Source organism: Dipteris shenzhenensis, chromosome 27, assembly GCF_047967505.1.
Source record: "Dipteris shenzhenensis isolate YYH24624 ecotype China chromosome 27, Dip_SZ_1.0, whole genome shotgun sequence".
Lineage (NCBI taxonomy): Eukaryota > Viridiplantae > Streptophyta > Polypodiopsida > Gleicheniales > Dipteridaceae > Dipteris > Dipteris shenzhenensis.
In genome coordinates this window covers 15,910,683-15,982,771 of record NC_141622.1, presented here as the reverse complement: position 1 = coordinate 15,982,771, position 72,089 = coordinate 15,910,683, and the positions used below count along the sequence as shown (strand labels likewise).

The window sequence follows — 72,089 nt, the reverse complement described above, 5'->3', positions numbered from 1 at the left end:
AGGGTGCTGACGGTGCAGAGTTTGTAGGGAGGCAAGAGAGCTGAGATGGGAGGGCCGACATAGGAGAGATTAAAGAGGAGGGAAAAGAGTAGTGCAAAATACAAACAAGGCAGCTGCTAAATCCCACACGTGTGGAATGGAGTCGTTTTTTCACACATGTGGGTGGGACCCAGATCTCTTGGAATTTGAAACTTGGCACATGTGAAAGGGATACTTTTTGCCTTGGAACTTGTGCCACTCATGATTTCATAATCAATTCCACAACCACTCTTCCCTCCCGTGCCTCCCAATCTTTCATCCCTGCCAGCACCCTCCCATCGTCCTTTTCCTTCCCTCTCTGATCCCTTCCTACCCAGCACACTCCATCCAGACTGCAACCTGCCTGAAGACTACTACCACTACCAGATCTCTAGGTTACCAAGGCTGCAGCTCAAGTTTGGGAAAGAGCAGGAGATTCACCAGTGCAACTCCAACAGCATGGAAAAGGAAAAGAAAGGTCAGAATTCTAGATTCTTTTCAATGTTTTTTGACATATATTTCTTCCATCCATAGAATTCTTGATGTCCAAATATCTTCACTCAGCTCCACCCTTCTTGTTACATATTCAATTTATACTATCCAAGAATCTGTTAGATCACCCTAGAATTTGATTGGAGATGGATATGAATAGAACCTAGAAGTTTGCAACAAAATGCCAAGAGAGTGCTTTATCCATCTCTAGATAGCCTATATTGCATTTTGCTACAAATTCCTGTTGTCGACACATTCCTCATGAAAAGCTTCACTCAGCTCCAGCCTTTCTCTTGCATATCAACTCATACTATCCAGGAATCTGTGAGATGATCCTAGCATTTGATTTGACATGGATATCAACAAAACTGGAAAATTTGCAACAAAATGCGAGGAGAGTGCTTGACATTTTCCAAATGGTCCTACATCACGTTTTCCTGCAAATTCCTATGTCTCTTTTGGTTCTCACTTCTTCCTCATTATTTTGCTATCTTTGGCCCTATGGAATTCTTCCTTGATGATGAGAAATGTTTTTGCTTTGGAACAGTTGACTCTCAGGCCCCTCCTTTCAAGAGGAAGCTGGACTTTTCTACTGCTATAATTAGACCACAGTAATCACCAGGTGAGTCATGAGAGCTCATGAAGGGAATTATTTGGTGATATCCTATGCATTCCCTGATTGCATATGTCAGTATATAGAATTCAATGTATATAAATTTTGGAACAGGAAAAAGGAAGAGACTGGAGCATAATGCTGAGTCTTCCATCTCAAAACAAAAGGAACCAGAAGAGGACAAATCTCTAGATTTGCTCCTATTTGAGTTTCTTCACAAATGCAAGTCTCAGAGAAACTTCCACATATACCACAGTATTTTTAACATGGAGTTCACTATGAGCTCTGTACTGGAGCATCACAAAGATTTTCTTTCAGACCATTGGGATACCTTCAAACAACTGACAAAGGCAGGAAGAATTGTGAAAGGTGAAAAGGTTTTTGTGCATATAAATCATATTGTCTCCATTGACAGGCTGAGGTACCATGTGAATAGAAGATTTGACAGCCTGCCTGATCAATATAAATTCAACTGTAACTTGCATACCAGAAAGTGTAGAGTGCTTGAGGAAATCATGGCATTCCTTATGTACATTGTCTTTAGTCAGGACTCTCTGGATGAACAAGGGCAAGAGGCTGAAGAAGAAGACACATCTGAAGCAGAGGAAAAAGAGGATGTTCCTTTGGTAACAGAAATGGCAGAGCAAGAAGAAGATATCAACCTCTAGGATGAGGGGCTGCAAGTGGCTGCTCTTGACCTTGTTCAACTGAGGACAAAAACTCTTAAGGCAGCACAGCCAGTTGAAGATTTTGATGTTCAAAGCAGCAACTATGCAGTGCCCATGCTTCCAGGTGTCTTGATTGGTGGAAAAGATTATGTTTTCCTCCATGATATAGAGTGTGTGTTCAATTTGAGGGAGGACTATGCCATTTCCCTTATTGCCCAGGCTTCAAGGCTTGACAAGGAGGTTGGCATAGAGGATGACCATTCACTACTGGCTTTGGAAACAAATTTTGATCCTGCAAAGGCCCTTACTATTTGTTTCAAAGAGGCTGAAAAGTTCCAAGAGCCAGGTGAAGTTGCCCTCCAGCTCACACAGGAAGCTATGAATCTCTCAGCACTATACATGGAAAAGCTTAAAGAAGAGGCTGGACTGGAGGGGAGAGGAATAAATCTTTGGAAAGATGAACTGCTTGTTGCTGATGAAAATGAGAAGGTACGATCTTGTTACTTCAAATCAAATACTTTGTCTTCTGCTTAAATGTTTTGTATGTTGTGTATTGTCTCACTCCAATCTTTTGATGTGTGGCAGCTACAAATTGAGGATGACACATTCCTCCAGAGAACAAGTGGAAGCAGGCCGGCTGGGTTTGGCAAACTGTCAAGCCTAGCTCATTATATTCATGATCTAGGCAGTGCTAAGATCTTGATTTACCATAGGCAGTTGAGCAACAATGGAGAAGCCATTGTTTACTTCTTAAAATGTTTGTCCAGGGTTTTAGGTGGATATGATCTTTCATGGCAAAAGGAAAAGATCATTTTGATAGAGAGGTTGTCTGCCATAGATATTTTTGGGGATTATGTGAATAAGCAGGCCTCTAAGGCCTCTTACTTTTTGTCTTACACTTCTTATGCATTAGCATGTGGTGTTAAGGAGCCCAAATGTCTGGAGGGCTATGGAAAACACAAGCTCATAAGGTTTCGAGAGCCACCCATGATTGCATCAGTCGACACAATCCAAGAAGAAGAACACGTGGAGACAGCTGAAGAAAAGGATACCCCTCCCAGACAAGCAACAGAGGCAAGCATTGATAAACAGACAGTCGACATCAAGCCAATAAGGAAGAAAAAGAGTCCAATCAAGATCAAAAAGAGAGTTCCGATCGACAGGCCCTGGGAGAAATAGGATTTAGTCATCAAATATAGCACAAACATTATATTGAAGTTGAACTGATTTGTACAGTGTCTTTGATGTCTAGTATGATCTTGTATAAATGAATAATAAGTTGAAGATGAACTGATTTGTACAAAGTCCTTGGGATAGATAGAGTGGTGTCATCAAATATTAAGCAAACAATATATTGAAATTGTGAACAAATTGTATTATGTTTAGATCACATGTTTCACAAAAGAAATACTATTGATGGAGTCTCAAATCATATAGGCATAACACCAAGAGTCACTTGTTCCACAAAAAAAAATTCTATTGATTGAGTTTGAAAACATGTGGACATAACACCAATAAGTTACAAACTGCTATTCATGTTTACTTGTCCATTTATGGTTTCTAAATATCTTCGATTCCCTCCATTGTCTATGTCTCTCTGCTGCCATTGAATTTTCTAGAGTTTGTCTTCGTCTTTGCTTTTGGGCTAGAAGAAAAGCAAGCTTGACTTTGGAGCTAGCAACTTTTCTTTTAGCATGCAGCCTCTGTAGTATGCCTCGGTAAAACCATTGGAAGACTTCCTTCAGACTATTTGCCTTTTGACTCCCTCCATAGTGTTGTGTGTGTCTGAAAAATGCATTACGTGCCATGTAGTGAGACTTCTCCATGCCTTGGGTAGACCAAATTGCTGGGCATCCATACTTTTTGACAAAATAGGGAAGGTGGTTGTGGATGATATGCTGTAAGACATAAGAATGCATAGTAAGTAATTAAAAAAAAGAGGATCACACTTAAGTAAAAGAAGAAGATAGAACCTTACCATGTAGTGAGTTATATTGCAGGCTGTCCATGCGTCTTTCATTGACTTCCCAAAATGTTTAATTGCCTCTTCAAAGTTCTTGTAATCACTCTTTGTCCATGTTACTTTGTCACAGAACATGAAGAGTTGATTAAGAGACCTCCACACCTCTGCCTTCATATTCCGTGCTTCCCCGTCTGCCTCATGATCTTTCACGGCATTATGGACTTGCTTCCACAATCCATAATTAATCTTTGAAACTGTTCTACCTTGCCTTACTTGCTTACTGTGTTTGGGTCGAGACAAGAATCTTCTTGCCTTAACACCACCAATAGAGGGCTTGATTGGTACCTCCTTGCCATTGGTAGACTTTTTAAAATCCTTTGTGATTTGAACATCTCCTCCATGCAGACCTATATCGGATAACACTTTTTCCAATGCTTGAAGAGCATCCTTTCTATTTTTTTCGGGACGGAGTTTCCAAGCAAATCCAATATACAAAAATACCAATTTCTCAATAATTCAACATAGATCGTGCAATGTGCAGATGTGAACATTACATAGTAGGTGCTCTCTTCCACCATTTGGAATCCATTACTTGAGCTGATTCTTTGCAGTAAAGACAAGGAGACTTTGAGTTGCGTCCTTTACTAACGTTATACATGCACTTAAGTGTTTTAAGATCCCCCGCCATGTGCCACTCTACTTGAAAATCACCTTTTCCTGCAACATGGAGATTCTCACCTTGCACTTGTCTTTTGATTATTCTTGGTATTTCCATGTGGTGAAACACCCAATCTAGTGTTTCATGGTCTTCTATCTTCACCTGCTAGATTATAGAAAACAAAAGTCTTACTATAACAGATTTGAAAACAATGACCAAAATCAAGTACGAAACAAAAAATGATCATACTTGGAACGAGCCTAACCACCATATGTGTTTCTCCAACTGCACACTAAAATACTTCGAACTCGCTTCAGTCAATGATTTATCAAGTGCTCCATTCATCAATGTAATAGTAACCCTTTCCATTTTCTTTTCCTTTACAACCTCACACTCATCCAGCTTGATAACAAATTTCAAAATGCCTTTGCACTCCTCAAATGTTATTCCATAAAACTCGACCATTCTTCTTTGAAGTTGTTGTAGATCTACAAATATAATGTTCCAAGGGTCATACACAGTGGTTCCTTTACCATCATAAAATATTTCTTCAATATGGATATATTGCCCAATAAACTCATCTATACTTTCATTCAAATGACTTCTTATCCTCCACACGGTTGATGGATTTGGCAGTAAAACTCGTTTAATCCTTTAATCTTTCAAAGTTGAGGATATCGCATGGAAAATCGAGCTACATCCCTTCCTGCTAACTCCACTAACATCAAGAGCCTCTTGGATTGTAGTGCCATCAACTTGATTATTAGATACAAAGTCCTCTACAACATTGCGTTTAACTGTTTTGTATTTTTTTTCCTCAATCAAACCTTTTGCTACACCACAAGAAAGCAATCCTTTCATTTGTTTAACAGGAAGAAGGTTCGGATCCATATTTTCTTTTACAGGCTCCAATAATTTCCTATAGTAACAACACAATATGCCTATATCATTCAACACCTCCATTCTTGTTTTGCGGTAATGGATGAAATAGATATAGTCATTTGAGAGCCTTTTTGAGTATACAAAATGATAAATTTCAATCTAACCTTGCTTCCTGAATTCTTCGCTTGCATCCACCAGTCCCAGCCTTCAAATTTGCAATGTTTTTTATCTTCCTACTATGTAGTCTATCTCCAAGCACAGTTCTCTTCTTTCTTGCTCTTGTCAACTCTTTTTTACTCTTTGAATGCTCCTCAATTTCATTTTGCAACTGCTGCTCCAATTTTGCACGAATGGCTATCTCTTGCATCCTGGCCCCCTTTTCTTATAGGTACATCATTTTATACGTTTCTGCAAATGCAGACTGCGCTAAAATATAACCAAGAAGTCCATTTTGTCCATCGCTAGCAAACCTCAGTAATGTGGTGGGATTGACAAATGGAGGTGTAGAGTTTTTTACTTGACATTTTGGATATATGCTTCCATCGCACCATAAGTCAATATGTTAAAGCCCTTCTCTTCTCATATTTTCTCGCTATTGAGCATTCAGCACCGTATCCTTTCGTCTTTTTTGTGCTGGAGCATATTGTTTTTCTAAGTTGATTTGAAGATGGTGTAATCGCTTCTTCTGAGATAGTGACTCACTAGTATCGGCCATTTTTAATGCTTTTGAGGTTGCGAAGTTTGCTTGTCAATCTCATAGTCGTTTTGTAACATGAATCGTGGAAGTGTGGCGGTATCCATGTAAATATTTTGAAAACGTGCAATCACCAAGTTTAGTGATGGATTCTTTATGAAAGGCTTGCACACGTCGGCAAAAGAGATGCGGAATCTTCGGGAAACAAAAAAAAAACTAAGGAGATATTTAATGCAAAATCGTGTTAGTTAGACAAAAGATTATCTTATTCCTTTCTGAACTAACAGTTCTGTAGTCCTTACTGACAGTTCTAAGCCACATTTCCATATTTTACTATTTTTGAGGTCTTTTCGAAGAGAAATAAATCAAAAAATAGTGAATTTCTTATAAGGCCCCAAAATGAGCTCCCTTTTTCCCTAATGTCATAACTATGTACACATACTCTATACATCAACATTCTCCCCCTCAAGTGTAGCATGAGCTTGTACATCATGTAGGCCTAGAGCCTCTCCAAAGAAACAAAACTTATCTTTACCCAATGACTTGGTAAAGATATCTGCAACCTGCGCATCTGTCTTGACATACCTCATGTCAATCTCTCCACTTATCACCTTCTGTCTAATGTAGTGATAGTGGACCTCTATGTGTTTAGTCCTTGCATGGTTTAGACCTCATGTCCATCTCTCTACTTATCACCTTCTTTCTAATGTATTGATAGTGGACCTCTATGTGTTTAGTCCTTGCATGTTAAATGGGATTAATGACCAGCATTATAGTGCTTATGTTGTCACAGTATATCACAATTGGACCATCAATGCCTACACATAACTCATCAAGAAGTAATCTCAGCCAAGTTTCTTAACATTTTGCTATGGTAGCCCCTCTATACTCAGCTTCAGTGTTGGACAATGCAACTGTGGGTTGCTTTTTGCTCCTCCAACTAATCACATGAGAGAAAGTATATCCACTAGTAGATCTTCTATCATCCAGATTGCCAACCCAATCTGCATCTATATACCCATGCAAGCATATTCCTCGTTCCTTGGCATATAACAAGCCAAAATTGATCGTGGCTTTCATATATCTAATTATCCTCCTCACTACATCAAGGGACTCTTGTAGGGCTTTTGCATGGACTCGCCACACCGAATGCATAGCTCAAGTCTAGCCTAGTGATGATGCAAAAATTGGCTTGTATGCATAAAGCTTCCCATAGGACATCATCCCATGTATGGCATCCGTAGGAGCTCTATTCATTATGTGCACCACTATGTGCACTACTTCAATAGTTAATGCTTACTAACTAGAGTTGGATTCATGTGCACTTCTAACCCCAATTGGTAATTGTATAAGCCACATGATTTAGTTAAGGATTATTAACTAAGGTTGGATTCACATGTAATTCTAACTCTAGTTTGTAGTATCATGTATGCCTGCTTCTTTCAGTTTCCTTATCTTGCTTGAAGCCCCATGCCTCTCTTTTTGTTTTTCTACTCATTTCTTTGATTGATTAATTGGACCAAAGAACCAAAGGGAAACATGAGTTTGGGGTGGAGATTTTTTGCTTTTTTATAAAGTCTCCTACCCTATGTGGCAAGACAAGACTCTAAAAATGAATGCTTTCTAATGTATTTGGTTGTGAGATTGCTTGCAATTTTATGTGGTTTGCCTATCTCTTATTTTATTATTAATCTACTTGTTTGCTTATCAATCTACTAGTTTTCTTATCAATTTATGTGGTTCAAAGCTCTCTTGGCAATGATTTATTCTTGTAAATCTCATATTGCTCCGAATTGGATTAAGATAAGATTGCCAATGAGGTTCTTGAGTATTCATTATCTCTTTTAAATAGGTCCCCCCAACATGAAAAATTTCATTAAATCTATTGATTAGTTAAAATTGAGGAGGGGAATGGTGGTAAAGGAAGGGTAGGTCAAAACAAGTAGAAAAAGATCAATAATAAATTAGAATGTAAGGTAAGCTTTCATAGTTTATCTTTTCATTTCATTGGCGCTTTAAAGAATATTCACTCCTCCATCTTTTGTGCAAATTTGAATATAGTCCTCGGGGGGGTCCACCTCAAAAAATGTTACTATACCACAAGCACTCAAAAAAAGGTTCTTTAAATTCAACTTTGGGAAAAAATTCATTGGTTCATAAGTAAAGAAAGAGGGGTGGTTTGGTGGAAAATTTTTAGCTGAAGGGTTTTTTAAATACCCCTTGAAAAGACATGATACATAGGGCTTCTCAGTCGTGCAACTGAAAGAGTCACAATCCACTAAGGACAACCTCTTCTAATCTCCATTCTAGTCTTTAACTTCTCTCTAGATCTTTGTCTCCTAGATTGTCCTAGACTTCTATTTGTTTTTGGGTAGGCAACTATTTTTTTCAATTATTGAGGAGTGAAGTGCAAAGTTAACTGCCTCCTTTAATCTTCTTTATAGTCTTAAATTGCCATGTAGATCTTTATCTCCTAAACTACCCCAGTACCATGCATATCCTCTTTGCTTTTGAGTAGATAATTGGGTTTTTTCAACAATAGAGCTTGGCAATGTTGAACATAGAGCAATTGTATTGAATGTCTTGCTCCGTGATTTCTGAGGCAACGGTCTTCCTTTCTTGATAAGCCACAAAATCCTTACAACATTTGCATGGGACTTCTTTTGTGATGATGGCATGTGTGAAGAGCCTTTATAGATTGGGCATATGATAGTTTTATGAGTTATAAAATTATCATCTAGCTCTCCTCAAACTGTCAATAGTATGCATCAAGCTTGTAGAGATACAAAACATTACCTCAATCAAGAAAACATGGAAAGAGATCAAATAGGGTAGGAGTCACATGCATATAGAATCTTGACATTGGCATATCCTTTGTGCATTGACATGCTATGAGTTGGTTTCTAACAAGCTAACAATTTTTTTCATTGGACTAAATTTTCATCTACCTCTGTAGCAATCATTTATCAAGTGTCTAAACGGTTCATAATATCTCAAGAGCTGATTCATGGTGGCCCACATAAACAATAGATTTGTGCATTTTGAACTACCAAGATTCATAAGGACTTGCAAAGGTAGACATCCGAAAGGTTTGCAACATGATACTAATCTACCCCTTTGTGTATTAATGAGTTTCATGTTGGAGTGACCTATTAACATTGTAAATAATTTTGTAGGTCCCTATCCATTCTAACTCAACTCAAAATTTTTCATTTCTAAATCTGATTTTTTTCATGTTATAATTCTAGTTTATATGGCATCTTTGAAAAAGCAAGTAATACTATTCCAAACTAATGAAAATAATACTCACCTGAAGAGAGGCTGGATGGCCAAAAAAAGAAAAATGGCCTTTTGAAGTTATGGTTTCTAATGTTAAAGTACAAGAGATTCGTTTCACCATTAGAATAAGATGATTTGATATTGATTTAAGCATCCCACCTAAGGTGGGTAAGTTCTTGCAAAAAGAATGCATTTTAGGAACATGTTTAGTTGAGTAAGGGGGTACACGATTCCACATGCATTTGCAAATCGTATGTCGTATTCTCAATAAAAAAACTATACAAAATGTTACTCAATGGTACCTAGGCCACAATAAAGAGTTGCCTGTTGAAGGGTTAATCATGTGTAAAAGACTTAAATAGAAAAAGACGCATGCATGTCATGGTATGATTGGATATTGCATGAAGGTTAAAGATAAAGAACATGTTCTAATGACTCCAAATAATGTCATAGCTAAGGAAATGGAAGCCGGTATGGCAATCTACTTGCAATATGGTGTAGATGAAATGAAGAACAAAGTATGCTTGCTACACCATACATACATGTTTTGGAGATTCCAAATGAAGCATCCATCAGGTGCTACTTATGCAGAGTACCTTTAAAAAGTGCTTCAAACAAGAAACTATTATTCAAGTACATCATGGGTCGCACCATATCAAGGTAGAAGTATGAAAGTTGAGAGGATTGAAGCTTTGTGGCATTCCATATGCAGCTTGACGGTTGTGACTTCAAATGATGTCAGGAGGTCTTCTTAGAATACGATGTTCCACACATATCAAAGCCTCACATTGATAGATGTTTAAAGAGGAAACCCAAGTTAATGTTGATAATTCAATTGATAGGAGGTGTATCTTTGAAGGTGTAATGTTGGACATATAGATATTTAGTTTGGCATTGGCAAATAAAGTGTCACAATAGAAAAAACACCTAGCAGAGATGCAATAATTGAAATCTATAATAGTGATGAAACTAATGATGCTATTTTTAGACATCTAGGCAAATATATACCATTATGTACTCGTAGAAAATACAAAGGTATACATATGACTTAATACAATAGAAAATACATATATTCCATTATGTACTTGTAGAAAATATAAAGGTATACATATTAATTAATACAATGATTTTGAAAACATGTTTCATTTTGCCATGTCTTTATGTATGCCAAACAATGCTTTCCATTGCACATGAAATTATTATCTATGGTGACAAACCATGAAATTGCTCTCTATGGTGACAAACCATGAAATTGCTCTCTATGGTGACAAACCATGCTTGATTCTGAGTTATACATGTTGAGCTAGTTTTTTTACTCTAAATAGATTAGTGAAATAACAAGGATCTTTTGCTATATTTGGCGAAGGAGGCCTAAAGGAAACCACCATGGCTCCTACCGAGGAGGAAAGCAAAAAAAATTTCTCTAACTAGGAAGCATAATAGGTATCAGCTGAAACAATGAGCACCATCATAATTAATACGCTTTTAAACGTTCCTTTGTTGTTGGGACAAGTTGTAGACACCCCTAATTGATCCCCATCTTCTCTCTACAAAAGGAATATGTGAATGCATCACAATCTCCAACTTTTGAGCTTAACAAATGTGATGCTTCTAGAAGCTAGGTAGGCACCTCAAATGACTAGTTCTTAAAAAAGGCCCCTTAATTCTGCTATATTTGGATGTACTTACAACTAAATACCAATATACCATAGCATAATATTTATAGGTATTAGGAGGACCTACCCACGATTCGCCTTATGGTTCGAAGAGAGCCAAGTTGGATGCATTTAAAGGGAGTTTCTCTCTTTTGCATGCTACATCCTAAATGCTAAGATAGCAAGCTAAGTTGAAGGCCAACCAAATTTTTGGTAGGCAAGCATTGTGTTTCCTTGAGACCTCTCTTAGGTTACAATTCTATGGCAAAAAACTTCTAACCTTAGCATCCTTGCCATATGTTTTGAAGTACATGTAGTGATGTAAGGATTAAGGACCGAGGAAGGCGCATTAATACACTAGCTTAATGCCTAGCTAAAATGAGCAATGATAGAGTCACTTTGAGGGTTGCCTAAAAATAATCCTCTGCAAATTAACTTACATGAGCCAAAGCATGGGACCCAAAACTCAACCACCCTAATGAGAGTGCATTCCCATGATAACACTATTCAATCACCCCAATAAGAGTACATTCCCATGATAACACTATTCTAAAATTTTAGATTAACAATAAATTGAACTTTTTAGCCTTTGTGGATTCTAGGAGCTCCCATTAACATAAAAAAAATGAAGAGAATAAGCATGGAAATGGGTTGCCCTCTAGTTTTAGGGCTATTGCAAGCAATTAAAACATTCGGTCTCATCTCAAATGTAGCCATGATTGTCAAAGATTTTCTAGAGTATAAATTTTGTTTTGTTATCATGCAGTGTCTGATTATGCGAGGTGAAAAATTAGGGACTTCAATTTGGGCATCATGGGAATGCACTCTGAGGATAAAAATAGGACAAAGAGGAGGAATTTCTATTCATAAAAGAGTCAGAAAGAGGCAATAATGAGAAAGGGAATATCAAGAACTGCAAAGAGGGAATAATGAGAAAGACTTGGCTTTTGTGCAAGTAACTTCAATTTAGAGAAAACCTTTAACAATGAACTGGCAAGTACATGGGGTATACCAAGAAGCCACCATGCAACGAAATTAGATGCGGATTGGCATGCTATGAGTTGGTTTTTAAAAAGCTAATAGTTTTTTCCATTGGACTAAATGTAGCATCTATCATTTATCTTTGCACAAATTATTTACCAAGTGTTTGGATGATTTAGAGTGTCTCAAAGGCTGATTCATGGCAAACCACATAAACCGTAGATTTCCATATTACCATCTGCCAAGATTCATAAGGACTTATAAAGATAGATATCCCAACAGTTTGCAACATGATATTGATCTACCATTTTGTGTAGTTATGAACTCTTTTTCATGTTAGGGGATCTATTATAGAATGACCTATTAACATTGCAACATAATTTTCTAGGTCCCTGCCCATTCTCACATAGGTTTATATTCTATCGTTTCTAAATCCATTTTTCAATTGATATTATAATTAGACTAGGCTAATATGGCATTTTTCAATTGATATTATAACTCTAGGCTAATATGGCATCTTTGAAGAAGCAATCAAGACTATCCTAAGCTAATGACAATGATACTCAAACCCAAGAGAGGTCGTGGATGGCCAAAAAAAGAAAAAGGCATGGTTTCTAACAGAGTATAAGAGTTTCATGTCACCATTGGAATAGGCTACTTTGATATTGATTTAAGCATCCTACATAAGGTGGGTGAGTTCTTGCGAAAAGAATGCATTGCAAGAGTATCTTCGGTTGAGCGAGGAGGTACACTATTCCACTTGCATTTGCAAATAGTATGTCATATTCCACACATATTAAAGCCTCACATTGATAGATATTTCAAGAGAAAACCCAAGTTAATGGGTAACAAAAGTGTCACAATACAAAAAACACCTAGCAAAGAGGCAATAATTGAAATCCATAATGGTGACAAAACTAATGACCATATTCCTAGAAACCTAGATGAATATATTCCATTGTGTATTGGCAAAAGTACAAAGATATTAATTAATATAATGATTTGAAATATTTCATTCGTTATGTCTTCATATAATGTCAAACAATTGTTTCCATTGTACATGAATTTTCTTTGGAATTTTATCTCTCTATTGTGACAAACCATGCTTGATTCCGAGTAATACATGTTGAGTTACCTTTTTGTACTCTAAATAGATTAGTGAAATAACAAGGGGTTGCTATTATGTTTGGTGGAGGACACTTAAAGGGAACCATTGTTTCTCTTACTAAGGAGGAAAGTAAACATTTTCTCTAACCAGGAAGCATAATACGTATACCCAATCGATTCCCAACTTCTCTCTATGAAAGGACTATGCCTTCAATATGCAATATATGGAAATAGTGTTTGCAAAATACCAAGTTACTATAGCATAGTATTCATAGTTATTAAGAGGACCTCCCCATGTTCCCCTTCTGGTTTGAAGTGATGCTAGGATATCGGGCTAGGTTGCAACCTCAACATCCTTGACATTGGTTTTGAAGTACATGTAGTATTGTAAAAATTAGGGTACCATGAAGGCATATTAATACACTAGCCTTATGCCTAGCTAAAATGAGCAATGATATAGTTGAATCTTTGAGGGCTTCCACTTAACTTACACGAGGCTCCCCAAAGATGGGTCCCATGCATGGGACCTAAAATTTGACTACCCTAGTTAGAGCGCATTCCCGCAATACGGGATCCTCTATTCTGAAATTTAAGATTAACTATAAATTGAACTTTCTAGCCTTTGTGCCATTGTTCAAGGAGCTCTCGTTAACAATGTAGAAATGAAGAGAATAAGTGTGGAAATCGATTGTCCTCTAGTTTCGGGCCATCGTAGCCAACAAAAACATTATGGTGTCATCTCTAACGTAGCTGCCATTCTCAAAATCTTTTAGACCCAAAAATTTATATTGTTCTCATGTACCGTCCAATCATGTAGGGATGAAAAACTTGGGATGTCGAGCAGGGCATCACGAGAATGCACTTTGAGGACAAAGATGGGACAAAGAAGAGGAATTTCCATGCATTGAATGGCAGAGGTGCATGGATGTCATGTGGGAGGAATCTTAAGGGGGCCTTATATTTATAACTTAGTGCTAATTGTTCCCTATATATAAGCTTTAGACCCTCTACAAGGCCCTTTCTTTTAGCAAAACTTGGTCTTTTAAAGGGTAAAGCTTCCATGGCTACCTTTTGTTGCCCTCCCTCTTCATCGTCTGCCCAATCTTCCCATATCCATTGCCCTTCCCAAAGCTCTCCATCACAGAGATTGGGTAGAGGGGAGGAATGTCCATGCTTTGAATGGAAGAGGTGCATGGTTGTCATGTGGGAGGAATCTAAAGGGGGCACACAAGACAAGGAGTAACTAGAGTTGGTCCCTTACATTTATGAGCTTAGTACCACTTTGGTCACTATATAAAAGCTTTAGAGCCTCTACAAGGCCATAGGGCCCTTGCTTTTAGCAAATCTTGGTGTTTTTGAACCATTAAGCTTCTATAGTTGCCTTCCCTCTTCATTGTTTGCTCCAGGTTCCCATTCCCATGGCCCTGCCCAAGCTCTCCATCCCCTGAATGTGCTCCAAGGACAAAGATGGGAGACGGAGGAGGAATTTCCATGCATTGAATGGAAGAGGTGTCATGTGGGAGGAATCTTGACGGGGCACACAAGACCGAGTGCCACTTTAGTCGTTATATATTTAAATGCTTTAGAGCCTCTACAAAGCCAGAGGGCTCTTTCCTTGAGCAAAACTTGGTCTTTTTGAACGGGTAAGCCTCTATGGATGCCTTCTGCTGCCTTCCCGCAGCATTGTTTGATGAATCTTCCCATTCCCATTGCCGTGCCCAAGCTTTGCATTGCCGGAATGTGCTTCGAGGATGGAGATGGGACTCGAATGGGAGAGGTGCATGGATGTCATGTGGGAGAGGAATGTAAAGGGGGCAGACAAGACAAGGAGAGGGTAGTTTATAAAGTGCCAAAAAACTTAGTGTTGTTGAAAGGGCAAAGCTTCTATGGCTGCCTTGTGGTGTTCTCCCTCTTCTTCTTCTTCTTCTTCTTCTTCAACAACTGCTCAATCGACGAATTCCCAAGCTCTCCATCTCTCCTTTCCCCCCCTCACCTCCCATCTCTCCTCCCCATCTCCTCCTCCTTCCTTTCCCTCCCTCTCCCTTTCCATCCCTCCCTCCTCCCTCACCCTCGCCCCCTCTCGTCGACAATCGCACTTCTTCTTTGTATCTATCCCATCCTTTTCAAATTTGCCAACCATTACCGCCAGATTTCAACACGTTGCGTTTACTCTTTCCCCCTGTTTAAGATCGCTCTCCATGCAGGTTGTAGCCGAGACTAGCCAAATTCGGGAGCCCTTGAAAGTAATGATATCCGGCGCACCGGCTTCTGGAAAAGGAACGCAGTGCGAGCTTATCGTACAGAAGGTGCCGCACGGCAGTTTTGTGTCCATCCGAAGTTCTGTGGTTATTTTAAGAGATTAAGTGGAGCTGAATTCTTTTGCAGCACGACCTTGTTCATATTTCGGCAGGGGACCTGCTAAGAGCTGAGATAGCGGCTGGGACTGAAAATGGGAGAAGAGCCAAAGAGTACATGACCAGGGGCGAGCTCGTTCCCAATGAGATCATTGTGAACGTAAGACTATTTTAAATGCAAGGATGTCTGCCCTTTAGTGTGAAATGTCCGACTGTTCATGATCCGCGGCACGGGTTTTGCAGATGGTCAAAGAAAGACTAAGTCAACCTGACGCTGGAGAGAAGGGGTGGTTATTAGACGGGTATCCGAGAAGTCTTTCCCAAGCTGAGGCTATAGAAGCTCTCGGCATCAGACCGGATGTCTTCATTGTACTGGATGTAAGTGTCACCACAATACCAAGTAGTTGTAGATCGGTTCATCTTGAAAAGCACAAAAATTGGCTGTTTCTAGCTGTGCGAGGGGTTTCAGCATGTGTAGCTTTGCTGACCGATGATGGAATAGTTTTTCGACGTCTGCAATTAAGCGTTAAACTCCACTTGAGTGCAACGCTATGGCATTTGCGACTGGTACCTCGTGTTTAATCTTTACTACCTTTGTGCCTGCAGCTTTTATATCTCTCTATGCTCCTCGTTTGATTGCTTACCGAAGTAATGGCTACGAAGCGTCCAACTCAAATTGTCAAGGTTTTGTGTTGAAAATTTCAAGAGCTTGACGATGTGATAGCACAGACTTCCACAGTGCAGCATTGGTGCCATGAACGAGAAACCTACCTCAAGATGGCATCTCACAGTGGTATACAATCTTGTAGGCCAACATTGGTAGACCAGATCGCAATATCATCCTAGGGAGATTGAGTCTCTGCCACAACTCTCTGTATTTTAGAGGCTTAGAAGAATGAACTCATATCAAACAGCCCTCTCTGCCCATTGAAGTGGAGCAATAAAATTTTATTTTTGCACACTCAAACTCTCAAAGCTGAGCAAGGAAACTTCCTTCCAGATGGAGTTTATGGTTTTCAATCTTATGAGTGACTATCGTGAGATTGAAACTGCACTATGTTGTGTTTTTAGTAGAGGATGAGTTTGGGAATGTTCCTGGATTCATCTAGGTATATGTGTATTCTAGAGCCTGGGAGTGCTCTCCAAATCTGAATTGCTCAAGCCAACATGGACACCTTAGGGGAGAAGCAGCTATTCACAGGCACTTTATCAAGTGGGACAGGTCAATTTGACAATTTTGAACCCCTCAAGGGCCTTAAGGAAGCTAACATGGGGACTTCCACGTGGAAGATAAGCCAGGAAGCCTAATCCTGCCATGAAACAGTACTTTAAAGCCAGTCTTTGGACTTTGAATCTCAAGGGCAATACATGTGGGGCGGCAGTCTAGTCCACCCCTCTTTATTGCACTTCCTTCCCCCATCCTCACTCTTTGCTTATTCCCTCCCTTGCCACCAGCTCCCTAGCTCCCATGCAACAGCGCTCCCTGCCACGCATCCTCTTCCCCCACCTACAATGTCTATTCCCTACTTGTGCGTGGGGGCTCCAACACCCAAAGGTTGCCTTTAGGGTGAAAGAGCTTGGAGCACTCATAAGCTAGTGCAGGTTGGTAGAATCGACTCTAGGGAGCTGACTCAGAGGCCTAAAAGAGCAGGTTGACGGGTGGGGAAACACACGGACTTTTGACTTGTGGGTTCAGTTGGACAATACATGTAAGCAGGGACTAGCTACTCTGACATCCCCACTAATGTCATCAGTGCCCAACAGTTGGTGTAGACCATAGTATAAAAATATGCTCTCACACATACAAATCCACACACCCACACATACTTGAGCATCCATTTATACATAGTCTAGAATACACATAGCTTTAGTGGTTTGCTTTGTAATAGTAGGGTGTTGTTTAAGCATCTTGTGCTGACCGGTTTGAAATATATTTCAACAGTCCTGTTAATAATGATTCAGCATTGCAATCTTCTGATTGCTCAACTATGTACTGATTGCTCTTGATGCTATGTAATCAGATTAAATGTGAATTAATGTCTCATGTTGTTGACAGGTACCAGATGAGGTGCTTATCGATAGGGTTGTAGGGAGGAGGCTTGATCCTGTAACAGGGAAAATTTATCATCTAAAATACTCACCTCCAGAGAGTGAAGAGATTGCAGGAAGGTTGACACAACGTTTTGATGACACAGAATATCAGGTTCTTGATTTTCTTTCTATATTCTTTTTTATTTTCATGGAAGTTTGTTCACTTATAAGCTTTGTCTGCTATGCTAGCTTATATGCCAATAACAACTTGGTACTGATATTTTTGCTTTCATGCTGCAACCTCAAATTTTTGAAGTCTACCTCGATATGATGCCGAATTTTAGACGTTCTCACACTTTGTTTGGCTTGCTATTGATGTCATATGGTTGGCACTTGGCCAAGAGAGACCAGCAATGTCTGTGGAAAAATCTGTATTTGGCCGTGGCCATCTATGAAGCCATTTGCAATAGCTATCAGCACAAAATCTTGTGGGCAACCCTTGTTTATGTCGCCTTTGCAAGCTTGTAGCCAAGAAGGCTAGGAGAGAGAGAGAGAGAGAGAGAGAGAGAGAGAGAGAGAGAGAGGACTATCTCCTTTTTGTCTCTCTAGGCCTAAACATCCCCTAGCCAAATTAGCCCTAACCCTCACTAGCTTGTTCCCAATCTTGGCCTTCACACCATCTCAATGGGAAAAGCATGTTGCCCCTTTGGCAACTAGGCTAGCATGCCGCAAGTGAGGTCCCATCAGGTAAATTACATCATGGCCACAATCCTGAGAGAGCACTACCAAATCCGTTGAGCCACTAGACAGCTCCACAGTTAGTGAGCTATGGTCAGAAGGTTCTAGCAGTGAGAGACACAGTCCACCCCAGCCATGGTGCTGTGAGGAGGCATGTGTCATGTGCTGCTCAAGCTGGTACTGCTTTTGTGAAGGGGTCCATGCCAGCATGTCTAGCTGAAGTTATCTACCAATGCGAGCGGTATAGGAGAAGAAGGGAAATTTTGCCACGTGATGGGAGTGCACTACCTTGGATGGCCAAAATCACTTGCCTAGATCCCACTGCACCTCGAACAACGGTCTGCCTTCCCATTACGAGAGGTTCTAGCTAGAATAATTGTGCCCCTATCAAAACAGGGTGGGGTGGATGGTCCAGGTCCGCCCCAGTTGGCCAACTCTCTGATCCTCTGCCAGTCCACTCAGTCTAAGGTCTGTCGCCTCTTGGGTTTGTATCCTTATGGGAGTGCACTACCCTGGACGTCCAAAACCACTAGCCTAGATCCCACTGCAACTCGAACAAGGGTCTGCCTTCCCATTACCAGAGGCTCTAGCTTGAGTAATCGTGCTTATATCAAAATGGTGTGGGGTGGGTGGTTCAAAATTGCTTGCCCCAGTCGGCCAATTCTCAGATCCTCTGCCACTTAACTGAGTCTTAAGACCTCGTCACCTCTTGGGTCTCGATCCTTGTGCTCAATTTAATCGGAGTAACCTGCTTGAACTGATGCTAAAGGAAATCGTGTAGGGCTTGTCATGGTCCTATTGCATTGAAGACTTTGAGAGGAACTCCTGTCCTAGATAATTTTTCAAACCAATGCAGAGGGTCTGTGGCATTTGGGGACCTACCATGCCCCTCCTGCCATACTTTCGGGATGTCCTTCTAAATCTCTTGAATCGCCTTTGCTCTTGACTCCTCTCAGGTGGATTAGCCTTTAACCTGTCCTCGGATCTCCCTGACCACTATTCCGCTGTGCCCACCTGATGTGTGCGTAGCAAGAGCTTCCAAGCTCATATCTTGTGTAGAAAGGGGTAGGGGACAGATTATAGAAAGGGGGATTGAGGAGAGGAAGGGAGAGAGAGGAAGGGAGAGAAGGAAAGAGAAGGGGTAGGGGTGGGGTGGGGGAGAGAGAGAGAGAGAGAGAGAGAGAGAGAGGGGTGGGTGGGAGAGAGAGGTGGGAGAGAGGTGGAGGGGGGGCCACCCATGGGTAAGTCCAACCACTATAGCTTCAATCAGCTTGTTGTCCTACTACTGCAGGAGGAGAAAAGTTGTCAAAACAGGGCTTTGCTTCTATTAATGCAGATCAGGCCTTTGCCACTGATTATCGGGACAAAGGCACAAAGGGGGGAGAATATTACAGGAAGCCCAACCTTCATCTGTTACCTCATCATCTTCTTCTCTTGCTTATGGGAAGAAGAAGCAGCGTTGTAATTATTGCAGGAAGCCCGGCCATGACATCTCTGAAAGCTGCAACTGCATTGCTTCGGAGAAGAAAAATCAGCAACAAGGTCTTGCATTGCAAATGCTCCTGCTGCCCATGATCATCCTCATGAGGCAGCAAACTTGGCTCAAGAAGAGTGGGCATTTGTTGTGACCTTCCACTACAATCCGGAGATGCATGCTTCAGCTTTATCTATTTCAGATTCAAAGTCAGCCTGGTATTTTGACAGCGGTGCTTCTAAGCACATTACCTCCTGCAAATCTTCATTTCAGTCCTTGAGTGATGCTCCTCATGGGGGCATTGTCACCTGTGCAAACAATGCAGCTTATCCTGTGAAAGGGATTGGTAAGGTGCTGGTCACATCAGTGTCAGGTGATACAGTGGCACTTGTGGAAGTTATGTATGTTACAGGTTTCAAGAAGAATCTGTTTTCTATTTCAGCCATCTCCACAAATGGCTTCAGAGTTCTTTTTGACTATCATCGTTGTGCCTTGTATGATAACCGATATGATAATTGGCATTGGGCTGTATCGCCTTGATACCTTTGAAAAACAGGCTGTTATAAGCTAATGCCATTGCTGAATCTGTAATTTCTGATGCTCACTTATGGCATGAGAGATTATGGGAAAAATGCATTGGTTCCCATTTCCAAATAACGGGATGCTTTGGTGCATCCAAGAAGTTGCATCTCGTACATAGTGATGTATGTGAGCCAATGCGAACAACATCATGTGGAGGATACTACTACTTTGTTACTTTTGGGGATGACTTCACCAAGTTCACTTGGATTTATCCCATGAAATTGAAATTAGATGTTTTCTCTAGCTTCAAGAATTTTCTTGCCTTAGCAAAATGCGTGGGGAAACACTATCATTTTCTTGCCTTAGCAGAGGATGGGAGTGGGGAAACACTCTTGACCCTCCACACTGACAGGAGGGTACTTATCTTTGGAATTTTTTGATGTTTAGCAGCCTGGGGTCTCATACATTAGTGCACAACACCATACACTCTGCAACAAAATGGACTTGTAGAGCGGAAAAATCTAACAAAAATGGAAATGGGCTGGTGGATGCGTAAGGGGAAGTCTTTGCCCAATAAATTCTGGTTAGACGCTGTCATGTGTGCCAACTATGTAATCAATTGAGCACCCACTCAAGCATTGAAGACACACATGCGAGTGTTTGGATCTATTGCATATGCACATGTACTCTCTCAACTGAGGCATAAGCTTGATGATAAGGCCATCAAATGCATTTTCATTGGCTACAACTCACATAGTAAAGGATACTGGTTGTTTCAGCCTAGCACAGGCAAGGTGATTGTTAGTAGAGACATGGTTTTTGCTGAGCATGCCCCTTTACCTTGGCTGGATTGTTAAAAAAGGCCATCAGTTGAAGCCTCTGATGTATTTGATGCCATACTGCACGTCACAGCTTCAGATGACACTTTGCGGGGTCTGGCTCCAAATGGTTCTAGCAGTTCACAGCCTCCTCCTATTGCCCATGTTCAGCCTGATTTGCTGCCACATGATGATCATGCTATTTGACAGGCAGCTTCAGATGAACGTGGTGTCATTAGACAACAAAAACAAGTTCCAAGGTGGCTCTTGGATACTCTACAGGACAGCAAGCAAGCTGAGCCCTTGGCTGCCCGCACTAGAGGTGGATGCCAATTTGCTTCATGTTGCTTTGACTGCTAGAGCCTACAACGAGGAACCTTTATGTTATAATGATGCATTTGATTGCAAAGAATGGATGGATGCCATGAAAGCTGAACTAGATTCCATTCATTCGAATGGCACATGGGCGTTGTGTGACTTGTTAGCAAGTTAGTCAAATGGCACATGGGAGTTGTGTGACTTGCCAGCAGGCAACCGCGCCATGAGCACTTAGTGGATTTACAAATTAAAGCAGAAAGCTGATGGTAGTGTTGACCGCTACAAAGCCCGGCTTGTTGCGAATAGCTATGCCCAGCAACATGGCGTTTACTTTGAGGAGACATTCGCTCCCACTTCACGCATCACGACCATTTGGTGCATCATTGGGAGGTCCACCAGCTGGACATTAAGACGGCTTTCCTTCATGGGGATTTACTGGAAGAGGTATATGACACCCAACCTCTAGGCTTTGAGGTTGAAGGTTTTGAAAATAAGGTATACAAGCTGAAAAAGGTCCTCTATGGTTTGAAGTAGGCGCCACGGGCATGGTATGCAAAAATACACTCTTTTTTGCTATGCCTTGGATTTCAAAACAGCCCTACAGAGGCTACTCTTTGAATCATGTCAGACATTTAAACTTATACCCCAAGATCGTCTCTCAATGTCAGGCGTATGAACTTGTATCCCAAGATTTGCATACCTTATCTCAGCAACACTTGGAGTTGTCACCAAGAAAAGTTCCCTTATTTCTACCACATCTTTCTACAATCCTTCGCAAAATGTCCTGGTTGGTCACAGTAGAAGCATTATTTCTTATGCTTGCCTCCACTTGATGTGAAGAGTCCTTATCATCATTAGGTTTGTGTCATTTCTCTTTTGTAGTCAGGCTTGCCCTTGACTCTTGCCTTGTGCAACAAAGGCTTTGTTGTCGGATCCGTTGTACTCTGTCTCCCGGCCCTTTCCTCTTCCTCTTGGTGGCAGAGGCTCTGTGGTACTTTCTGCGCTCAAGTTGCAACTCCCGATCGCCAGGAGGAGGATGTATTGGACTTAGAGCTCACAGATGACAATGGCACTCTTTGAGGAGAGTATGATGGAGAGCCTAGAGGAGTCCAGCTAGCCCTAGAGACATACTATTTGGCCTTGGGGGCTAAGATTAACTTGACCAGATTAGTTGGCTGCCTCACAGTTTTAGGAGATCCAGGATTGGGAGGCTGCACTTGGCTTCCGGTGGAATTCGCTAGGGCACACATTGAGATACCTAGGTTATCAGGTGGGCACTGGTATTTCCACAGACTAGTAGTTTGCCCTAGTGCTAGAGAGTGTGAGGCCCAAGATCTTGTATTGGAGATTGGCCAAACTCTCTCTAGCACGCAGAGCCCTTGTGGCCAATCAAGTCCTCCTTGCTATGGCTTGGTATATAGCCCCTTGTTGGTGTTTTTGTAGAGGTTGTATGGGTTGTGGAATTTCTTATGGGCAAGTTCGGACGGTACGAGGAACACCAGGGCAAGGTTTTCTTAGTGAATCTTTCCCCAAGCACAAGGAAGACTTGGCATTATTGATCCTGAGATGTAGAGCAAAGCTTTTCGGGGCAAGCTAGTGGTATATGGTCTCACCCTTGGCTTTGAGCCTTGGAAGGTCTTGCTTCAGAGCTTCTCAAGAACATACGCCATACAGGAGGACAATGGCAGCAGTCCCACAGGTGGATGTTTTCTGAGGCTCACCTCACAGGGAAGGGCTCCGCTTGATGAGGAGCCTTCACAGTGTTTGGCAGCGCTTGTCGAGAGAGGCAAGTCCGAATGAGGAGCCTTCACAGGGTTTGGCAACGCTTGTCTAGAGGATTCATTCGGCCAGTCTGACGCGCCCAAGGTGTTTGAGCAGCAGCCACTCATATGGCATCCGGAGGGTCAGGACCAGGGGGGACTCATGCTGGGACAAAGGATGCACATGGGATGGGGCTTAGTGGGATAGTGACCAGGCAACTCTTTTGGGACTTGGAGCCGCCTTTGGGGAGGCCGAGGCACAAGGGTGGGGACTGTCTTATATGAGAGGGACATGCACCCGAGATTGACGCTGCCATCTTAGCGCAGTGTCTCGGACCCCCCTTGTCTTGGAATAGGTTTGGTCAACTCCCCACCTGTGAACCCACATATGAGGAGTGCATTGGGGGGTGGACCATAGATTGATAGGAGTAGGCATGGGGCTGCCATGGGGGCAGCAGAGAGAGTCTGGAAGTACCTGGTAGAGGAGATCCACGATGGAGGGCAGATTTGGCAAAGGAGGATTTAGATGCTGTCCATATATGGAGAGGACATAAATGCACTGGGAAACCAGCAAGCAAGGCTGCGTGGACAGAGGCGGATGACTCGCACTGATGTCAGCAAGTACGGAAACGACACATGGCTTTATGGGACTAGCAAGAGGCGGAACTAGTAGAAAAGAGGTGCTACAGGTGTTGGCTGTTTGGAGGGCAGATGAGGCTGGTTTGGGGCCCCAGTCGGTAAGCAGGACAAGTGGGACCTGGTTGGGTGGTCCAAGCCAGCCAACCAGGCGGGCTTTTATAGGCTCAGGGGCTGAGCCCCTAGTTGGTTTTGTAGGCTGCTGGGTCGGCCAGGAAGAGCAGGCCAGTCTGAGTTTTTGGCAAGGTCTTTGCCCTATAAAAGGAGGCCCTAGGGGCCTCCATATATCGATGCAAACTTTACAGAGTAGGGCTGGACGCCTTGTTAGCCCGAGACAACCTAGGGGTTGACGAGGCCTTGGACTCGCTTGAGTGGCAAAGGATCAGGGTATTGGGCCGCTTGGGCAACTGACCTAGCTCCAGTCTTGGCAGGGTAGGAGGGGGTGTGGTGGTGCCCATGGTTATAGGAGGGCCGTTCTCTTTAGGAGATTCAGTGGGGTCCTGGTAAGTGGTTTTGGCCTGTACGAGTAGGGCAGGGAGGAGGAATTGCCCTTTTGAGGTGGCAGCCTGGACCCCCTTGAGAGAGCGTCAATGGGTAGAGCAGCAGGTTCCCTTGGAGGTCATCTCCCATTTTCGGCCATGTCTATGGACCAGCGGTAGGCCATGGAAGATCTTCTATTTCTTTTGGATGGTGGTGCATGGAGGTTTGCCATTGGCCCTTGGATGGATCAGATGTGGCTAGTTGATAGTTGCCACCTGTTGTGCAGGTAGAGTTTTGGAGCCAGAGGATGCAACCAGGGGATGGCTTCATCACTGACAGAGGAGGGCCATGCCTTCTCCATTGATCCAGTCTCTCTAGCAATCTACGGCCAGCGGGTATTCAGGACAGAGGCACAGGATGCGACACCTGCTTCCTGCCCACACCCTTTGCCTTTGCTAGAGGATAGTGTTTGGGAGTCGGTATCCAGCAGCACTGCCTAAAACATCCAGGTTGCGTGCTGCAGTTTTGTGAAGGGAGGCCTTAGGCTCCCTTGCAACTGTCCTTGTAGCCAACTGGAAAGATATCATTTACACCTGCGTGCCCTTTTGGAGTGCAGGACTTCAGGATCTAGGGGGATCGCTGAAAGGCGGGAGCGTTTCTGCAAGGCTTGGCATGCAGATATCTTTTATGTTTTTGTCAAGTGAGGTATTTGCTGGATGTATAGACCATCGCCTTGGTTGTTCGCCCCTGTTCTAGAGATTCCCTAGGTAGTGAGCTGGGTTCTTTGGAAATAGGCTGGCTTTTTTAAAGCACCAGTGTTTCTTCTCTTTTCCCATAATCATACCTTTCAGATTGCTTATTTGTATGGTTGGTTTCTAAGCCATTAATAGAAAGTTAAATAAATAAATAAATAGCACTGTGTGGTTTCAGTGTATACTCTGCCATTGCGGGTAGTATTGGCTGTAGCAAGCAACCTCCACCTTTGTTTTGTACCTTAGTATCAGAGCCTCGAAGAGGATTCACAAGTATCGGAAGCTCAAAGGTGAACACCACCTTTGGAATTGTAGATCTATGTCTGAAGGACAAGTACCTTTGCAAGAAGAAGTCAAATCTAAAGGCTAACTGATTTCTAGCTGTCCAAAAGTAAGTGAGAGGAGACCCCGTCATTGTTCGGGTAAATAACGTCACCCAATTGACTGCCAAGCTCATGCAACCAAATTACATAACTTGCAATTTTATCACACTCACACCACCTACTCATCTTCAGCTGCTCATCTTATGGTTCAAGGCATTCCTTCCACACATATGGGATGCTCGCTCACCTAATGCTCTTTAGCTTCCCTATGTGCAACGTCAAAGGACTAGGATGTTTATAGTTGCTTGCAAGGATATAAAGGGGTAGTTTTGGAAGGCAAGGATTTGAGAAGGGTTGCTTGTTTAGGTTACAACAAATGGTGGTCCTAGATGTTTGTGGAATCAAGGCTTCATTGCCTTGGTTAATGGAGAGTTGGCATGCTGGCCTTATATAGTTGGGATCCTGGCATAGCAGACTACCGTGATTCTTGAATTGTGATGGTCCTGACCAAAGCTGAATCCTCCCAATCCTTGAGCTCCTCCTGAAATTCATCCTCCCAATCAGCGTTTCAGTTGATGAGCTCTTAGGATGCTCAGGCTTCTGTTTGTAGCCCTGAACCAGCTCCCACAAATTGTTATGGATATTCTAATGAGAATTATAGAGGTCTCTTTGAGGATGTGGTGGTTGTGGGCCACTATTGGCAGATGTGATCAATAATGCCCTACAATGAACCAACCATAGTCAAACATGTTAGTGGCTTTGTATGCGTTCTAGCAATATGATCCTTTTCTTTCTTTTTTTCCAGAACGGTGGTTTTCTTTCTTCTTTCATGCTTTGTTTCTTTCAAAATTGTAATGCCAATAATTGAAGGTGTGAATGTATGTGACATACCAGCGGCGGTTAACAATCTCAAAGGATAATTGATATTACATAATCTATATCCATTGTTTGAAAAGGTGTGTTAACAATTGTTTCACCCTTAGTGACAATTGGTTTCTCTTTCGTTTTTTTTTCATCAACTTTTAGTTGTTAAAGCTAATGGTTGTATATTGGAAATAGGCAAAGCTACGGCTCCAAACACACTCAAAAAATGTTGAGGATGTGCTTTCAACATACAAAGATGTTATCAAGAAGGTAAATATGGCTGTTATTGAATGTTCTTTTGCTTGCTTTCATGTAGACATATTGTTTCGCTTTGAATACACCATGAGTCAGCTTCGTGCATATATGTGCACGGATTGCATTCCTGCATTCACACCCAGCATGAGGGCATGGGCACTTTATTCATGCACGTAGGCCTGTGGGTGGACACATGCACACACGTCAATCAGTCTTTGTGTTTTTTGTAATATTGATCTTTTAAGAAATCCTACGGTGCTTTTCTTGTCATTTGATAGATTGATGGGAACCGGCCAAAGGAAGTGGTATTCCAAGATATCGATAATCTTTTCTCCAACTTAATCGAAAGCAAATCACAATCAATGGTTGCATCAGCTGGTGGTCGTGCATCTAAACCATAGTGGCATTTGGAACTGAAAACATGTCTAAAAGCCTTGGGGATATTGGTTTCCATTCAAGCTACCCTTCTCATATTAGCTATTATTGGGGGTTATCTTAGCCAATTATGAAATTGATAATGGAGCTTCTCAATCAAGCACGTTAAGCACGTGATATTGTGGCATATATAAGGTTTTTATGATGGAAGCAACTTAATTGGAAAAGTATAAAAATATCTGTATTTTGGATCCTCAAAACCCCCATTGTATTCAATGTAAAAACAACATTGAGTGGAATAAAGCAAGGTTGTAGTTGCTCTTTAGGAATTAAAAGCACATTGAAAAAGAGCCTCCTTAAGCATGGTGGTATGTAGTAAGGTGAATATGGGAAAAATGTAGAGAGTTTTGAGAGAAGCATCTAATATGAGTTGTCATCAAGCTCATACTAATTTGATGCATTTTATTCTTATTTTGGTTCTGTTTTGTTGGAGAGTATTGTATGCTAGCTTTCAATTATGCAATAGGGTTTTCATGTGCATTGGGAGGAGTTGTTTAAAACACAATCATTTTTGTCCTTCACCATTGTGTGTAAGGATCCTATTTCAATCAGCATGAACATTGGCGTGTTGTTGGAAGCTTCTAGAAATGGCGAGCTACTTTGATACACATGCATGTTAGCAATCCTCAAAATGACTTAAAGGATTTTAATGCACGCTTTTGGGCTTCTATTATTTAAAAAGAAGCCATTCTTCAACAATTGGAAATGCATCAAGTTTTTTCCATACTACTCGCTAAGATTGAGGGTTATTAAGATATTAGCACCCTTCATGAATGAGTGGTGGATGCATTTCTTGAAAAGATTATGAAGTCAGGAAGTGTGGCAATTGTGAAAGAAGACTCATTGGCTCATTAACTCGTAAAAAACAAATGTTTGTCATCAATAGGCTCTCCCAGTGAAAGAAAATTGGCCTATTAATTAATTTCTTTGCACTCGGGCGGTGTGTGCAAATTAAGGTAAGGTGGGCAATTAATTTGTGATGTGTGGGGACATCGTTGGAAGATTCGAGAGTAGCCGGAGCTTCTTGGAGAAACTTTTGCTCTCCAAAAGCTTTTGCAGCTTGATTTAAAGGCCAGGGCAATTGAGGGAAGGAGGGTAGAGAAGAAGGGGGTTATGAAAGCCTCTTGAAGACGAGAAGAAAGGTTGAGTAGAGAGGGGGGGAGAGGGAGGGCTCAGGGGAGTTGAGGGAGAGGGAGGGGGGAGGGTGGAGCGGCGAGAGAGGAAGTGAGAAGAAGAATGAGAAGGAGAGGGAGGCGGAAGGAGGGGAGATGGAAGGGAGGTGGGAGAAGAAGTGGAGTCGTAGAGGAGGAAGATTAAAGCATATTGACATTAGGTTAATTGTGAAAAGGGGGGGGGGGGAGATGCGAGTTAAGGTAATTAATTAATAGAGAATAGTTGGAGCATGAGAAGGAAGAAAGCTAGGGCGAGTGATGTGAAGAAGATGCAAAGTGCCATTCAAAGTAGAATGTTGGATAAACATTTCAAGACTAAGAGATATACATCAAGTATTTGTGTTGTTTGAGGATTCTATAGCAAAAAACAATCCAAGGGTTTGAGGCTTGTATTGATGACATGAGGGTTGGCATGGTAGTTAATTATCCATGCTTATAGCGATAGCTTGGCCTTCAATCCCTAGGTTGTATGTCCCCCCATACATTGATAAATTGACAAATAGGTATTGGCCTTTAATCTCTAGGTTAAAAGGTTCAAGAAATGGTTTCTAGAAAAACATGGGTATAAGCTTTTGTCTATTTCATCATATTGGATCGTTGCTTCCATCTATGGATAGTCATTAAAGCTTGGACCAAGAGCAAGCCCCACAATTTGCACAAATGCATATACATGTCATAGAATAAGAACTACAAAGTAGAATCGACACTAATGGGCCTCATGCCTTTCTTTGATCCATCTATTCTTTAACCATTGTAATGCGTGATGCATGACATAAATCCATATGTGCATGTGAGCTAGAGACATTTTGGTAGAAGAGCCTAATGGAGCTTTGCATCTTGGTGGCAAAAAGGGGGTTGGTATTCCTTGCTTTCCACTATTTGGGTATTCCTCGCACTAGCTCAACTCTCTTGAGAGAAGTTTTCCATGACTCCATGGTCAAATGTGTCATGCTTCGCAATCAGGGATTTTACTAAAAGTATGTAAGATATCATGTGCATTCAATAGAAAGCGTTTTGTTTTCTTGGGGAGTTACATAAATTATACATACACAAGGGATTTTTAAATTCAAAATTCAAGATGTTCCATATAGAAGGGGTACTTTTCTCAAAATATAGGTTATAAAAATCTATATCTAGGGGTTTCTCAAATAGCCCTTGAATGGACGTGCTATATGGGTTTTTACATAGTGAACACCTCGAGGCTTCGCATAACCCTAGAATGCGTATACGCCTCATCTTCTTAATCACCCTTAGAGGATCCCATCTCACCCCTCCTTGGGCCATTCATGAAGAGGGTGAGGGTGAGGGAAAGAACAATGGTGGATATGGAGTACTAAATGGGGTAGGCTGTATGCAAGTTGAATGGAAACATTTATTAAATTTCATAAGTCAAAAGAAGGTAGTAATGGAGGCTTGAGACTTACCTCTATTGCTATGGACTAGTTGAGATGCACTCCCTCTAAATCAAGCTTGTGGAAGAGATACTAAGTATTATTCCATAAGCATCCGCATAGTACTCATTCTTGGTTGGCAAAAGCTAACCACATGAGTTTGCATCAATAAGATTTGTCAATGAGAAAAGAGAATAGGAACTTAAGGAAAGAAACATTAAAACAAATGCATCAATTAAAAAGATAGTAATTAGTAAATATACTTTAAAAATAGGCCATGAAGCGATCCTTGATCCTTCCATAGCTCCCAAGGTGAGAATGTCCCATCTATTATGGGAATTGTGCTATCTCTTGCTACTACTTCCAACTTTCAAGGTCTCTTTTATACTCATCCTTGGCTTGGCAGGAATCCTCACGAGATACATGCTACAACTCTAAGTCTTGCTTTCACCACAACTTGAATATTTGATTTACTATGGGTCATCACTCATATGCACTTAAGCATGCACTTTCAATCAAACTATAGGTGCTTAAGCCTGGGGAACTCTCTACATAGCATGCATATATAACAGTGGATTCAATTTTTTGGACTTTTTCTCCAAACTCATCACCTCCCCTTCATTAGGGGAGAAATGGGGTCTCAAAAGGGCCTCTAGTTAGTGTTTCCTAATTTCAAGGGATTAGAGAGGGATTTGAGGTGTACCAATGAGAGTGCTCCTTTGTGTGGGGCAATGATATGTTGAGGTGGAGGCATGGCAAGCATGCAGAGATCCCCTATTGGCTATTCCTCTCACAGTGGGGACCACCCAAACCATCCTCCCCCCCCTTAACCCATGCTTGACCACCCTCCCATGTGCACCCACCCCAGATCATCCCCAAATCTCATTTATGTCTTTGTGGGCCCTTGTGGGTGAATTTCTCTTCTCCTTAGGTGTGTTGCAGGTCTGCCCTTTCTTTGCTCCTCTGCTCTGGTCCAACTACCCTCTTCCTCCATTGTGGGACCGTTTGGACGAATTTCTTTTGTCCACTAGCCTACTGCAGGTCTGCCCCCTTTCTCTGCTCCTCTGCTTCTCTTCTTTGGTCCAACTGCCCTCTCCCTCCATTGTGGGACCTTTTGGACAAATTTCTTTTGTCCTCTAGCCTACTGTAGGCCTGCCCACTCTCTCTCTTCTCCTTCTCTGGTCCAGTTGCTCTCTCCCTCCATTTTTCAAAATTTGGGTTGCAGTACCTCCTACAATTGGTCTTCTCTCTCCGGCTCTTCTCACTGTTTTTGTGCCTCCTCTTGCTCTATCCCCTCATGCTCTACCTTCGCCTTTTCTTTCCTCTCTTGATCTACCCTCTCTTGCTCTATGGCATCTTGCTTAGCCACTATATCCTACAGGTTCTCTTTCCCTTCTGCAGGCACTTCTCCTTTTGGTACAGGTGCTCTTTTCCCTCCTACAGGCACTTTTCCTTCTGGTACAGGTTCTCTTTTCCCTCCTATAGACACTTTTCCTTCTGCTACAACAACTCTTTGCCCTCCTACAGGCGCTTTTTCCCTCTTTCTTTTCTTTCTCATATAGAATACAACTGCTCTTTCCTCTCCTATAGCTATTGTTTTCCCAACAGGCATGGTCTAGAACACAGTGACACAAGGTGGCAATGCTGTGAGCTCTAGAGTGTTCTAGAGGCATGGTCAGGAAGAAAGTGACATAAGTTGGCAATATTGTGAGCTCTAGTGTGTTGTAGAGGCATAGTCACGAACAAAGTGACCAAAGTGACCAAAGCTGGCAATATTGTGAGCTAGTGTGTTGTAGAGGCATAGTCAGGAACAAAGTGACCAAAGTGACCAAAGCTCGCAATATTGTGAGCTCTAGTGTGTTCTAGAGGCATGGTCAAGAAGAAGGTGATAGAAGTTGACAATATTGTGAGCTCTAGTGTGTTCTAGAACATGAAAAATGCATTGGATGACTTGAGCTTATAGTTTGACTAACTAGATAGTCATGGAAGGTTTTGCCAAGGGTCCACATAAGCTTCCCAAGAGGAAGGATGTATTTCTTAGACTATGTTCCTTCCTTGCCTATCTTCTTTACAAGATCCTATTTTAACATAGGACGGGGAAGTAGTGGAATCTTTGATATAACTGACAATGGATTGTCTATAAGTTATGTGCAGGAATACCTTTTAGTCATGGAAAAGAAAATGTATAGTCCTTCAACTTTACTTGAAATGGTAAAACAGTAAGTAAGAATCGAGAGAAATGCATGAAAATGTCCATTTTATCCCTGGTGCAACATCAAACAATGTGTTTGACTAGTATAGGCTGTCCATAAATTGTAGGTTGGGTATTTTGGAATTTGCATAGGTTTTCTTCATGACTTGGAGGACATTAAAAACATTGATGAATTTTCTTTTGATGGTTTTATTGTGTGGTTTTGTGTCCAAAGTTTTCAAGTAATATGTCTAAAGTTTACAGTTTATATCTATTTGCCTTGCTTGCATCATTAAAGGAGACAATGCCATGATGGTAAGCATCCTATGTATTGATTTATATTTTATTGTCTTTAAATGTAATGTGCTTTGTTAGGTCTGCAAATGTAATAGTTGTTGAATCGATGCAGGAGGCATTTGAGATCACTCATTGGTGCATTACATTAGTCGAGTAGGAGGATACGTTGTGGTCTTCCACATCCAATTTTTAGAATGGCCTACTTAAGCACTGAAGTGCATCAAAGTATTGCCAGCTTGATCATTGTGATCCACATCACATGGCTTCCCCTATTGCATTGTATCCCATTGGTAATGGTGTAAAAAATTTTGTGCTTGGCTACCTTGAGAGGAGAGCCTTAATGGTATTAGTATTAGGATCTTACTTGGGGATTTTAAAAGCCTCTTTTTTCTATGTATTAGAGGTAGCAAAGAGGAGGTATAGGCTATGAAGAGTCTCTGTATTTGAATGGAGAGATTATAATACAAAAATGTACATTTTATTACATTCTCTTCCTTGCAAGATACCATGTCATAAGCAATAATGTTGATTCAGTCATGATTGAAATTTTGAATGTGTTGTTAATTTAATATAAGGTAATATCGCTTTGAATTGTAGAGTATTGAATACACCACCTCCAAGTTTGTTGTGTAGAGAGGTGAACCTTTTATATGCAAACTTGTCCCTTTTCCTTCATTTGTATCCAAAGTAATTACAAATTTAGGACCCCCTTAACTTGTGACTGATTTTTGAATGTCTTCTACATTGCATTTGAACATTCGGGGAAAAATAGGGTATTTTTCCAATCAAATATCATAGAGCTACTCATGCTCTCGATTTTTTTAATATTACAAAAGTGATTGCTATTTTACTATTCTCTTCATATTCCATGTAATTAAGTTTTATTACTTGTATATATATTTTTGTAAAAATTAATTTAGGAAAATATTATGGATATTCCAAGTCAAAACAATACTCTTGACTAAGTTAGGCAATTTTGGTGACCATTTTTGGCAAATAAAGGAGGAATTTGACCATGGAGCAGAAGGTAAAGTTGGTCACGACATCATGTGGTGTCCAAAAATGCCAAAACCCGCCTTGGCGCGAATTGATCCAAATGGCCAAATTCGCACCGTGGTGGGTTTTGGCATTTTTGGACACCGCACTCCTCTCTCTCCCTCTCTCCTTTCTGCTAACATGGTATCTGAGCCGATGGTGCTCCCACTCCCTTCATGAGTGTCAAGCCCTCCTTCCATGAGACATCTTTCTTTGAGAGAGACTTTCCGTCGAGAAAGAGTCAAGCCCTTGCTTCATCAAGGCACACAAGACCTTGATCCATCACGGCACAAGCTGCCTCCATGCATCATCTTCTCAAGTTCATCTTGTAGAGCTCATCCCCTCTCCAATTTGCATCAGAAAGCTCGTCATTTCGACCTACGGAGAGTGAGATATGTTCATTTTCCTCGACGGAAATTCCGTCATTGAGAGTTGAAGTTCAGCTCATCTCTTCTTCGTTTTTGAGAGATATCTCCGTGTCCATTTGGGATTTCATTGAGATAGGAATTCATTGCTTCTTTGAGAAATTAAGAGAGGAAATCTATTTAGGTTCGACAGCTCTCTTTCAAGAAGTTCTGGTCACTCCAAAACCATAGCCACCTGTACATTCCATCATTCAGAGTTGAAGTTCCGTTCATCTCTTCTTAGTTTCATATCAGCACAGGCTGATTCAGTGATGCACATCCATCACACCACTCCATCTTTTACCACAGATGCTACAAACATGTAGTAGGAGTTTACTTATGATCATGCAGCTATTCACCAGAGTCCTCAGTACGAGGCACTTACATCTCCAGCCACATGTGGAGATTTATGCCACAGTGCATTCAGCGCCTCAGGTGATACCGTTCCAGTATCCATCATTGATGCTTTCACCTCTAACAGAGAGCATCCTATGGACACAGTTTCCACGAGCAGTAGAGATCATCATATTAATCTTTAGGACATTCTAGCATCGGCTCAATCATGACGCATTGCACCATCCTTGGATCCAGTGATGATCACCAACTCTTTTGATCAGCAAATCATTCCTCAGCATGAGGATACTTATGCATTAGTGCAGTCCTGCCCCAATGCAGTGGACATAATCAGGTTTAGCCGTAGTGTAACCTAGGGAGACATAGTGTTTTAGCATGCACTTATGGCTATAGTATACATTCCTTGATGCAGATTACTGATACAATCCTTGATGTAGATTAGTGATTGGACCTAGGGCTTTAGTTGGATCCCTTCATCAGCATTCGGCACTGCATATGCCTCAGGGACATCTAATGTTTTTTTAGTGACATTCCAGGCTTCTAGGCCTTTACATTGCCAACTCCACTTTGAGTCGTTGACAAATGCTACACCCCATGCCGATGGATGTTTAGCTATGCACACATCAGACAACCTTCAACTCATGATAGTTGAGCATACAAGTTTGATAGGTTGCTATACCTTGTCACTTCTATGGGCCTCTCCATCAGCAGAGCCGTGTATCACACTGCACCTTCAGCCCCAAATTTTCAGCCTCTGATCACTTTTTGTCCACATTGACTATGCATTCTTCTATGACCTGCATCATACAACAAAGATTACTCCACTATAGCATACCTCCGACATTGCTATTAGTTCTTTTGGGTTGGTGACACTCGTATGTCACAACCTAGTGGATTCTTTCTCCATAGCTACATCGACTAGCCTCACATCTAAATGCCTCTTTTACAAAGCAGTTGCATAGTCCACGGTGACACATGACATGTTCAGTTTTGACATGTTCAGCATGCAGCCATACATGCAGTCATCTTTTGATCAACCAGTTTTTGATGGACTTTACTTTTGACATATTTCCTTCCTCTTCCCTTCGGCCTATCCTCTAGGCTTTGTTCCCGAAGGCGAAGGATGACCCACAACTTAAGAGGGGGAAATCCACATTATGTATAGGATCATAAGGTGTACTCATTGTACATGCATAGTCACTGTGCTCACATACGCACATACTACTCTGATTTCTTTCAGTTTTCTTTTTAGTTTTGATGCTATCATATGCACCAAATGAAACCCACAAAAAGGTCTTGTACATGCACCCTCTACTTACCCAGTGTAATTTAATAGGGGGTGTTGAGGATGGTATAAATTGCACCATACCTCTAGGGCATTAGGGGCAAACCCTAACCCTAACCCTAATCGTAAGGGGTTACCATGTATATCTTCATGTTCATGTTCAATGCAACTTATTGTATAGTTAGTATCTTGTGTGCACTCCTCTCTCTCCCTCTCACATTGCCGTTAACACTCACTCTGAGCCTTATTGAGATAGACCCTTTAATATTACAACAAAAAATATGCTGCTACTCTTCACATAATTACCATCTCATGTTGAATGTAGTTGATTATGGCTTTGACCCTAGTTAACATACAGTTAAACGCTCTCCCATATTGATTGTATAAAGTGCTAAGAAGTGGTTGCACTTTATGATTTCTATGGAATTCTATTGATTGTAGAATAGGGTGGATTGCATAGATGAATTTAAAAATATTTGTATATTACCATTGTTGTTGTTGAAGTCCTTGCACCTTGGTTATATTGTTCTTCCATTGGGTTGCCTTTTTCTTTGGTCAAAGATTGTTGTTAAAGTTCATTAATGGTTTAATTCAATCATGATATCTCTATATTGTTGTCTTTTTTGATATATTTTTAAATCTCCACTATGGGTCACTAATGTAGGAATTTGTGTTGTGATATCTGATCTTGAGAATGTTGAAGTTTGTAGGTACCATGTTTTGCAAATAATAATGCTATTGAGGATATTGATGATGAGGACTATGATTGCTTGTACATAATAGATCAAATTGTTAGGAGCGATGTGATAATGCGAGAAGCAAAATGCGTAAAATACACAATATAGAAAGCACACAGAATGGAAGAGACAAAGAGACACCAATATACATGGTTCACCCAGTGTGGGCTACATCCATGAAGAGATAGCTAGTCTTGCGTCTTTCCTATCCAGCAAGTGAGAAGATACAAGATACAAGCACAATACGTCCACTGCTCTCTTGATATGTGAGCCGCACCCTTATCTTACAATTTTGACCACACAACTCATAAGCAAATCATGCACCAATTTTCATGTATTTGAACCCTCAACAACATCCTAGGGGGTTATTGCCCCCCCTACCCCTTGCATGGTAGGGGTGTAAGCACGCCAGCGTCCAAAGCATGGCTAAAAAACAATCTCTAAAATAAGATTAGGTTCCACATACAACACAAACTGGAGACTTTTGGATGTAGGACTTGGTGGTAATGCCAATGTCAATACATTTGAATAAAGTGCACCTAATTCTTGTGGTAATTTGTATTGATGTTAGACATTGGAGGATTCTATACATTTGTTGTGCTTTTAGTAGCTTCCTATTTTACCTACAGATTGTGGATGTGCACTCTTGGAGTTTGTTATGTGTCATGTGCTATCAAAAAGTAGATATTTCTGATCACCTAGGGATTCTGCCAACCTCCTAAATTGTTTGTTTCCTTGTTCCCTTCCATTATTGGTACATTTATCATGTCTACATGTGGAAAGGTTGTATGTGCTTGTGTACCTAACATATGTACCTAGATATGCAAAATTTTTGAGTTGAAGATTTTAAATGTCCCTATTCTTAAATTTTCTCATTGGCTCCATGATTGTGGAACTATGTTGTTATTTGTGGTTCTATCTCCACATGGACTCTTACCAATTGCCACTATTTTATTATCTTTTATTTTCTTTCTTTCAAAGACTAGGACCATCATTCAGAATCTGATCCTGTTGAAAGTTCTTTTTTTGTTGGTCTACTTTGATTTTTTTAAAGCTCTTATAGCCTTGTCTTTAGCTAGACATGTCTAAGTAGACAGTAGTGCTATTGGCGATCTAGATTGATATTAGAAGTTGACACTAGTCCTTAACTAGACATGTCTAAGTAGACAGTAGTGCTATTGGCGATCTAGATTGATATTAGAAGTTGACACTAGTCCTTAACTAGACATGTCTAAGTAGACACTAGTGCTATTGGCGATCTAGATTGATATTAGAAGTTGACATTTGAGATTGTGTGGGCATGCATTTTTTAGAAGTTATCCCAATGGTGTTGTTTCTTATGGTCAAGGGTTCCGCTTGTTTCATCCATTGTTTGATTATATATTCCCCTATTGGTGCACGTGGCTTGTGTCAATTTGGGTCTCTTGAGCTTAATTATTGTCATATGTGGAACTATTCCATTTGGGACTAGGATGCCTCATACCCAATTTTGTTGAGGACTATTTGTACTTAATGACTTCACGCTTAGTGCTTATCCTATCTTTATGTATGTAGGGTTAAAATTTTTATGCTCTAAATTGTCATTGAGATATTTGTCCTTGACACACCCATATTTCCTTTTGCATTTCTTGTGTCTATTAACATTTGAAACATTTGTCAGGGATGGGGGGTTGTGGCACATCTTTTTGGGATCCATGCCCAAATGAAATTTCTATCCAAGTTTTTATGTTGATTAGGTACAAGAAAGTTTCATTTGTATCTAGGCAAATTTCATCCTTGCCTGTTTTGATTGTATAACATCATATTGGACCTTTGTTTTTTCCTTTAATAGGTATGTGTTGGAATTTCTATTAATTATAGTTTGATAAATTTTATTTGGAGCCGTCTATGAACTTTATTATTGATCAATCGTATTTTGTCTTGGGAAACATCCTTGAATTGTTCCAAACCTTGTGTTGGGTCTTTTCATGGTTGTTATCCTTTCTTAAATGTGCTCACATGTATATGGGATAGTAGTTGTGATTGTTCTAACATTGTATCTATCTTTGGGGAACCATTTAGTGCATGTCCAAGATTTAATTTCTTATTAGTGTCTGGTTTATCGGAGCATGCTACAAGAAAGGAAATGATAATCATCCCTTCTTCAGAGAAACATACAATCATTAGCTCAACTTCACCAATGCCAAAGTATATGAAACACATCTACCAAGGTGTTTCTATAGCACCTAAAGTTTCATTCTCAATTTCTTCCTTCACCTCACAATATGCTCCCTAATTAAACTTGCATCTTGCTTGTTACCATCCATAGCCTTCCATCTAATCTCCTCGGCCAACAAGCTACCTACCTATTAGATTTGTATTTGAAAACAAATATCTTTTTTATGGCACTCTTCTGTAAGTGAAAATGTGAGAAAAAATGCAATCAAATATGTCCTTCTATTGAACTCACGTGATAGTCACATATATTATTGAGTGACCCCCCCCCCCTCCCCCCAATCATGGACATCACTTCTTGCCCTCCTACCTTGTTCTCATTCCTTTTGACATCGCCATCCCCACCCCCCTCATTTTTTTACAATTCAAATTCAGTCCTTACTACACTAACATACCTCTCTAGCTTCTTTCCCTATGCCCAACAAGCTTTGTCATTGATTTATACTCCCTAGCAAGGTGCTCATTCCCCTCCTACTTGTGTCCTCAATCTTACTCCTCATGTGCATGCTACTACAACTTCCACCCCTTCTTCTAGGCATCCCAACATTAGGCCCCATTATATGCTTGAGTTGTAGTGAGTATGGACATTTCCAAAGCAGATGCCCCATTCGTAAAGGATCTCCACCTTGCAAAAATTACACAAAGGATTTCCCACAAGTGCACAATCAATCAACTACCCAATCCCTCCTCCTTGGTGCCCTAGCCTATCCAACCCTTCTACTAGTACTTGTTGGAAGGAATACTAGAACCCCATTTAGTGGCCATGGTCACTGTAGACCACATCAAGATTCAAGCCCTTCATCTCCTACCTACTCAGCCCTCCAACAAGCGGTTGTAGAGCATGCTTTGTTTCAAGGAGTCACAGAGTTAGAAGCCCCAAAATTTGGGAAGTTTATTCTCTTCCTAATCTTGCCTCTTCCTTTTCCCATGTCAATCTCTGCATGGTAGCCCAATTTGGAGGGATTTGGCTAGAAAAAATTCAAGAACACTGATCTTGATATGAGCTTCCCCATCCAAGCGAGTCCCCCACTACTACAACTTAGGACCAAAATGATGTAGGCTAATGATGTCTTTACTGAAAAAAGTACAAAAAATGTCATAATATGAGAGGCACTTGATAGAGCGAGCGGGAAAAAGTGAGCGAGCCCGAAAAAGCAAACGATAATTTAATGAAGTAGTCAAAAAATCAAGCAAGCAAAGAAAGAATCTAAGTATCCCATATAATAATTGCTTGAAGTAGACAAAAGGGGGGTTATGTATCACATTTCTTGAATTGAGTAGTCCCAATTTAAGGACTATTTTAACGTGACCCCATTTGGGTTTGGCAATTACCCATTCATAAACATTCAGCATAGCACTTTAGTGCACGGAGGGGTATTTTTTTAATGGGGGGGCCTATATGCCGTTTATCTACATGAGGGGATTATAAAATAAAACCTAATGTAATCTATATATGTAGATTCATGAAGAAGTATCATAATTTTAAGTTTGAAAATGTAAACACCTACTTGGGTTTAACCAATTACATGAGAAAATGCAAAAATGTAAGAATAGGGGTAATTTTTAACCCATGCTTGCTCGCACATGCATTATGGATTTATAAAGAGTGATCCCCCCCCCCTGCCTGAGTGCAATCAAAAGGTAGAGGATGTTAAAATTTGACTTTTATATTTGCCAAATAGATGGTGTCTTCTCGCTCCCTATTATGGGAAACCTTGCTTTAAATTTTATAAAACAATTTCATATTTTGATGCACAATTTTTTTTTAGATGGTGCAAAAAGGCATGATATTTATTTAAAACGCCTTGTCATTTGATTTGATATGTAACATTATGCAATTTGTTTTTTACAATCAAGGGATGTTAAAATCTCATGTTTTGGGACAAAAAAACCAAACTTTGACAACTTGCAAGGATACAAGAATGTGAAAATGATATCTTTTGGGCCAAAACAAGGAGCATGTTAACGCGCTCCCTGTTTTGGCCCAAAAGATGACATTTTCACATCCCTATATCTTTTGATTTGCAAGTCCAAATGGGGTCATGTTACATATCAAATCAAATTGCAAGGCGTGATTTAGATGATTATCATGTCTTTTTGCACCATCTAGTAAAATTTCACGCACCAAAATATGAATTTGTGGTCAATTTGTTGCATTGGTTGGATTAGTGTGACATACGAGTGAAACAATTGTTCTAAGAGTGAATAGAGTTAAAAAAGATAAGCATTTACATATGCATGGAATCATGCATGGAATCAAGACTAATCTAATCAAGGAGTCCTTTGGAACATCCCACTTGTGTGGAAGTTTGCATTCACAATCTCAATTACTATGGTGGTGGAAAGATAGAACTTGATTGCTGTGTAGGGTTTGTCTTTGATACAAACAATGACTTGGCAATGAAACATATGAACTCTCTTATAAGTGATGTGAATTTAGTGTTAGTGGATTTAAAGTTATATGCATATTTAACCTTCTAGCATTGAGGAAACATATGGACTTTTGAAAATTATATATTTTTTTGATACTCAAATAAGGTATTTATAAATCTTTTATTGTTTTGTATCGCCCATTTTTTTTGGCTCACTCGCTTTTTGTTGCTCATTTTTTGGTAATCCTCATAATACGATGCATATTAAAAAAATTTAAATCATAGTTGCTAATTAAAGTTGTATTAGCATCATATGTTTGGATTTCAGGAAAGGTACGAAGGATGTCATTAAGCTGCTATAGGAGGGAGGAGGAGGGGAGAGGAAGGAGGGAGGGGAGCAAGGTGGCTAGAGGAGAGAAGAGGGAGTAGGGCAGCTGGAGAAGGAGGGGAGAGGAGGGAGGGAGGAGGAGGAGCAAGGTGACTAGAGGAGGAAGGAAGAGGAAGGAGGGAGCAGGAGGAGCAATAAGGAGGAGGGGAGAGGGGGAGGGAAGGAGAGGGAAGGGGGGGGGGGGAGGGAGAGGGAGAGCGAGGGAGGGAGGAGAGAGAAGAGGGAGGGGCAGGGAGAGGGAGGGAGATTTGAAATTTGAAATTCAAATTTCAAAAAGTGGCCCCCTCTCCTCATTGACAGGGGGAGAGGTGGGCTCAATTGTGGGCTTAACCCACCTAGGGACCCTCCAAGCCCCTTGCATTAGCCCACTAAGCATTCCCTAATCCATTCCTTATGAGCCCTTTTGAGACCCCAATTCTCCCCCAATGTTTAGGGTTTGCGTGTCATCTTGCACCCATCAAGGAGGTTTAGGGTTTCATAGTAGTAAATTTGTGGTTTATAGGTTAAGCATTTTATTTTTTTACCATTTTCAACAAAATATGATCAATAGATAGAATTTGAGTTTGGAAAAAATCCTTTTGATTATTGTTCCTTTTATTGAGTGGTTGATCTTTTAAAATGTACTTTATATAGTTTGTTATAGTTAAATCAGTAGTCTTCCCCTCTATATGATATGCATGTTGCAAAAGATGTAAGTACAAAATGAATTTTCAAGGAAGGTTATGAAAAAGTACATATCATTACCCATCGCCTCTCAATTCCTTTTTCTAGACAAATATGTAAACTTGAATTATGTATTTTCTCGTGAACATCAAAGAACTAGAATCCATGGGCCATAACACATGGATATCCTTGAAGGAGGATATACGTTTACAATATCCAAGCATCAATATAGGTTAATTTATGGGCTAGTCGATGAAAAATACAACTATTATGGCTAGCCAAATAGAAGGAATATTGAATCAATTGACAAATTATCCTTATGAAGTACTCACACTTTTTAGTTCTTTACCTTGAATATTGTATACTTACTATTTTAAATCTTGTGAGTGCTAAAATTTTTTGGAAGGAAAAGAAACAAATATCAAGATCACCCAATTGATAGCCAAAGCTATGGCAATCTGAATTCATGTTGTGCGTAGACATAGTTGATCAGGAACAAAGTGGGTTCGTGAAAGGCCAAGACATCTTTGACAATATCTTGAATGCCTCACTAGCATTGGATCATGCAATGAACACTAGTCAACACGTAATACTCCTTGTCTTTGATTTGGATAAAGCCTATGATAGGGTGAGGTGGAATTTTATCCCGATCGTAATGGAATGCCTGGGATTTGGGGATGGCTTCCTAAGGTTGGTGGTTGCCCTCTTCGGCAATGCCTCTGCTATCCTATGCCTCAATGGTGGGTGGTAGGCACGTACACCCTCAAGAGTTCCATCCATCAAGGCCACCTGTTAGCCCCTCTGCTCTTCGCTATCTACACCATGCCATTCATCCACCAGATTAAGTCTACAATTGCCCAGGGTAATGTCAAGGGAGTGTCTCTTCCCACAGGGGATCAATTAGTTACCCAACTCTTGAGGCCGAAGACCATGCACATTGGCAAGACTCAGATTATGGGCCCCCAACAAGACGAGAGTACTCTACTGTGAAAATCTTGAGCACTTTGTCAAAGTCCAGGGGGAATCCATATAGCACAGCCATATAGAGGCCAGATGTGTGCATTCCATTCAAGCTAGTGACATACAGATGTGGGGGGGATCGACCAAGGGAATGAAGGGATTCCAAAAGAGCCTGCATTTCTAGTCCTATAGAGTGCAACACAATCACCTCATACGAGAATACAGACAACATTGGGATCATGTTGCATCGAGCGATGGTAGTAGTTACAATAGGCATGTTGAAGATGAGTGGGTGCACAGTGGAGCAGATGGAGTGGATGAGTAGGGGAGCAGATGAGTGATGAGAGTTGGTGGAGGGATCATGGAGCAAAGTAGAGAAAGGTCAAAAGAGAGCTAGAGGAGGGTGCATGGAGCAAAGTAGAAGAGTAGAGGCGGATGAGAGCAACATAGCAAAATGCCAAATGCCACGGATCTTATATATTATAAAGTTTAAGCCACCATGCTAGCTGGAGGCCTTGAGGCTTGGTATTCCATTTAAATAATCATGACTACCACCTAATCAATCAAAATCTAGGAAGGGTTCCATCCAAATAATCATGAGCCATATTAATTGCATGCCATCGTGGTGGCTGGTAACTAACTGCCAGCCCGGTGGAATCTTAGGCACCACCACCAACTCGCCACCAATGTTAGTGGCAATTAATTACGATGTGGTTGGTAATCATGAGGCCACCGTCTTGGTAATTAAGTGGTAATTAATTGGACTCAACTAAGCATGCAAGATTGGTGGTTGGTAATTAGCTGCACTCTATTGATCATGCAAGCCTGGTGGTGGTAACTAACTGTAGACGCCACCGTCTTGGTAATTAGTTGGTAATTAACTTCACTTTACTGAGCATGCAAGCTCAGTGGACTGGTAATTAATTTTGCCAGCTCGGTGGATCTTAGCCACCACAGATGTAGCTGATGAGAGCCACCACCACCAGGCAGTAATTACCACAAATATAAATCATGAAGCCTAATCACCTTTAATCACTCATTACCATGCACTCTACTGAGCATGCAAGCCCAGTGACTGGTAATTAACTACACTCTAGTGATGATGCATGCCACCACCAAAGATGTGGTTGGTAATTTTAGATGCCACGATCGGTAAAAGAAGGGAATAATTACCAAAGACATAAATCATGAAGCCTAATCACCTCTAATCAACCATGCAAGTTAGTACTACCACCTTAAATTAATTAAATTTTGGGCCAACCACTGTCGTGGCTCTCACCCTGATAGTTCCTTGTAGTCAAGCTACAAACTTAAGCCTCTGGTATTCCATTCCCTTCATTGTTTCATCTTCTATCCCTCTCGACCATTTCTTTCTCCCTTGCACTCGAACTATAAACTTAAGCCTCCACTATTCCATTTCCTTCACTGTTTCGTCTTCTATCCCTCTCAGTCATTTCTTTCTCCCTTGCACTCTTCCTGCCACTTATATCCCCTCTCATAATGGATCCCCCTAAACACATAATGTCTCATCTTATATCCCTCTCAATCGTTCCTTTCTCCCTTGCACTCTTCCTACAACTTCTATCCCTCTCATAATGCCCTAGACACACCGAGCTCCAAAACAAGTCTACATAGTCTAAAAGCTCCTCACATGGTCTTTCCTCCCCCTTGCACAGTCTGGGATCTCCTCACGCAATCTTTCCTCCCCCTCAACAACACAGTGTGATCTAGGAGCTCCTTACTTGCTCTTCAAAAGCCCAATTTGGATGCTCTCAACAACTTCACCAGGTTGGTATAGGAGGTGAACGTAAAGGAGGGACAAATAGTCTCTCAAGGTTAGAAGATTACCATCACTGAAAGCATGATTGAAAATGTATTAGGCATTCCTAGAGGCAATTCACAACCAAGCACACTTCTTGAAGAAGCAATGGAACAGATAGGATATTCTAGATATATACTCAAATGCTTAGATTAGTAAAGATGGTGGAGTCAAGCTTTCTAACTTTCCAACAGACCTCCAAGATATGCTAAAGAAGACAATTTACTTCTTTCCTGATATGAGAGGAACAGTGAACTTCTAGCAGATTCAAGCAACAGGAGAGCAACTAAAAGGATGTGATGTCTCTTTCTCAAGAGCGATCACCAAGAGCATGATAACCAACTTGAAGAATTGCATGGATGGCAAATCCAAATTGTCAGCTCAATCCGTTGGAGTTGCAATGCACCTGATGACATCTACCCTCAAAGGGATTTTTGAGTAATACGATAAGAAGATGTCTTAGAAGGTGACTTTTCTACAAGAGAAAGCCACCCATGGAGCAAAGGTAGCACAACTTGACAAACTTCTTAGGGAGGGTGCAGAAGCCAAGATAGAGGAGGTAGAAGCAACGGCCTTGTAGGCATGAGAGCAACAAGCTGAAGCCACTACAAAAGTGATTGACATGGAAAGGCATAGAAGAGAAGAAGTAGAGAAGTGCATCAAGGAGCTTTGGAATAGGCTTGAAGATGTAAAAATGGATAGGGAAATCATGGAGAAGGAGCTAGCTATGGGGGTTAAAGGCGACTATGCCTTAACCCTGGTTATGTACAATACTCAAACACACACACATATATATATGGATTACATAGAAGATTAGGGTGTTTTGCACCCACCAAAACTTGTGTGGCTCTCTTATGGCTCTCTCTCTCTCTCTCTCTCTCTCTCTCTCTCTCTCTCTCTCTCTCTCTCTCTCTCTCTCTCTGACCCTCTTCCATTCCACTTCCATTGAGAGCACTCTCAACTAGTATCAGAGTGCCGGTGTTCTAGTTGAGCCCAAGTGTGTGCCAGGAGCCTGAAGTCTATTGCTGCAACTCTGTGGGAGGAAGGAGAAGCTCCATTGGATGACTTTACCTACATCCAAGTGTGCAAAAACCTACATCCAAGTGTGGAAAGTGGCTTTTGGATCTTTGGAGTGGTTTTGGAAAGCGTGACTGGTTTTGGAGCCAAGAATGTCGTTTTTTCTCTATCTATGATGATTTCAATCCTGTGGGTGAGCTGTTTTGAGTTGTGGGTGTAGACATCCCCTGGTTTTGAACCCTTTGGTTTATTTGGTGAGCAAAAACCTTTGAAAGAGTGGTTTTTGGAACTCCCAAAGTGGTATTTTGAAGCTGTGAGACTAAAAAATTTTTTTTTTGCTTCTGTGAGATGATTTCTCTATGAGAGAGATGATTTCTCCGATGAACCACCTTGTGGGTGTTGCCATTCACTGTTTTGGAACTTTATTGCTCATTTTGTGAGCTCTATGAAAGATTTAAAGCAAAGAAGAAGCTACTACATGAATCTGTGTTAGTCCATCTCATGTGCTCATAGTTCAAGATTTCACCCACAAGGCAACTACGAATCTTCCCTCCAGCTTTTGAGCAACCTTTGTCAAGGAAGGAAGAAGGCATTTTGTCATTTTTTGTGATCTCTAATCTCCTCCTACATCCAGATGCCCATGGTTTGGACCCATTCCTTCAAGCTACCATTTTTTGTTCTGTCTACTCCGGTGGATCCGGCACGGCAAGCTAGAACTATTGCGTACAAAATTTGAGGCGATTCGATGAAGCATTTGGGGAGTTAGAGATCTCTGTGTAGTGATTTTTTGGATATACTTTATGCAAATCACTCTGGTTGTAGTCTGAGCCATGTGTGCGCTCATTTGTGGTTTGCATTGGGTTGCAGTGGATGCATTATAGGCCATTTGGATGCATTGTGATTCTTGTTAGGACCCCCCGAGTTACCATATAATCCTCCACAAAGGAGGTGATTTTAGTTACTATTCCTCTCCACATATTTTGCATCCCCTTGAGGGCGATAAGTGCTTACCATGTAATCCTCCACAAAGGGGGTGCCATGCTCCTAGTTACTAGTCTATTTGCATCTTTTGCATCCCCTTAAGGTAGTAACATTTGCTAGTGGTGTGCCTAGGGCACAAGAATCTTTGCCTTCTTGAGAGTTCTTCCAAAGGCTCTTGATTTGGGCCACCTCGTCACCTTTTTCTCTCTATTGGCATAGATCTCCTATCTCTTTCTTGAGTTGAGACCCTTGTTGCCTTTTTTTGTTTATTGGAGTAGCTCTTCCATCTCTTGCTTGATCAGAGTAAGTTCATCATTGGGGGTGCATGAAATTGAGGTTTCCCACCATGAGGAAGGCTCTCATTATGGCATGATACGTGAATTCTCATTCTTGGGTGTCCATTTCTTAGAGTTTTGCAAGGTTGTCCATCTAGAAGAGTGTCTAGTTGGGTCTTTTTTTCAGTCATAGGTTGTAGTGCCTTCATGACCCACTCTTTGGTGAGTATTGTACTTGGGTCAGAGGCTATCACAGCCATAATAAATTTGACTCTAGTGACCAGCTCACCGTTGGACCCATATTGAGAGGATTGAGCTCTTGAACGATGAGATCATAAAATTTTCCAATTGGAAGTGTCCTCAAGAAATCTTCCTTGAGGCCATCCCAAGTGGGGAAATGCCTAGCCAATAAACTAGCTATACCATTTATCAGTGCCTTCTTTCAAAGTGGAGGGAAAGAGAACAAGATACATGCCTCCCCTTTCTACTCCCTTAGATTTGCATGCATATAAGAAGCTATATATATGGTCACTTTCAAAAATCATGTGACACATACTTTATCACTTGCACTAATTGCACCTTAAAATCTTTGTTGCTTTTGCTGTGCACATGGTCCACTTGTATTGGTCTCCCTTTGGCTCCATTACCTTCATATTCACTCAAGAATCAATCTTCCACATGGCATGAACAACAAAATATGACATAGGCTATCCATGACCATAAATCTTACATAATGATACCCTCCCATTGCACAAGAGAATTCTTGTTGATGTTATATTTCCATATTTTGCCTTAACATATTCACCCATTTATTTTATCCTTACCTTCATATTCACATGATAATCAATATTCCACATGGTACTAATAACCTTAGAAATACTCAACAGTATACCAACTACATGTTTGATTAATGACTGCATAAATCTTCTCTCTCTTTTAGAAGATCATGAATTCCTCTTTTGATTTTCTTCATGTGATATCCTTACAATCATGTTCATTTGAGATGGGAATGTAAGATTAATTGTATAATTTTTAAACAATTCATACTTTAAGACTATCCAAATTGCTTGTATTCAACAAGTTTTGCTCATGTGAAGATATACAATCATGCGTATTCGACAAGTTTTGGTCATGTGAAGATATACAATCATGCATATTCAACGAGTTTTGGTCGTGTGAAGCTTATAATATAATGCCCCCCCCCCCAAAAAAAAAAAAAGTTTCGGTCATGTGGCTAGTTTGAAACATTGAGTTTGTTACTTGAGAGACAAAAATCCATAGGGTCCACAATCCATCTCATATCACATCTATACTCAGTTATACTCATTGCATGTTCAATTGCTTATTGCTTTTGCAATGTATGGTCACCTTTTATTGGTTCATGTATTATATTATATTTATATTTACTTGAGAATCAATCTTTTACATGTTATGAATAGCATAACTTACAAATTTTTGCCCACAAATGTTGTATATTTTTCTTTACTTATTGCCATGAGAATGCGTGATGATTTTATGTTAGCATTCTTGCCTTAATATTTTTGGCCAAGTATTGCATTCTTTCCTTTCCTTCATATTCACAACAAAAGCAATCTTCCACATGGTATCAGTACATGGCATTTTCCTAGAGTATAACCTTGTACATTTCATTTTACATTAAACCATACCTTTTTGCAATGGCATATTCCCCTTTACTTTTCTTTCTGTGCTATTCTTACCTTCATTCTTACTTGAGGCAAGATTTACATGTTACAATAGCCTGCTATTCTAACCTTCATTCTTACTTGAGGCACAAAAGCTTTACATGTTACAGCAGCAAGCTATAGTATTGCTTTTCAAAGAATGCAATTTGAGCAAGATTTGTACTTTGATTATATCCCTCTGCAACACTCCCACCCATAGTGTTATTATTACCTTCATTCTCACTTGAGGCACAAAATCTTTACATGTTACCATAGCATGTTGTAGTATTACTTTTCAAAGGATGCACTTTGAGTGGGCTTTTACTTTGATTCTTCCCCTCTTCAACACTCCCTCCATACTGTAAGGGGAAGTTCACTCTCTGTCAAGCGCTTGACCAATCAAACTAATCACTTTATCATTTCGTTCTAGCTATGCAATTCTATTGTCACTTGCTTTTTGGATTTTTATCTATTTGGTTGATCCAGAGACCCTCCATGGAATCCATGACAACTGGCACAAACCATGCAAGTACATAATTCTATTCCTTGATTAAAAAAAACTGGCTTTCAAAACTACATTGTAGTAGACTCACTCTAGAATATGCGACCTCACACAAGATCTCACAAGGCTCCCATTGATACCATTGTTAGCTTTTAGAGAATTGATTTAATTGCATGTGATGCAGTTACCACACAATCTGCACTAGATCCCTCACATAAGATGACAAGAACAAACATCATGTCATGAAATATTCATATAGGTGCTCACATAAACAATATTTCAATAACAACAATCTGAGACAAAGCTGACACAATTATTGGCAATCAAGCTTTTTATTTTTCATGATAATCACCAACAAGACTTAACAAACTCACATTGCATGTCAACTAGCCCTTTTGCCAAAAGTAAAATTGAGGAAATGACTGATGATACATCAAAGAGACTTTGCTATCTACAACTTGCACATGCACATTTGAGGATATGCTCCATTGATTTTTTAAGCTTTGTATAAAAGTAGAAGACTTTGAAAAAATACATCCTACCCTTATAGAGCTACTACATGGTGGTATTAAAACCTTAATTAACCCAACAATATATGCGATAGAAAAATCCCAAGGGGTGCATTATTTAAAATCGCCTCGATATGATCCACATTGAAGGGCTATTTAAAATTTTCTTTATTCATTAATTTTGCATGGATGAAAAGAACCCTATTTCTATACAAAATTATGGGTTTTTTTCAAATTTTGATGTTAAAAATCCCATATATAAATGTGCTTTTGTAAATTTATTATTAAAAATTTAAATTAAAAACCTAGGCTCCAATTGAACATGGCTTAGGAGGTCTTCTCCTTAGATGAATTGGACTTCATATTTTGTCTTTTACACATTTGAGGCCATGGTTGAGACCCATGTATGCATGCCATCTTGGGTGGATGTGGAGGGTTCTACTTAGCATCCCCGTTCCATTTAGCCATAGTGAGCAAGTAGAGAGAAGCCCAATTCTTGGAGCTCAAGCCTAGAGTTTCAAGGAAGTTTGTAGAAGGTCTTAGGACAAATGGGTCTTGTTTGGTGATAGTGAGGGAGTGAAGTTGTGAGCTTTTGAATCCTCTTTGAATCCAACAAGAATGAGTGTTTGAGACTTCAGTTTACTCTTTTGAGCATCTAATGAACTTGACTCATTGTCTAGTAGGATCTTTCCCCTTGTCTCATACAATGTGTTGTTCTCAATGTTTTATTCAATGTGTGACATTTCCTACGAGTGTGTGTTTCATTCTATGAAGTTAGCCATGTAGGAGTGTGTGATCAATTGCTATTGGTTGAGAGACTCTAAGGATTCTCAATCTTGACACACTGTAATCAAGAGAACCCTCTCTCCCTCTTTGTCTCTTTGATACTTAACATCTCCAAAGGACCAACAAAGTGGACTATAGGACCACCTATTTTGGTCATTATGATGGGGCTCTCAAGTTCTAGTGAGTGTTGGTCATGAGTTGTGGGTCAATTCAAAGGAGAGAATCTTCTTCTCCGATCCAAAACCAAGCTCAAGTCCTCAAGGAGAAGGCATGCAAGTGTACCCTTCTCCATTGGTGGCTTGACAGTCTTGTTTGTCTCCATCTCACACAGTTTCTTCTTGATGTGTTCAGATCTTGTTCATTTTCTCTAGCTCAGAGGCCCTCCCCCTTGAACCATACTCAAGTGTTCATTCCTCCTTCACCTCCTCAATTGCCAATGGAAGCATTACCACAACTCCTTGATTAAGTTGTCTCTTCTAACTCACTACCATAGTTGGCTCATTTATATTTTGTGAAATGTCATGCTATTGCATTACCCAACTTACAAGTTGCTCTACTGCCTTTGAGATCGATGCATTTGGCTTTTGTGCCTAGGTATACATTCACTACTATACCTAGGTAGATTGTAATTACTTCATTTGCCACCCTATTTTGAACGAGTGCCTTATTTGTATTGTGAATTTGGTCTTCTTTCCAAATCCTATTAAAATGCCTCCTTCATTTGTCTTTAGACTCATTGCCTTCCCAAAGGTGAGTGATAGTGATAAGAATCATCCTCATAAGCTCATTTATTACCTTGGTGTGCCCTTTGTAGCCTTGCTTCGATTGCTTTTTTTTTCATTTGTGAATGGCCAACATCTTATGGGATCTTAATTATTTATAATCTATTCTTTCAGTTTGCGACATTATTGAGTGTCGGCAGACTCATCAGATTGGGTTGCAGATGCTCTATGAGCTCCGCATTTCATCTTGGAGAATTTATACATTGAGAGTTTTGTTGAGAGCCTTGGAAACCTTGGACCAGATGCTTTGGAGCATAATTTCTGGTTCACTCGCTTAGCACTACCATTAGGCAATGCTGCTCTTTATACTCACTACAAAGCGGTGCTAGATAGGAATCAGAATATCAAGGAAGGACACCTCCAAGATGAAGAGTAGGTGAATCCTCACTCGAAAAAGCTCTTCATCTTTGGGCAAACAATGTTTGACAAAACCACACTGAGAAGGAGCTTGAAAAGGATGAGACAGGAAGGCAACGCATGCTACAATAGCCATCACCTCTTCGGTGGTTAGGGGTTGTTGCGTGAACGTTGAACGAGAGGCATTGAGTTGGAAAACTTCTCCTTTGAAGCAAGACGCATGGTGGTTTGTGATGTAGCTGAGCAAATGGAATACCATACATTCCACCACTACTTCCTCGCAATCGCAAGCAACGACAAGGACCTCTTCCCTATGGTCTGCAAATACCATTGATTTGAACCTCAACATGCTATTCAATGCCATCTCAAGTAGTGTCTTCGTTTCATCACGTCTCATCACACTCTTGGTCGTCCCCTTCCGAAGGTCATTTTGGTGATCAATCACTTTGGATCTGCCAACGACAATGCCACAATGACTTTGCTCTCTCAAGATATGACCCATAATTCTCTCAGTGTTGTGTACAAGGATGTGCTTGACTTCAACCTAGAGCAAGTATTTGGGATCAATGCAAAAAAGCCTTTGCATTTGACTGCCATCATCGCCAAGGTGGGGGACCTTCTGCCACAGTTACTTGATGCCTTCCATTCCCAAGTTTTGTGATGACCTTGCTACTTTTCTGGTAGCACTGCCACCTCAAAGAAATCTTGTTTGCTTCACCTTAGATAGATTTGAAAGATGAGTGCCATTGTGTGTCTCTTTCCAAGTCATCATTCGAAGAGGCTTGAAAAAGGAAGCTAAGACCTGAGTAGAATCTAAGGGAAAAACAACCAAAAGGAGGTCGCAAAGAGTGCGACCTGGAGAGAAGTAGCTATGGAGAAGGCGAAGTCAATTTCTTAAGGGGAAAAGGGAGTGACCAAGGAGTTACTGTGAGCATGAAGTAGCTACATGCATGGACGGTGTATAGGGCATTATGTAAAAATGGTTGAGCAGTGCAGCAGTGGCAAGGTGTTGGGTTTGGTTGAGAGGGAGTTGGGTTATGGTTGCAGACTAGTTAGGTTGTGAATAGGGGGTTGTGAAAGAAAGTGGAGGGAGGAAAGAAAAGGAGATGTGTAAGTACATGTGGAGTGTAAGTACATGTGTGTGTGAAAATAGGGGTTATATATATATATATATATATAGTAATGAGTACATATAGCCAATCAACGCACATATATAAAGAGCACTAGTTCATCAGATTGCCAAGAAAAGCATGCGAGCTTACAGGTAGTGCTATGGTAGTCTAGCATAAGAGGCAAAGCCAACGGTGGGAAAACGTAAGGAGGCAACCAAACATAAATTGCCCACAGTGAAGTGAAGAAGGACAAGAAAGCCATGCAAGGTGGCAGTGCCAAGAAGAAGGCATTATAAATGCAATAAATGCAGTGGTAACGTATGTGGAAGAGGCAATATGTGTGGATTGTTAGATGTGGAAGAGGCCGTTAGATGTGTTGTAGCATGCAAAGGGATTTTTTTTGTTAAAAAAAAAGTAATATTCATTCGATGACCCCGAGTTTTTTTGAAGTTCATTGTATCCTTCATTCATGATCGCTTTTCACAATTTAATTAATTTTTAAAGAATGAGTAAATAAATATAAATACATAAATATAAATAAATAAATATATGTTTGTATGTATGTATATGCATATGCATATGCATATGGATATATATATGTATAAAGTAAATATAGCCACATAGTATGTGGTTGGAGAGGTGGCCTACATCCTCTTTGAGAGCTATAAAAACCAGGAACGGACCCTTCCCTCATGGTGTATCGGTGTAATGATCCATAGGTCCATCAGTTTTGGTCTATTAGTTTTGAATAGTGTAATAGTTGATGAAAGAATAGTTACCTTTTCTAATGTTTGTCAGGCAGCAAAAGTGTGTGATGAAACGTTATGAGACAAGGCCGACGACGTCCAGTTCGGTCTTGTAACATGCAACACAATCAATCATGCATATGTTTGTATGTATGTATATGCATATGCATATGCATATGGATATATATATGTATAAAGTAAATATAGCCACATAGTATTTGGTTGGAGAGGTGGCCTACATCCTCTTTGAGAGCTATAAAAACCAGGAATGGACCCTTCCCTCATGGTATATCGGTGTAATGATCCATAGGTCCATCAGTTTTGGTTTATTAGTTTTGAATAGTGTAATAGTTGATGAAAGAATAGTTACCTTTTCTAATGTTTGTCAGGCGGCAAAAGTGTGTGATGAAACGTTATGAGACAAGGTCGACGACGTCCAGTTCGGTCTTGTAACATGCGACACAATCAATCAACACAAAGATATTTACAATCTCTCAGAGTCAATTCTCTAAATGTGCATGCTATCAATAAAATTGTCATACAGTGTAGGCTGTCAATGAAAAAACCTCACAATCACAATTTCCATATGCAAGATTGGGAAATAAAATTTTCAACGATTATCTAAGTTCCAAATTTCCAATTCGTCAGCTCTTAAGAAAATTTCCATCTGTGGTTGCTTCCTTTCTATGTGTACATCCAATATTTGTCATCATCCTTTCCCTCAAAACCTTTCGTCATTCCTGCATCAATTGTAACTTCCCTTTCATGATCACTTCAAAGTTTTTGCCATTTTACTCTTCTGTTTTGCTGGACTTCCCGATGCTTTTCAAATGAATCAAAGGGTTGGGAATTACTTGCGTTGCCTTTTTGCAAATTCATATTACGGGTTTGAGGTTGTGGGTGCTGAAGGTGGGATTATTGAAAACTTCTGATCTTGCGAGCTTGTGTTGTCATCTCCTATGCCTAACCTTGACTTTGAAGCTATCATTTCCATATTGGTTTTCTTAGCAATTCAGTTTAGCACCATTCAATGCATAATCTCTTCCCATCCTTACACAGTTTGCCTAACTTGCAACACTTGTGAGTTAGCATTACCTGTTTAGCTCCTTTTTCTCCACCATTTTGTTTCATTCCCCATGAATCTTAACTTCACAGTTATGAGTTTCATCTCATTGTCGATTTTGTATATAATTCTCTTGATCGGCAGTTGTAGCTTGGCCCTGTCTATTTATATAGCTTCTCTTCATCCTCCAATTTGTTTTGTTTGAGAGATAGCAACTATCGACGGGGTGGATTGTCTCATGTTAGGGCTGATGGATTTGAGTTCCAACATTGGTTTTCTGCCAATCCTGGCAATGAGGAATCGATGGGTTTACTACACAAGACAATGATTTGGAGGATGGAAGGCATACCAGTGGCTCGAGGGTAGCAAGGCAACAGAGAACAACGAAGGTGTCACCCACACCCGAATGCTGACAAGGTTTTATGAAATTTGATTTGGTGAATTCATACTTCAATCCGAGGTGCTTGGATTTCTCTTTAGTACCCTGCAACTAACTTCCATGTTTTTCACATCTATGACTCTAGGACAAGGCTATTTACATAGCGCCGGCTAGGGGCCTTCCCCCCCCACTAATTGTGCGTACATTTCGGGGACACCTGCCCATTGCCTATTCATTCTCACACCGAGCCTGGCTGCTACTACTAGGAAAATGTTTTTTTTTGCAAGCTCATCAATTTTTGTCAGGGCATGCTCTTCCAGCCTGCTTGATGAACAAACATTTCTTCTAACCTGTCTTTTGGCTCAAAAATCAAATCCAACAACATTGACACAATGTGTCATCTCAAGGAATCATGTAGTTACACCTTGCAAAAGATTTGGCTTTTGCTTTGCCTATGTCTTACCTCTCTAACCCCTTCCATGGGTAGCCAAGCTTGGCTACCCAGTGATGGCATCCTTCAAATCTTCCAATCACTTGTGTTTTCAGGGTCTCGCAGATCATTGACGGTTTCTCTTAATTACGAAGCTGTTAGCCAGTGTGTAAAGGGGGTGCCCATGGGTGAGCACTCAAAATTTTAAAATCCAAGATGGACAGCTAGAGAGTAATGGGGTGCACCCATTCTAGACTGCCCAGGAGTATTTTTTGGTGCCCACATGGTGGGCTCTACTTGGGTGTATAAATAGCCTAAGAGATTACTGCCCACACCTTCTCTTACAAAGGTAGGCTCATGCGGTGTGTACCCACTCTCATTCCTTGACATCTTATCTTTACAAAGCTAGCCTCCTATGGGGAGAAGAGTAAAAGAGGAAGAATGGTGAATGTTCCTAGGTTTTTGTTTAGACGGAAGTGTGGCTAAATTTCTAAGCTTACAAGAATCAAAGAAGTATGGTTACAAGAAGTTGGAAGGTGAGAGTAAAGAAAGGCGAGGTATTGAGCTCTAAAATTAGGCCAAAAAGTCTGGACATGCTAAAATAGCATATTTTCCTCACAACAATCAAAAGAAGTGTATCGATCTCCTTTTGGATTTTCTCTCCTTTTTATCATAAGAATCTCCTCTTTAATTATTAGGGAAGGAAAGGATATACCCTCAATAAAGCAAGCATATTGTTGACATTCTTTTGTAAGGACATGAAACCAATAGGTTCTCCCAACATGAACTATTATCGTGAAAGGTCTCTGAAAAGCATGGTTCAAACTAGTAGGTGGCATCGACCTAGAGCAAGCTACTTCGTGTTCATTTGAATTAGTACTTGAGACCTATCTGAATTAGTCGTTCACATTCATGCAATTGTAAAATTTTCCCATAGAACAAGACCATTTTAATGTTCCCACGATAAAAATTGATGCAATTTGTTTATGCATCGTCTATATCAAGGTTCACATTTATGTAATTGCAAAATTAGGCGATAGAAGAAGACCCTTTTAATGTTTCCACAACAAAAAATGATGTATATCCAAAATGATATATATATATATCCTGCTAATAAATATATAAAAATTAGAGGGTGTAGCTAGGTCGGAGGGGGGAAGTCAATAGGGGCTTTGTAGGAATCAACCAAGAGATGAGTAAACGATTGAAAATTTGGAATTCAAACTATTGGGACTAGTGCATGGTGGTCTTAAAACATTGTTAGTTGTTGGTATTGGTATCTAGATTCACCCTAAAATGAAAGGAGTTGGAAAAGTGCAATTTGTGCATGTGAAAAAATATTTAAATAAATCCAACAATATGTACAATTTTGAATTGTTTCTTTTTCCATGCACTTGCTTTCCATATGGCTCATAAGCATGCCAAAGGTCATTGCATTTAATAATACACACCACCAAACCCGATAGTGTGCCCTTTGGCCTATTTGTCTTTTCAAGTATTTTAGGCCACATTGCACTTGTTTGGGATATCCAATTTTGCTGACGTGTATCGCCAGAGGGGGGAAAAACCGACAGCTGAAATTTTGCTATTCCCGCAAATTTCCAATTTTCACACCTCCCACCCATTAAATCTTGGAAGATTTAAGTATCTGCAACCTACCCCTACCCTGCAAATGCCCTGCAACTTGCACACACCTCGACGTGACCTTGTGCAGACTTTAGTTTGCCATTGTTAGCTTATAGAGTGACTCTTCTAATTTATGTCACTCCAAGTCCAATGCATTTCGCTCCAAGTCCAATGCTTTGGCTTTATCATGAAGATCTTGGTTCTTCCTTTGAAGATCCTACATAGAGTTATGCATTGCAACAATGGTGCTATTTCCTAAATGTGCTAACATCTCTGCTTGGGCTCTGTGCATCTCGCTTGCTTGCACATTATTGTTTTTCATTGATTGTTGCCATGACAACATGCAAATCACCATGGCTTACAAGAGAAGAAAATGATAGAAAAGCTCAAAAGCTTGGTGAGGGCACAAGGAATAGAAGACTCCTTGTAGAGCAGCAGCAGGAAGAAGTTGTTGCAGATGCACGCATTCGATCATTGCCATCAGAGCGAAGAAAACGAGCTGTGATGTCACGATTGGTGGTAGCATTTGAGGAAGCAACATCAGGCCATTTAGGTAAATACCATTCTCGAGTCTTCACAAGCTTTAGCCTGCACTCTTAAGTTCATAGAGTGACAACCTTACCAACACCTTGTCTTTTTGTGTCAAAACGTCATCACTATTGTAATGACTTCTGCACTTAGGCTGTCTCTCCTTTTCTTGCATTCTATTGAAGCCCATAGACTACTCAGATTGGGATGATCAGGCATTGCTTCCACTCTTCGTGCATCTCTCAAGAGTTTCTGCAAATAACAAGGACATCTGTAGAAAGCAGACGGGATACAAGATGTTTGACGAGCACATCATACACATGCTTGATACAATGCAGGTCAGTGGTTGCCTAAACCATCCTGGTGGTTGCTTGTGATTGAGCGTTGGGATAGTTTACTTGTTTCATTTCTCGATACAATGCAGGTTAGTGGTTGCCTAAACCACCCTATGGTTGTTTGTGATTGAGCTTTGGCATAGTTTACTAGGCTGGCCTAGACTTAATGCGATTGTGCTAAATCAGCCCGGTGGTTGGAATATCATGTGGCCATGTGGCTAGTTCAGCTAAAACACCAGAACCGGGCTGTGGCTTGGACTTAATGTGATTGTCCTAAACTAGCTCGGTGGTTGGAACATCATGCAATCGTGGTTGGGTCAGCTCAAACACCAGTTATGTGATTGTCCTAAACCACACCTCCAAGTTGAGTTCCTTTTCCAGTGCCTTGAATTCTGAAGTTACTATGAAAGAGGTTATTTCAATTACGAGGTGCTCATATTGTCCCTTGCATAAGAGGAGTTCCAAGTCAAAATTGTAAAAAAGTCCTACCTATGATAGTACTACGAGGTGCTCGTATTGTCCCCTGCATACAAGGCACCAAGTCAAAAGTGTAAGAAAGTACTAACAAGGGCAAAAAGTGATGCCTAGTCCTGCCACAGTGGTGGTGTTGACAAGTGCTTAAAGAAGTGTCACAAAAACAAAGTGCTAGCATCTTTGTATGTAATCTGTTTTGTTAAATGTTTGCTTCGGATATAATTTATTTTGTTTCAATTTTGATATAATACTATTATCGCAAAAAATCTTGGATGTAATCTTAATGTAATTTCTTTTGTTTCAATTTCAATATAGTACCATTATCGCCAAAACTATTGTTGGCTGTTACTTCAATAGTGAAAGTGGCTCTAATGAAGAACAAATGGCATCTTTATGCCCTCGTTTACATTTTACTGCAACCATAGGGATTCTTGCACAAGAAATTGTTGAAAAAATTGTTCTTATTGTAGTGAAAATGGTTCCAATAACTAGCGCGGTGCTTTAGAACTATGATAACTCCACTCCAAGAACGTGTGCGGTGGTTGAGACATTGTTGCACAAGGAGTAATATGACTAAAATATCTCTAAAATAGAACTAAAATAGCTCCGATATCCAGCGTGGTGGTTGCGGCGGATATGGACCTTAAGGGGTCCCGTTAGAGATTGACATGCTACAATGGTCTTCATGCCAACGTGCCGGTCTCTCCATGCCAACATCATTGCTTGAACCAGCACGGTGGTCAATGCAGCAAAAGATTGGTTGCACAACGATAGATGGCGAAGCTGCATAATGACAGGTGGCAAGGCAAAAGCTTTGTGCTATTGTCAGGCCAATGTGGTTGTGCTCAAACCAGCATGGTGGTCAGTGTAGCAAAAGATTGTGTTGCACAGTGATAGATGGCGAAGCTGCACAAGCAAACATGGCAAGGCAAAGGTTGTGTGATGTAGTCAGGCCAGAGGTAGAGCAAAATTCTCTGTGCTCATGAGTAAATGCATATAGTGCCATGTGTCAAGCTCTGCGCTATTGACCATGATAAGATTGCGTCTCATTATTATGCCAGTGCACGTTCATGACGTTGGGAAAATTTTCGACGAGAGCGCAGGTCCGCACAAAATTCAAATATTCACCTAGAAGTGCATCGCGTCGTGGCCCCAAAATGGCCTTGAAAATAGTTCCACGATTGGCTACACCCAAGCAAACGTTGACCCTTACATAGGTCATTAAAAATAAGAGGGGGGCGAACCACAAGAGAAGAAATATGGGGTAGGGGATTTAGGAAATTTTACACACACACACACACACACACACATACACACACAAAAGTGAATGAAATGTGTGTGTGTGGGTGCACAGAGAGAGAGAGAGAGAGAGAGAGAGAGAGAGAGAGAGAGAGAGAGAGAGAGAGAGAGAGAGAGAGAGAGAGAGAGAGAGAGAGAGAGAGAGAGAGAGAGAGAGTTTTCTTTAACATGATAAGAAATAACATTATTAAATAATTAATTTAGGTTTTATAGAATTAAATTTGATCTAAACGTTTGTGAATAAAAGGTGAGGGAATGGAGGATGAGGTATAAGGTGGAGGAATGGAGGCTATGAGATAGAAGGGAGGGAAGATGTGCAAATTGAAGAGGGCATTCACGCTAAAGATAATGGACTACAAGAGGTTGCTGATTTGAAAGTGGAGGATTGAAAAAATCCAACATGAGTTTGAAGCCATTGGTATGGAAAAATAGCTTGAGTATTAAGAATTCAAGTGTCATTTACTACTTAACACTACACATAGCACCTATTAATAGTGTCTTGTAGTGATACCACTAATGACATCACTAGAGCTTCTAGAATTTAAAATTACAAGAATTAGTTGCACCTAGTCACTTAAAAGGTTAAGAAAATGAGAAGTATTAAAGTAGGGTCCCATTGACTCCTTACACATCATACATGTATTGGTTCCCATATAAAGGGTCTCTTTATATGAGTTCAGGAGTAAGGGGCATCCCTTGTACTTAGAGTGCTCACCTCGCCCCATATCCAATCAAGGAATGCATGACACAAGAGTGATATGGGACAAAAACCATGCATGTGATTCTATAAGGAGGACTAGGACCTTAGTAGAGTCTCAATAGGACTAGGCAACTTATTTGCCTTTAGAATTATTGTTAAATATCATAGAATCATGGAAGTTGCATATGTTATGGGAGAAATCATTTTTGAAGCCACTTGGGTTTTCTTGTGACCAACTACCAAAACATGCACATGATGAGAAGTGGAATCTCTGATCCCTATCTCGAGCTCATGAGTATTTCCTCAATGAATTCTCATACTATAAGGTTGTGCTCATTGAGGCCATGCTAGTTTCCTAGTTTGACAACCTTAATGTGTGTGAGGCCTCTTTGAGGCCATGCTAGTTTCCTAGTTAGACAACATCAATGTTTCATTGAGGCCATGAGAGTTTCCTGAGTAGACAGCATCAATGTGTTTGAGCATGCAGATGGGATATAGTTTGTTGTGGCAAGGAGCACAAAGCATACGTTGTTTATGGATAATTAGTGTGAGATTAGTGGTAAGCGGTGGGTGGCAAGATGCCATGAGGCAGAAGAAGGGTAGAGGTGTAAATGAGGCACATTCTTTTTTCTAAAAGTGGGTCAACTTTAAGGAGGACCCTAGAGTTCCATGGATTTGTGGGATTGAAAGCATGTAAGGGACTTGGAGTGATCTCATAGAAGGGGTATTGGAACGTAGACAACGGGGGATAAAGATTCTTTAGTGCGTCAAATGTAAGGAGGACCCTAGAGCTCCATATATCGTGTCTAATGTTAGGTGAATGGCATTTTTTGGAAATTCACCTTCAAATTTGAAATAGAAGGTTCTAAAACATGCCAATTTCAAGCCATTTCAGCCATATTTTCAATCAAGACTTCTGAAATTTCAACAAAAGTGCACAAGTGTGCGTGAGCACTACCTCCTAATATGTGGCAAAGCAAAGCAAACAATCTTTTTAAAGGCGTTGGGCTATTAAAAGGCAATTTTTGTAGCATGATCCCTTGCCTCTATGGCAGTTAAGAAAAATATATGTTTTTGAGGGGAGAGAACTTATTTATGAGTTAAAGATGTTAAAAAAAAGAAGAAGCTAATGAATGAAAGTGTATATGTGGATTCTCAAAATTTTTTAAAATGTATGTTTTTGAGGGGTATGAGTTAAAGATGATTTTTGGCTTGCCCCAATGGGTAGGCCTTAATAATCGTTTGGCCTCCAAAGAGAAAAATCATTGGAGGAGCATATGAGAATCCCATGAAATTCTCCAACTTTCTCTCTCTCTCTCTCTCCTCTTCTTCTTCTTCTTCCCTTCAAATCCTCTACGTCTCTCTCTCTCTCTCTCTCCTTGCAATTCGCCCCCTTTTCTCCTCACGATCTAAGGCAAACAACGTGAATGAAATTCATCTCGTTTTTTTTTGGAAAAGAAGCTAATGAATGGAAGTGTACATGTGGATTCTCAAAATTTTCAAAGGAGGGGGTGACCTGATTGTTGGTGCTGTCAAGTCTCAACGACACGACATGTTCTCAAAAGTTAATGAAAGGAAGTGTGGTGCGGATTCCGGAAATTGTCAAAGGAGGCGGGTGACCTCATGGAAGATGTGTTGTTAGAAGAGACGTGAGTGGAAAGAGGATCTTGGTTTTGACCAAAGGAGTTCAAAGTCTGCGAGCTCCTGCAGATCTCCTCGCCATAGCTCTGTTCTCCATATTTCTCTTCTCCATACCTTCCTAGCTCATCCTCACCTCCATATCTCTCAGCTTTCATCTTCTCCATCGCTTCGATTTCTCAGAGAATTCCTCTCTTTTCCATATCCTCGACATGACGCCTCAGCTCAACTCATCATCCGCTCTCCCTGCTCACCTCTACAGCCTTCCCCGCCGCCGCCCTTCCCCTCCCCCCTCCCTCTCCGACTCCACCCCTCCCGCTTCCACCTCCATCGACTTCTCCATCCCTTCCCCCAGTGAGCCCCCTCGCAAAATCACGCTCTTCTCGCCCCGATTCTATGCTGGCTGCACTCTCGGAGGCGTGCTCGCCTGCGGACCGACGCACACTGCCGTCACCCCCCTCGACGTGCTGAAATGCAATATGCAGATCGACCCCGTCAAGTACAAGGGCATCGCGAGTGGGTTCCGGACGGTGGTGAGTGAGCAAGGATGGGTGGGATTGACGCGGGGCTGGGTTCCGACGATGCTGGGATACAGTGCGCAAGGAGCGTTCAAGTATGGCTTCTACGAGTTCTTCAAGAAGTATTACACGGATCTAGCGGGGCCAGAGAACGGAAAGAAATACAAGACGGCGCTCTATCTTGCAGGATCGGCCTCGGCAGAGGTGATTGCAGACGTATTCTTGTGTCCGTTCGAAGCTGTGAAGGTCCGGGTGCAGACGCAGCCAGAGTATGCGAAGGGGATAGCGGATGGGCTACCGAAATTGCTGCAGAGCGAAGGTGTTGTTGGAATGTACAAGGGAATTGGAGCTCTCTGGGGACGCCAGGTACCATACACGATGATGAAATTCGCTACGTTTGAGAACACAGTCGAGGCTTTCTACAAGCACATCATCCCCACTCCCAAGGACCAAACCTCCGTCTTCACCCAACTCGGCGTCAGTTTCACCAGTGGCTACATAGCTGGCGTGGCCTGCGCCGTCATCTCTCATCCTGCCGATAATTTGGTCTCTTTCCTCAACAACACGCAAGGTGCCACCGTCTCCCAAGCTCTGCAGCAGATGGGCATTGTCACGCTCTTCACTAGAGGCCTCCCCTTGCGAATCGCCATGGTGGGTACTCTCACGGCAGCGCAATGGATGATCTACGATTCCGTGAAGGTGTTTCTGGGAATCCCCACGACAGGAGGAGCGGAGAAGGATGCCCATTGATCTATTGCCCCGACTCAAGCTGCTCCCCCCGCTTCTGCGTAAGGCACAACTGATTCTTCCACGGCGACCCAGTTTTTGTAGCCCTTTTCCACGATTTGTCCATGTACCTATTATTTTAGAAGAGCAGTGCGTGATTTCTGTTTCCTTACGCCCGTCTTTGGACGGAATATCGAATATTGCGTGACGATGTTTCACTTGCCTCATAAAAACGGATTCTCTGTAGCCTCGTAATGAGTATGTCGCCATTCTTTCAGTGGCAGCTTTCACTGCTACCATTTTTCTTCTCATCACATTTGATCTACCCATGTTTATATATCCGGAAGATATGGTTTGTGAAAGGACAATATCCCCATTTAAGTAGTGAGTCGTATCCAGGTAATTAGCATAACGGGGCACCGCTGATGATAGACGCCATCACACGAACAGCTGCCCAACTTAAATTTTATGCGCACGTGTACAGGAAGATGGAGAACCAAAATTCCCGCCAACAAAATTGAACAATGCACAAGAGAGAGGAACAGATCCACAAATAGGGAAGCCGGAATCGCTTCGTGGCACATGCAGGCACAGCCCGCAACCCATGAACGTGTACTAGGCAATTGGACTTGACACGCAATGGAAAAGCAAACGCTGAACAATCGCTAGCTTCAACACAAGGGACAAACTAAGTCTACGAAAACCAAATTGAAGCAAATGCGCAGCTACCTTCCGAATCACAAAGGTAGACGATTTTCCCAAAGAACTGAAAAAATTCAGGAAGATTGAGAGAAGGAGAGAGAGAGAGAGAGAGGGAGGGGGAGAGAGGAACTCGTAGGGGACGCTTGGCAAACAAAGAGAAGCATGCAAGTGAAGTGTTCTGAGAAACGTGGCTTAGTTTGAAGCTCTGGCAAAACAAGTTTGTGTCTCTACGTGTTGCATTGCCATTGGGCTGAATGCAATGGAAAAGTACAGGGCTTGGTTGGCAATCACTGACGTTGTGGCTTAGTTTGAAGCTCTGGCAAAACAAGTTTGTGTCTCTACGTGTTGCATTGCCATTGGGCTGAATGCAATGGAAAAGTACAGGGCTTGGTTGGCAATCACTGACGTTGAAAATGGGGACGCTCCAACTGCATTGTTCGCTTTTTGATTCACAAGGGGTCCCATTGGCCACCCCCTCGACTCGCTGTGAAATTCCAATGCACTAGCTCCATGAATCTCGCTTCCAAGTGGCGGGTGGTGGCATGGGGACTCAAATTCCAATTGAGATCATCAAAGTCTATCAATGACCTGTCCATGGGGACCCATTCATTGGACAGAGATGCTAGCCTTGTTCATCCCATCATTGTCCGTGGGTCATATAATATATGGGAGACATGGATGTAGGCCATTGTAAAGCCCTAAAGCCATGAGGGATTTAGAGGGTTTGGTATAGAGGCAACCCTAGACCTAAGCATTAACTAGAGGTATATGTGGAAGCTCAAAGAGGACTAAGGTCCATTGAAGGACACATGGCACCTCAAGAAGAACCCACTTGGATAAGCACTAGGCTAGGTGGGAAGATTTTAAATAGTTCAAGAGCTAGAAGAGATCTTATAGGAAATAAGGCTAGAGGAGTGAGACCTAATATAAAGAGCTTGAAGGAAATCTACGGCTAGGAGGATAAAGAGCATAAAGGATCTTGAACGAAAATCTATAGGTGGGAGGCTAATTTAAAGAAAGCCCTCATATAAGGCTGATGTAATATTAATATTAGAGCTAGTATGATCTTCAACCACGATTTAACGTCAGTAAACATCTATTAGCTACTTTGTAACTCACTACATTTCACAAGTGCTTGTGTTAGTAAAATCAACAGAATTTTTGAAATTGCCCAAATTGCTTATAAAGGGCAGTGAACCAATTCGTATACATTGAAGCTCTAGTAAAGAGCTTGGAGCCAACAAATGATGGATCAAGAGCAACATGCCAAACAATAGGGAATTCATCCAACCAAAGTATGCTAGTATTAATAGGTCTTCGATGACCTCACTAGTTTATGTGAAGAGTCCTTTTATATATAAGAGGGTTGATGTATTTAATTGCTAATTTCATGAGTTGTTTTGTAATCAACTTTGTATTAAACATATGCAAATTCTTTCAAAGACCATAGTTTGTGTGCCAAGCAAAGCTTAATCACATCAATACTTCAGATCCACTATCCAAATTTGTTGATAGTAATAACAAAGTGCCCAAACTCAATTGGAGTAGCGACTTGTGACATGCACACACAAGTGCTAAACCTATAATATAAAGCTTAAGGTTTAGTCAACAAAAGGACAAATTAATGAAGAGAGAGGTAATTCTCATTCACGGCTTCCATTTTCGTGATATGCAATGACTGCATATTTACACATAGAGTTAATTGCCACATCATCAGGGCCTTTCTTTTTGACCATTTGAAATAAGCCTCTTCTACCCTTGAATTTTCTTCCTTCTCCTTCGAGAATAAGCATTTACACGGTGAAACTTTCTCTACAATGTAATCCTACGAGTATGGGATCATAGGACAAATAAGTGGAAGAGGGGATTATTGAGGCAAGGAATTTGAAATGCCTTAACTTCACAAGTTCAGGAAGGAGATGTTTTTTCCTATCCTTGAACCCAAAGGTGTTTCCTTGAGCTTCTATAGTCGTTCTTTCATCTTCTCCTATTGCTTCTCCAAGGTCGCTTGAGCATGGCCATGCATAGATCCTTCCAAGCCATGTTTGCGTGACTCTAAGTTTGAGAATGACTCTTCCAATTTGTCTTGCTCCAAAGTCTAGTGCAATTGCTTTATCATAGAGACCATGTTCTCCAACCAAAGATATCCTATGGACTATTGCATTGCGATAAAAATTGCACTATTCCCCCATACTTCAAGTTGTTATGCTTGGGCTCTCTGTTATTCAATTGCTTGCATTGCCATTGTCTGATTGTGGACCAATCGATTGTAGTAACCAAGTAAAATAGCATTATTAACCCCAAAAAAGTGAACAAACTCATGCATTGAATGAAATGGAGGGCTCTCCTTTGTGGAATACAAGCTGCCTTCTATCCAAAGGCAATATGCTTCTTTCCTTGCAGATGAAGCTTGTAGTACTCATTTTCAGCAACTCGCCCACCCACAAACTTCATGTTCTTGCATATGAAGCCTCCAATAGTAGGTTGTAATGGTACTTGTCTGAGATGTCTTCAAATGTGCCATGAGTAGATAGAAATTGCAAAGAGACTATAGAGCACATAGGTCAAAGGATGGAGAAGGTAAAGGGGGAGGAGGAGGAGGAGGCATGCATCAGAGGAAGGAGGAGGAGGATGCTAATGAGAGTTTATTTCGTTAACCAACGTATCGATATAATGTTTACAAAACACAACACCATGAGTCAAAGATGCAACAAATGAGTTGGGGAAAAAACACTGAAGTGTTCGAGTCGGGTGATAACTTAACACTGATGTTGGAACATAAAAAGAAAAGAAAAGAAGATAGACAGAAAGCTGAAAGGAGTGCCAAAAGATTTGCTTGAATAATACAATGCTTGTATCACCGTGGAGTGCAACTACTCAATGTAAGGATCATAGAGCCAAATACTTTGGCACACCCAAGGGAAACATCACATGGCCTGAGATAGAAGTCAGATGCCGATATGAGGACCTATTGACATATATACATCATTTTATAGTCAAACTGCCAGGACTGAGAATCCAAATGACTCCAACGATGCTTATTCAAAGTTAGAAATGACTCAAATGATGTTGCTGTCTTATTGGATCTATCTCGAATGGCAACAACTAGTTGGAAAGGAGGCTAATAAGATATGCCAATCAATATTTGAGTTCCCACATCCTAGAGCCAAAGTATTTGGCTACGCCACTAGACTTGGCCCAAGAACCAGGCAAACTACTTGCCAGTGGTTGGAACTTAGCCTTGCCAATCTACTTGACCTTGGCCAAATCGAGGGTGAGCCCATCTTTGGAAAAAATGTGTTTGAGGAGCATGCCATTGAAAACTATAAAAGCGCACTTCATCGGAATTAAGCAACACGCATGCTGTGCGGCCTTTAGTGAGGCACAACTCGAAGTGATGGAGGTAATCTCCCTGGCCGCCAAAAACATTGAAGTTAGCAAAGAAAATGTTCATGGAGGATGTCAAGTACATGTCAAAGATCTCTTGGACTAGGCATTGGAATGGCGCCAATGAATTCTTGAGGCCAAAAGTCATAACATTGGATGCAAACATCCCCCATTTGGTAATGAATGCGATTTTCTCTTGATCTTCCTCTACCAAGCGTACTTGGCTGTAGCCATTGAACCCATCAAGAAAAGAGTACATCTCATGTCTGGTATAGCATCCTACATAGAATTGAGGAAGGGTATGGGAAAGGGTCATTGACCATCATAAATCCCCAATTCTACGAATACTGGATTGTGCTTAAGGATGAGCACCAAGCTGGTGTTTTCAAGGATACGGGATGAACCAGAGTTATACTTAGAGGGTAAAAGAAGAGATTGACAAGTTGTTACAAGTGGGCTTTATATACTCCTTGACCGGGGCATGTGGATCTCCCCAAATTGTCATTGTTCCCAAGAAAAATAGCAAGCTATGAGTTTGCGCGGATTACTAGCGGCTCAATGCATGTCTTTGTAACTCCAGGCAAAAATATCGACAAAGGGATTGAGGAGGCTCTAGAGGTCTAATCGGAATTCAAGAGTAAAAGCTGGGAATTAACCCCGAAAACTTGTGGATCGAAGGCCGAGCCAAGGTTTAAGTCAAACAAGTTCATTTTCTTTGACATGCAAGGATTGTTGGAGTTCATATTCACGTTCAAAGGCTTGCTCAAGTAGAATATGTCAAAATCGAGTTGTTGATCTACACTGTCAAGTAGCTATGTCCTTTCTTAGGGGGAAGCAAAACTTTTTGAGTGACCACAACATCCACTTCGAAGCAGCTAATGAGGTTAGGGTTATTCTAGAGGAACTTGTCTTCTTCATCTCCATAGAGGTTAGGGTTATTCTAGAGGAACTTGTCTTCTTCATTTGCATCTAATCCATCAATCATGTTGAGGACTTCGGCAATTTGTGGCCGTAGTGCATGTGAATAGAGCGCTTGGCCTTTACTAACATCTTGGCCTTACTTTCTTCCTTTTGAGTCTAGTGATTTTGTCAGAGTGCCAATCTTGTTTAACACCTACCTATTGGAGCCACGACCCGCCCACCAACATGGTGTAGGTGCCATTAGTATCTTCTATTTGAAGTACTAAAATGGCAATTATGAGTGTGAGGTCAGCAACAAATTTGTAAATCCATAGCGAAGGCCCATTGGTTGTACATGCTATTGATATGCCATTATTATCTCGCAAAACAAGACTGGCTCCCAACAACGAGAGAACCGAGCTAATGACACCTATCATCTGACATAATGTTCACTATTGAGCCACCTTTGAGCAACAATGTTGGAATAGCTTAGCCCATCAATGTTGCTATAATCACGAGTATATTTTCATTCATACACCAGACCTTTTGGTCTGTCCCGTTGTAGGTCAAGCTAGATGGTACAAACGTTGCCATCATAACCTGGTCTAAAAAGATTGCCTCATGGTGTCACAAAAGCTGTGTTGTAACACCTTCGCAAAATTTGTTTAGGGAAATGAAAAGCAATTCAACCCCAAATTGTCACTAGAAATAGGGCCAACAGGGGGTGAAAGGTTTGAGTACACAAACAAGTTCCTCATTGTTTCAAGTGATCTTTTAGAAAAATCTAGTAGGGCAGTATTGTCCATCCATTAACTCCTCCAATGATTCAGCAAGTTGTTTTATGAGGGATAGGGTCTTGTCAATGCTACCCTTTCCTAACACCAAACTATGACACCAGTCATTGAAGGAAAGCTGCATCAATAATAACTTTATTGAGTCGGGTTGGTCTCTCAGCACTTGTGAGTCCAAAGTTATGATACGTCCATGGACCCTTTTGCTAAACATTGAAAGTTAGCTCGATAGCCCAAGGAGGGGATAGGAAGAGGCTCAACATAGTCAAGAGCTCTCAGGTCCTGATGCCAAGAAGAGAGTTGCTACAGTTAACAAAATAGTCAAGTCCACCATTAGAGCAGAGATTTTTGTTATCTCCAAATGATGCAACTCATGTGTGTTTGTCCTATCCATAGCTACTCTAACTGTTCCCTTTCTTAAATCCCCCAATTCTTCTCCATTTACATGAAAATGCCACCCTCCTTCCAATTGTGGGTGTACAATGGTAAATCAATGTCAAGCAAAAATGGCCACCATGCTGCAGCATTAATCTTCCTTCTTTTATGCAAGTGAAATCAACAATTTTTTCTTTACACAAGTAGTATAGCCATACTTGCAATAGTAGACAGGGACTAACCTCCCACAAGTAAGTGATCCCTCATTAATTATGTTCAAAGTGTCAATGCAGTCCTAGGTAAGATCACTCCCAATTTTTACATAAAAATATGTCTGATGTATTATCAATAACAATTACCTTCAGTAATAAAGTCCAAAGCCAAAAGAATTCTTGCTTTTAGTTTTTTACCATCCATAATAAATGCGCAAGGATGAAGTATTACAAGGATTTAATAGTTTTTCTACTGCTTACTTACTATTCTATAGTCATGGAAAGACTAACAATAGCACTATTAAATAATTGTATGAAAAAAGTCCCATAAAAGCCCTACTAAGGGCCCTAAAATTAGAGTAAGATATTTCATTTCTCTCCAAAAACTATCCCCAGCGGCCAAGGCATGCATTTTCATCTTGAATGTTCTCAATGTCCCTTCCAGTGTCACATCAACTCTCATAAGCCATCTTCAAGAAAATCTTGCAAAAAAGTGCAAGGGCTCACCTGACACCATCCAAAAAAGGTAACATTACCTAGCCCCTAATGGGAAGGTAGGCTTCACAGTCCATGCATAGTTGTCATCCATGTCAATCTACAACATCACTTGAACAATAAACCTAGGAGCTCCGCGGCTTATTCAGTTGAAACAAGGAAAATAAAGGCACGATAGTGTAGTAATGATCGGTTATTATTCATGTATTCACCCCAAGCTATCCATTAGTACAGTCATAATTAGCAGAAATATCAAACCAAATATTGATGAGGTAACTCCATACTCCTAGCATAAAATATTCCCACCATGGAGAAAATCCCACTAACTGGATGTCTCGTAATTAATCTTTTTCCTAAGACACAATAGCATGAAGCACAAATAACAGTATACATTACTATGGCATTTGGGGATTCTTGCTTGTTACAAGACCATATATAGTAAGTCACCCTAAGTGTTAAGCCTAAGTAGAGGGCAACGGTTTTCTGGAATACACAAGAATAGGCTGTCGAAGGCTATTGTTCTCACAAAATGGCTAGGCTAGTGGGCACCAGATGCATAACCATCGAAAAGACCACCACTGGTCAACTATTTAGTAGAAGAAAGCTTCACGCGACATGTCCTTACGAAAACTATGCAAACATTTCTTTATTATATAGTTAAGACGCCCTTGGTGTCTCCATCCCCATGCACAGGGACACCATCCCCATGCATAGGATAAGAGTGGCAGAACGTGTGCCTTTGTATTCTTGCCAGTAATCATCTTAACAAAAGAGAAAGGGAAACCCGTGTAGGCCAACACGTCGAGCTCGTAGGGCCGCTTCTTTCTCAACGACAAGCTGAGCGGGATGGATCATCATAATGAGTGCTACGGCTGATATGCAAGTTTCTGCAACCTTATGGACATGTCAACTAACGTGGGCTTGTTTCCACCTATGGCCTGCTCACCGTTTGTCATCCTTTTCCTTGAGAATGACATGCCTTGATAATGAATGGGATTGCCCTGGATGACTCTACAGGTGGTTGTCATCAATCTCAACTAAAAACTTTCTTTTGTTTTGATCTTTTCATTGATATTTGTTGTCAACTCCCCAAGTCAAATGTGGTCCTCGATTGTGATACATGTGGGGAGGGGGGGGAGAGAGGGAGAGAGAGTTTATGTTGCATGTGACATGTGTGGGATATTCCATGATGTAAATCAACTAGAGATCAAGCATGAGAGGGTGAGGAGAACCATACATGTGATAGTGATATAGATAGAGAGTTTGTGTCTTAGAGAGGGAAACTGATAGTTTAGTGTAGTTTAGGGTAAATGGTCATCAATTGTGATGGCCACCCCTAAGATGACTACAAGAGCATCATTGTATCTAGTACTTTCCTTGAGTGTTTTGTCATAGCTTCCTTGCATCTTTGATGCATGTTTTTTCAAAGCTTCTCTGATGCATGTTTTTTCAAAGCTCTGATTAGTGTTTCTTGGCTTGCCCATTGGACCTTGGAGTATCTATTTATGAGGGGCCAATTGCAAGGTGCATCCTCCTTGTCTGGATCATGTCGATTGGCATTCCATTTGTAGCGATGGGGTACTGCTTCGAATGTGGGATATGCATGAAAGGACGATGGTGCTTGTAAGTACTCAAGGAGTTACTTTTCTTGCAGTTACTTTTCTTGGAGAAACTTTGGCCTACGCCATGCTGGTTGTGGTTTTAATTTTTTGCTTATGTCTAGAGTATTCTGCGCTTGGCGAATTGTTGTAGTCATTGTTGCCACCTTCCATTGGAAATTCAATAGAGATCTGAGGGAAACGTGGTCCTGGCATAGAGGAAGAGGTTATAGGGGACATACAGGAGTGGAAGCGAGTAGTGAATGAGAGAAAGAGGGAGGAGGGATGTTGGTAGGAGGTGGAGGAAGGGTAGGGTAAATGGATTTATCAATTTGATAATCCTCAAGAGAAGGATTTTCAAGTGGTGGGAAATTTTTTGGTGTTACTAGATGGTAAGATTGGTGTTACTAGATGGTAAAATTTTGGTGTTACTAGATGGTAAGATTGGGATTCTTGGATTAGAAAGTATTATGAGGCATGGGCGAAGAGGCATGGCAAGGAATAGTGGTTAGCATGGACTTCAAGAAATGTACAAAGGATGTTACTAGAGTTAGGGAGGGAGGTGAGAAGAGCAGAGCAAAGACTGGTGAGATAGGGAAGATTGGAGACCACATATTCCTCACGTAGATCTTTATCAATTTTTGTTGAAGGCATTGTCAGCTTCAATGTGCGAATCATGGGAGGATGTCTTAGGGAGATTGATGGTGCTTATTGTAGTAGGGGTAAGAGTTACTCGAAGTGGAGGATTTCCCATTAAGCATTCATACAAAAGTATGGTATCCGTTGGTCTTAACCATATGAGGTTTGTATGTATTGATAGATAGAATATGTTCTTCTCATCCTCATCCATTTTTTGGCATAATTCCCAGAGGGTCTTATGGCTTAGTGGCCTGTCTAATCAAGACTGCATTTAGCATTTTGAGCTGCAAGTGGTTGCATTGAATGTGAGCTCATCCTTGTAGATGATCCGCTTGCTTAAGTATTGCAACAAGATCTTGGTATACTGTTGTGGTGATTTGTAGCAACAGATCTTGTTTTGATTTCTCCATGTCATCATCAACTTGGTTTTGAAGTTGAAGTTCCAATTTGAAAATTCTTGCCTTTTGATTTTG

The 72,089-nt window shown here is 40.9% G+C and overlaps 1 protein-coding gene and 1 pseudogene across 1 annotated transcript; both read left to right on the top strand.

The window, feature by feature from the left end:
- Window positions 1–14,860: 14,860 nt before the first annotated feature.
- Window positions 14,861–27,110, top strand: AMK2 (adenosine monophosphate kinase). The gene is made up of 7 exons (XM_087398705.1): window positions 14,861–15,115; window positions 15,215–15,316; window positions 15,396–15,524; window positions 15,608–15,742; window positions 17,421–17,567; window positions 26,276–26,350; window positions 26,614–27,110. The coding sequence occupies exons 1-7, from the start codon at window positions 14,897–14,899 to the stop codon at window positions 26,734–26,736; spliced, it is 930 nt and encodes a 309-aa protein (XP_087254831.1). The 5' UTR covers window positions 14,861–14,896; the 3' UTR covers window positions 26,737–27,110.
- Window positions 27,111–61,321: 34,211 nt separating this feature from the next.
- LOC147883933 (mitochondrial phosphate carrier protein 2, mitochondrial pseudogene) lies at window positions 61,322–62,759 on the top strand (annotated as a pseudogene).
- The last annotated feature ends 9,330 nt before the right edge of the window (window positions 62,760–72,089 follow it).

Excerpts from the sequence above, each read along its gene's own strand:
- AMK2 (XM_087398705.1), top strand. The coding sequence starts at position 14,897 with ATGGCTGCCTTGTGGTGTTCTCCCTCTTCTTCTTCTTCTTCTTCTTCT. Across the intron at positions 15,317-15,395 it reads GCGAGCTTATCGTACAGAAG|CACGACCTTGTTCATATTTC; the intron begins GTGCCGCACGGC and ends ATTCTTTTGCAG. Across the intron at positions 26,351-26,613 it reads ACAAAGATGTTATCAAGAAG|ATTGATGGGAACCGGCCAAA; the intron begins GTAAATATGGCT and ends GTCATTTGATAG.